The following is a 72,089-nucleotide window of genomic DNA, read 5'->3' on the forward strand; positions in this document are numbered from 1 at the left end:
CATTATAATGTTCATAAACTTCAATCTTAAGTTGATTTACTTTCAAGATATTCGAAATTTCCGTATAATCTTTCTCTTACATCACATCTTTTTGCCGAACACTTATTAGGCTATATATTGTAGATGAAAATGAAAATTATGTAAGAGAAAGATAAATGTGTAATTTTTAAAAATCTTGGAAGTAAATCAAGTTAGAAGTTAAATTATAAGAACATTAAACAATTAGAATGTATTATATGATACAAAACAACGTATTATGATGAGTTTGGGTACCTAAGCTTATATACCCTTAAGGGTATATTCACTTTTCCCTATATATATATATATATATATATATATATATATATATATATATATATATATATATATATATATATACTAGTGGTGGACCCGCGCGATGCGGCGACGGCAAATAGTTTTTTTTCGGAAAATAGTTTCCAATCAGCAGTTAGTTCATTTTAGCAAATAATTTTCATGCAACGATTAATTCCTATTGCACGTTAGGGATGAGATTTAGAACCAGAAACCGGAACCGGAACCGGAATATATAAAACCAGTTCCGGTTCCGGGTTTAAAAATTGGCTTTATCCGGGTTCCGGGTAATCCGGGTTTGGGTCCATCGGGTCCGGGTAAAACGGGTCTAAAAACCGGAATCGGTGTTTGGAACCGGAACCACTTTTAGGGCCGGAACCGGTTTTTGTGAAACGTTTAAAAGATGCATATCTCATTTGTTTCAACTCCGATTGACATGCGGTTTTTTCCAACATGTAGTTTAAAGTTTGTACATGTTTTTAGACTATAAATTTGCCATTTTTAGTTTAATATTCATTGACTTACAGTCCCCCAAAGTCGAGATATCAAAGCTGGAAGTTTATAGTTTTTTTGTTTTTTTGTATTCGATGAAAGTTTTAAAACATGCATATCTAATTCGTTTGAAGTCGGATTGACATGTGGTTTTTTGCAACTTATAGTTTACAGTTTGTACATGAGTTTAGACTTTAATTTTGTCATTTTTGGTTTAACATTCAATGATTTACAGTCCTCCAAAGTCGGGATATCAAAACTGAAAATTTTCAACTTTTCATTAATTTGTTTTTGTACTTTGTATTATGTTAAAATGTTAACACATGCATATCTCATTCGTTTAAAGTCGGATTGACATGCGGTTTTTTCCAGAGTGTATTTTAGAGTTTGTACATGATTTTAGACTATAATTTTGTTAATTTTAGTTTCATATTCAATGAGTTACAGTCCCCCAAAGTCGGGATATCAATATGAAAATTTTCAAAGTTCAATCCGCTAAGTAGTAAGTAATTACCAAAAAATTCCGGTTTTTCCGGGTGTTCCGGTTCTAAACCCACTTTATCCGGTTCCAACCTACCCACTTTGATGTTTCGAGGTTTTCCGGTTCTAAACCCACTTTACCCGAAACCGTACCCGGAACCGAACCGGAACCGGTTCCTATATACCGGTCCGGTTTCCGGTTCTACAAAATTCCATTAACCGGTTCTGGGTTTTCCGGGTCCGGGTCCATCCGGTCCGGGTTTGGACCCACTTTCATCCCTATTGCACGTCATATATATCTTTTCAGTCTTTTAGTAAATTGCTTTGCATCGAATAATTCATTTCGACGAATAGTTTAGTCGACTTAAAATCCGATTTCATCTATTGTTTTGATTTTTAATTTCCGATTGACTTGATAGTGGTGAGCATAAAGCGAAAATGAATATAAACTGAATTTGAAAACAAAATAAACCAAATTTATAATATCCGAAATGAAGTTATTTTATGTTTATTTTTAATTGATTGATTAAGAATGTTCGAGCTTAAAATAATTACAATGTATTCACGTTTGAACGCCTTCAAAGAATGATAAGAATACATTCTTAATTATTTAAATTAATTATTAAATCAAATTAAAAGAAAACAAAAACCATGTAAATTGTAAACTATGGTAAACATTATATAAATAAAAAAGGGCAAAAAGAAAAGAAGAAAGTAAATTGTGGGAAATGGTAGCACATAGGGAAGCCATTGACAACTCATGTATTAATAGTAGTGAAATGTTCATTGGGAATATAACAACATTCATCCCAATATAACAACATTCATTGCCTATTTAATATATGCTAATTATATTTCTCCTATTACTAATCAATACTAACAATACACACAAATTATTTAAAATTCAAATTAATGTAATATTTGAGAAGTGATACTAACTTCACATTATTTGAGTATCTAATATTTTTTTATTTTTTAAACGGCAAATCTAATATATAATGTTATCATTTTTTTTAATAAAATTTAGTTTTTATTTATTTATTTATATTTTATATATTAGTATGATTTATTTATTTATATTTCTTTTATGTCATATTTGGTGATGAATAAATATATTTAGATATACTAACACATAAAACAATTGTTTAAAGAAAGCTTTTACTAATAAACAAATCATAATGATATATAAAATATAAATAAACAAATAAAAACTGAAATTAGGAATGAGTAAATATTGTAAATTCAGAAAACGACTTAAACTAAAATACATTTGACATGCAAAATCTGATATAATTTTATATGCTTTTCTCTAAACATATATTTTACAATTTAATAATCTAAATAGAAAAGATATTATATAAATAAAAGTTCAGAAAGTTGAATGATGAAAAAGTTCAGAACCATTTCGAAAACGTCATTTTGAACAACAATCGATTAAACACGAAGTAAATTGGTAAATGTTAAATCTTAATACGTTATATAGAGTAGAAATGAGTGAAAAGAAAGTTAGGATTATTTAATATATTTCAACCATAGAGAATGCAGATACTTTTATACGTGTTACCATTTATAAAGCAAAATTTGATTATTTTTATGTCCGGTACAACTCAAAGTTCTTCCATAATTAAAACATGAGCAAATTAACCATTTCTATTAAATTAGAAAAAAGAGAAAAACTTTACTCTTTTTACGATAAGTAGCCTTAATTCTAGAAAACCAAAAAAAACATTAAAACAATAAAACGAAAATTTGAGAAATGTACAGATTCAAACGAATATGAATTTACATTTTAATAAGTTTATGCACTGCTTAAATATGAAGATCACATCATTGTTTCTCTCTCAGATTCCATCTTCACGTTTATCAGATAACAATCAGGAGGGAAATACAAATGTGTTACAAATACAAATACATATACACATAAGATGTACAAGTCTATAACACAAACAATTACATAACAAAAACCAAAAAGAACAATATATGGATCCAGATCGACCAACTCAACGCGCACACACTTAGAACGACAGTTTTTGATGGTGGTCATAGTTTTCCTGGAAGAGAAAGATAGATAAACATGAGTTATAACATAAGAGGTGTGTGAGTTTTTGTGAAGATTAACATGACATACCATAGGACAGCGGTGTGGTGGAGGTGCAACAACAACATTGGTAGCGGAGGATGCTGCATGTGTCGATGTTGACGGCGGCAGCTAGGTACGTTGACTGTTGAGGTTGGGATCATATGAGAGAGAGAGAGAGAGAGAGAGAGAGAATCAGATTTTAGAGGGAGAGAAGTTTCTCAAATAAATAGTGAGAGAGCGTGAATTACTAAATTACTGATCCGTGTGTATTGTGTTTCTTTATGTATAATAGATGATACATTGTGCTTTGAAACTTATACATTTATTTTGATTGGTCTAATAATATTCACATGGATCACTATAAAAATAATCTACGCCATTCAAAAAAAATCTAATGGCTATAATTTTGCCTCCTTGTTTTTAAGATCAAAGTCTTTAAAATTGGTGGGGTCCTTAATATGTATACATTATAAAGTAGTTAGATTAGAAGTTATATTATATATATATATATATATATATATATATATATATATATATATATATATATATATATATATATATATATATAGTTTTATTTTCACGGATTTGATGCAGGATGAAGAAAGCGGTCAACATGGAAGTCCATGACTCCTGGACGTATGAAGAAATTCAACAGCAGTTTGAGGCGTTCTGTCAATGAAAAGTATATTGTATGTATGTAATTAATTCATGCATGTGTTTGATTTAAAGTTTAAAGTAATATTTAAATAACTATATGTGAGTTTGACATTCAATATTATTCAGGAGAATGTTGATGCTCTTATTTGGGCTGTTAGACAAGAGATGGGTTTCAGTCAAGGAAAACCAGTCAGCTACTTTAATAATATACAAAAGCCTTTTACACTAAAAACTTTTGATCGTCTTATTCAGATGATCGGTTCTGCCATTGAGGTCATATCATTTTCATTTTTACTTCAATCAAACCATAAAAAGTATAACACATTTTTCCAAAATGGTTAATTTGGAAATTACAGGGTAAACCTAGATATCTCAGGTCAATTGGTTACTTATTCGAATAGTCATTTTGAACAACATTACAGTTATGCCCTTCAAAAGACTGGCTAGTTGGTGTTAGATATCAAACTGATGATGCCTTGGTTCCTAAGGAAGAAATTAATGAACAAGAAAGATACAAGGGAGAACAGAAGAATAAAAGAAATTAAACGAAAGAACTTTGACGATTACTTTATTCTTAAAACCTATTAAAACTAACGGGTACAGCCCCTTATTCTTATTTATACTAAAACTAATAGACTTTTACTCTAATACAAACTCTTGAAAGAAACTTAAAATACTAATAAAAAGGAAACTTTTCTACTGCTTTTTCAAACAACCGATTAACCCAACAGTTGGATCATCTTTACCTTCAACTTTGTTGTACAAAATGAGCTCACACAAAACAATGGCAGCTAGCATATCATTTATCAATGAATTTGTTAATGTTGCCTTAATTTATATGATTTCCCAATTATGCCCTTTTGTTGCCAAAATCTTTTAGGAGTTAACAAACTTTGATGGACATAATGAGCTGAAATAGCCATGCTATGGAACTGTCGAAAAATCATTGGTTCCACCATTGAGGTATTACTTTGACTTTTCTTTAGATGTGTTTTCACTTTGTAATCAGGATGATATAAAGTGTAATATCACATGTGTATATAAATTACAGGAATGGATGAAAAGCATTTGTTAAGTTGGATTTTCTACTCCATAAGCAATGTTCTTACTGCTATTTCTACACGGTTATTCATGGATTGCTTGAATGAACAAGGTTACTTGTCGGTTGATTTTCCTTGATAAATATTTCTTATTTGTACAGTTCAGCTTACGATGCTAACATCTTATAAGCAAAAACAAATCGATGTGTGGGGAGATGGTTGCTAAAGTTGCAAAAATGGAGGCCAAACAACAACAAATCGATGCAAGATATGAAGCAATGGAGATGATGTATGTGGCAATGCAAAATATGATAGAAAATTGAGAATTATGGTGAATCATATTTGAAATCAATGTTAAACTTTTATATTTGATGTTTCTAGAAGTTTTGGTAAACTAGATAGTTGATGTTTTTGGTATTTTAATGTTAAACTTTGGTTTTGGATTGTATAATAATAAGTGATTTTGGTATTTAAATGTAAATGTTTGTTTTACGATTGTATAATTATTTGATTTTTTTGGTATTTTTGTTTTAGATTTGTAATTAAGAAAAAAAAATAATGATATCATATATTTGCAAGGGTTCAGCGATGAAATGAAAAATATATAGTATCTTAAATTTGCTACGGATATGCGATGGACTCTAAAAAACAGATATGGAGATTTGCGACGGATTTACGATGGAATAATTTTATTAGTTTTGTCGTCATGCTGTAAAAAACTGTAATAAGTGGAGAATTTGCGATGTATTATCTGTCGCTAAGTAGTTGCAAGGAAAAACTAGGTTGTCGCTAAATCCATAGCTAAGTCATTAGCCACACTTTAATTGGCTATGGAGGACATATGTTGCTGGTCTGTTGCAAACTTTCATTAGCGACGGAATTGCGGCGAATTGTTTTAGCGTTGTAGGTTAGGTTTCTAGTAGAGTAATATGGCACATGTTCTTATTTAATTGGTAGAAGATTTTATAGGAACAAAAGTAGAAAGATATTTAATTTCTCATAATTATAAAAAACTTATAAAGAAAATTGCATTAATAAACTTGATATGCATTTATTATTACATTTGTTACATTTAAATATTATATGTAATTTAATAAAATAAAAAAAATAATAAAAAAAACCCCAGAAAATGGCCTTCTCTTGGGTCCTGAGTGTCTCTTCCATGTAGGATTGTTCACTATTCGGATAAAACTAAAGTATCCAATTGGACAGTTTGGATTGGACAATTTGGTTCGGATATTCGGATTTTTGGATTGGTTTTCAACAAAACCGAATTATTATTTTGGATTTCGGATTGGTTTTGGTTTATAAAATAAGAACCGAATCGTCCAAAAAACCAAATAAACATTTATTATTTATATATATATATATATATATATATATATATATATATATATATATATAGTTTTTATTAATTTTGTAGTTTATTTTTTCAAATAGGAACTTTTCACCCGATAAAAAAAACATTAATATGCATTTTCACTCAAAAGTTTTATTTCTATAAAATATTTAACTATAAGATATCTTCTTATTTGTTGTTTATTAATTTCAAATCACAACTAAGTAATTTGTTTGTGCTTCTTGTATAAAGTTTAATAATATTATTATTATTTGTCGTGTTAAAATGTTTCGGTTTTTGAAAACCGAATTATAAAAACCGATCCAACCGAATTGTAATTAGATCGGATTGGATTGGATTTAAATTTAGTTTGGACTATTCAGATCCATGTTTTGAAACCAAAATTAATTTGGATTCACTTGATCAGATCGAATCAAACCGATCCATCCAAACGAACAACCCTACTTCCATGTGGTCGTTGGTTCAAGTCCCATGGATGGGTGCAAAATGATGCGGCTTGGTTCTCCGGGATGACTTCTGGACAACTGTTATGATGGAGATCTGAGGATCATAGAGGAAAGTTGTTAGAACCGCCCCAGGGGATGTGCCCCGGGAGCAGGCTTCGACGATCAAGTTATACCCGTTGGTAGAGATGAGATAGTTCTCCTTAGCTAGAGAGAATCATCTTTGTGTTAGGCTAGTGTATTGACATGGTAGTTATAGGTGCTAGAGTAACGGCTAAGCCAATGGGAAGCTCCTAAGTGGTGGCTGAGCCACCGAAGAAGGACTAGGGTGACGGTTGAGCTACCAGGAAGAGTCTAGAGTGGCGACTGAGCCATTGGGAGTAGGGATGTAACAGCCCGGAAATTCAGGTATTGTTATATTTATGATTTTGAGTATTTTTAGAGGGGACTCGGCGAGTTGGAGCCTAGACTCGCCGTGTAGGATCGCGGATCTGGTCGCAGGTTCGCGACTGGACTCGACGAGTCCAGATATTGACTCGACGAGTCTGCGCTGTTTAGCGAAAACCCTAACCGTTCAGGTTTGGGACGTATATGAGGGACTTTATGGCCGTCATTGTTCACCCTAGCCTTCTGAGAGAAACCCTAATTCGATTGTGAGCATCTGGAGCAAGGTTGAAGACCATTGTTGATTTTGGAAGAGTTGTTGTGCAAGGAAGAGAAGGCTTGGTAAAGGGAACAACAAGAGAATTCACGTTCTGAGGATTGGGGACACAGAGAGCACATTATTCAGGTAATAATTCGAGTTACATTCTTCTATGTTGATGTGTATATGGATTTAGGGTTTATTGAACCCTTTTGTGGCTAGATTGAGTGTTACCTTAGTCCCCCAAGCGATTGGAACCCTATATTGGGACCTTTGGAAGTCCAGAATGTCCCATGCCTGAGCATTTCAGGAATCAATGGAGGTTTTGGATTGGAATCCTTATGCCTTAGGTCAAAATGTAAATTATGAGTCATGGGGTGTATTATGAGCACCGAAATGAGGACCTTACGTGATGAATCAGTCTAGGAAGGCCAGACCTATGAATAGTCGAAACAGTTCTGACCTTAGAAAGCAGTTTGAGCGGTTGCATGGCATGGACTCGCCGAGTCCGATGAACAGACTCGGCGAGTAGCTTGAAGATTAACTGGGACTCGTCGAGTTGTTCTTCAGACTCGGCGAGTTGAGTCGGGGTGGCCCCGCGATTCTTCCAGGAGGAACTCGTCGAGTCAAGGAGGATACTCGATGAGTAGAAAGGGAATCTTAGAGAATTGGTGAGGACGTCTAGACTCGCCGAGTCGCCCTAGCACTCGCCGAGTCCGGTCAAGTTGACCGTTGACCGTTGACCGTTGACCAGAGTTGACCTATGTCTGACTTCTTAGGGATAGTCAAACTTAGAAGATAAAAGTGTTAATAAGAGATATATGATGTTATAGGGAGATTGTAGCTCGGCGGATCGAGCACGAGTGATTTCGGGATTTGCTAGCTTTCGATATTCACGAGGTGAGTCTTCTCACTATACTGTACCCGGAAGGGTTTGACTGTGTGACCGGAAGGTCAGATATGATATGTGACATATGTGCTATATGTGGTAAGTTATTTGTTATACGTGATATGTATGTTATGGGCCGGAAGGCATTATGTTATGGGCCGGAAGGCGATTATGTTATGGGCCGGAAGGCGTTGTGTTATGGACCGGAAGGTCGGCGTGGGTAGGACCGGAAGGTTTACCCAGCAGGGACGGAAGTCCCCTGAGACACATGGACCAGAAGGTCAGGGCCTGGAAAGGCGTATGTGCGTAAGTTGTATATTGGGGAACTCACTAAGCATTTATGCTTACAGTTGTTATGTATGTGTTTCAGGTACTAGCGAGGACCGTGGGAAGGCGCCGGCGTAATCTGTACACACTGAAGGATGTTTTGTGATCTTGGGATTTAGACAATTTGTATTTTGACATGACACTTGAGATGTTTATGCTTTGTTTTGAATGAAAATACTATATTTTGAAATGAAAAATTTGTTTGAAAATTTACGGTGTTACAATTGGTATCAGAGCCTTGGTTTGAGGGATTCGGGTGCACCTTCGGGCGTAACTGAACTCAAACCGAGGATTTGAGGAAAACTTTTAAAAATAAAGGCATAAACTTTTATAAATGATTTTGTGGTAAACAAGAAAGAAGCAGTGTGTACGATCAGTCAGCGCCCGAACGGTAAAGATCCCCAAAATACCTTACAATGTTATGTTATGAGATAAGTTATGATATGAATTGTTATGCATGCTAGAAGACTAGGTATTCATGATAGGACTAGAGTGGCCTGATTTGTGATGCCTTAGTCGAGGGAAGTTTGCCGATATGAGATGCTTGATAGCGTGCAGGTAGATAGTGCATATCAAAAGTAGAGTACTCACTATCCGGGGTTTGGATGAATGCTGATGCGGCGTGGTCGGTATTATTGGGCCCGTACTACCGAAGACACTGGGTCAGTGGGAGACCCAAGTAAGAATCCCTGGATATCGGAGACTGAGTAGGGTTGCATTATCGAGTGCGATTATACTCGATGGAGTCTCTGATAGTTTTATGTTGTATTTCAGAGACATCATGGTTAGACCACGCCACGGAGCGAGTTCGAGCGGTGTGAGTGACGAGGAGATTCGTCAGATGATTCATGAGGAGGTAGCTGCAGCGATCCGGGCTGAGATTCCGGAGATGTTTGGGTCTATTAAGACCACCTTGATGGAGACTTTTGAGGAGCGGTACGCCGCATTGACTGAGGCTGCAGCCGCTGCAGCTACCGCAGCCGTGGCCGCTGCCAGGCCACAGGGGGGTGACTCGTTGCTGTTTCGGGAGTTCAGCAACACGAAGCCACCTGAGTTTGATGGGACGCATGATCCGATTGCTGCGATGAGGTGGATCGCTGATATTGAGGGGTGCTTCTACACTTGTTCATGTCCGGAGCATCTGAGGGTACGGTTCGCTTTGAACCAGCTCCGTCTGGGAGCGAAGGATTGGTGGAAGTTCGTGACGGCGAACTTCACTTTGGTAGAGATTTCAGCAGTGACATGGGAGGGGTTTACCTCTATGTTCAGAGACGAGTACGTTCCCCCGGTGGAGAGGGAACGATTGGTTCAGGAGTTCTTGACCCTTAAGCAGGGTACTGATTCCGTTGCGGTGATCACGCGGAAGTTTCATGAGAGGGCGATGTTCTGCCCCGAGCTGGTGTCCACAGAGCAAGCTCGGATGAGCCGGTACTTGGGTGTTTTGAGGAGGGATATCCGGGAGTTTGTGTCAAACTCCACCTATCATACCTTTGCTGAGCTTCAGGCGAATGCCAGGAAGCGCGAGATCGAGTTGGAGACCCAGGCCAGGGAGGAGGCCGAGTCTCAGCGGGTGGACCGGCGGCCGGCTCAGTCTCAGCCGGCAGCCAAGCGGACTAAATCCGCCGATTCGAGGACGGGAGGTTCGAAGGGCCGCACTTGCGGGAAGTGCGGCAAGAATCATGATGGGGCATGTCGATCTGGTGCTTGCTACAAGTGTGGCAAGGAGGGGCACATTGCTAGGGATTGCCCCAAGGGGTTTACGGTTTGCTTTCATTGCAACCAAACAGGCCATCGGAAGGCCGAGTGCCCTCAGCTTCTTCAGGGATCTGCACCTACTGCCAGAGCTACTGCGACTCGACCGGTGAAGGCCGAGGCCCCGAGGGCTCGTGGGAGAGCCTTTCAGCTGACTGCGGAGGAGGTCCGCGCTGCGCCCGATGTTGTGGCAGGTATGCTGTATTTCATGTATTTATTTTGATGTCGAGATGTTATACTTATGTTATGATATGCGTAGGTACTTTCCTTGTGAACTCTGTGCCTGCTTTAGTGTTATTTGACTCGGGTGCGAGTAGGTCCTTTGTATCTTTAGGTTTTAGTCAGCATATCAGCGTTAGTCGTGAGTCGTTGAGTCGGCCTCTGAGAGTTTCTATAACTGACGAGAGAGTGATTTGTGCCACGGAGGTTCTCCGGGGATGCGTGCTAGAGATTTTCGGGGTTGAGTTTCCGATTGACCTGATTCCTATTGTGATGGGTGATGTCTGTGTCATTGTGGGCATGGACTGGTTGAGCCGATTCGGCGCCGTCATCGACTGTGAGCGTCAGTTGGTGACTATACGAGACCCTAGTGGGGGAGTTCTTTCGGTGTACGGCGAGGGTATCCGTTCGGGATCAGCTTTTTGTTCGGCCGCTAGGGCGAGGCAGTGTCTACAGCAGGGCTGTAAGGGTTATGTGGCGTATGTGATGGATACGCGGGAGGTTTCCGAGAGACCGAGATCAGTTGAGGAGGTCCCAGTGGTGCGTGAGTTTCCAGATGTTTTCCCCGAGGAGCTACCGGGAGTACCTCCTGTGAGGCAAGTAGAGTTTGGTATCGATCTGGTTCCGGGGGCCGCGCCTATTGCTAAGGTGCCTTATCGTCTTACACCTCCCGAGATGCAAGAGTTGTCCTCGCAGCTTCAGGAGTTGCTGGGGAAGGGATTCATTCGGCCGAGTAGCTCGCCGTGGGGAGCGCCTATTCTGTTCGTCAAGAAGAAGGATGGTTCACACCGGATGTGCATTGATTACCGGGAGTTGAACAAGTTGACGGTCAAGAACCATTACCCGTTATCGAGGATCGATGATTTATTCGATCAGTTGCAGGGAGCATCTTGGTTTTCCAAGATCGATCTGAGGTCAGGGTACCATCAGGTGAGAGTGCGGGATGAGGACGTCCAGAAGACAGCGTTTAAGACGCGATATGGGCATTATGAGTTTGTGGTGATGCCTTTCGGGCTCACCAATGCCCCGGCTGTGTTCATGGATCTCATGAACAGGGTATGCAGGCCGATGTTGGATCGGTCAGTGATTGTATTTATCGACGATATTCTAGTGTATTCAAGATCTAGAGAGCAGCATGAGGAGCATTTGAGGGAGGTTCTTGAGGTATTGAGATCGGAGAAGCTTTATGCAAAGTTCTCCAAATGTGACTTCTGGTTGCGGGAGGTCCAATTCCTAGGACATGTTGTTAATCAGGAAGGGATATTGGTCGATCCGGCCAAGGTTGAGGCGGTGATGAGTTGGGAGGTGTCGAAGTCACCCTGAGATTAGGAGCTTCCTTGGGTTGGCAGGGTATTATCGGAGATTCATTAAGGACTTCTCCAAAGTTGCAGTGCCACTCACTAGATTGACCCGAAAGGGGGTTGCATTCTCATGGGGACCCGAGCAGCAGACTTCCTTTGAGACACTTCGCCAAAGGTTGTGCGAAGCCCTGGTATTAGCTCTCCCGGAAGGGATGGAGGATTTTGTAGTATATTGCGATGCATCGATTTCGGGGCTGGGTGCAGTGTTGATGCAGAGGGGTCATGTGATAGCTTATGCGTCGAGGCAGCTGAAGCCTCATGAGGCGAGATATCCCACGCATGATTTAGAGTTGGGGGCAGTAGTGTTCGCTCTCAAGATTTGGCGTCACTACTTGTATGGGGTCCGATGTACGATATACACGGACCATAAGAGCTTGAAGTATTTGATGGATCAGCCCAACCTAAATATGCGTCAGTGGAGGTGGTTGGATGTGGTCAAGGATTATGATTGTGAGATCATGTACCACCCAGGCAAGGCTAATGTGGTAGCCGATGCATTGAGCCGCAGGGCGGAGAGCACTCCACTACGAGATGTATGTTTGAGATTGACTGTGATAGCCCCAGTACTGGATGCTATTCGTGGGGCACAGGCCGAGGCTGTGCAACCAGAGATGCAGAAGAGAGAGCGGGTCGTTGGTTTGGTTTCAGAGTTCGTTACGGATGGACGAGGGCTTATGACGTTTCAGGGTCGGATTTGGGTACCGTTCGTGGGTGGTACGCGTATTACTTTGATGGAAGAGGCTCATCGATCGAAATTCTCGATCCATCCCGGGGCTACGAAGATGTATTTAGATTTGAGGAAAGAGTATTGGTGGCCCTGTATGAAGAGGGACGTCGCATGGTTCGTTGAGAGGTGTTTGACCTGCCGTAGGGTTAAGGCCGAGCACCAGAGACCGCATGGCAAGTTGCAGCCATTGGAGGTTCCCGAGTGGAAGTGGGAACAGATCACTATGGATTTCATCACCAAATTGCCGAGGACTGCCAGAGGAGTCCATGCCATTTGGGTGATTGTGGATAGGTTGACGAAGAGTGCACACTTCCTTGCCATCAGTGAGAGTTCTTCAGCGGAGAAGTTGGCAGAGATATATGTGAGAGAAGTGGTATCTCGGCATGGGGTGCCGATCTCGATTGTTTCAGTCCGTGATGTGCGCTTCACTTCCAGATTCTGGAAGAAATTCCATGAGGAGCTGGGTACTAAATTGCATTTTAGTACCGCATACCATCCCCAGTCAGACGGCCAGAGTGAGCGAACGATTCAGACGCTGGAGGACATGCTTCGAGCGTGTGTATTAGATTTCGGGGGTAGCTGGGATGCGTATTTACCCTTGGCAGAGTTTTCCTACAACAACAACCATCATTCGAGCATTGGTATGCCACCCTTTGAGCTGTTGTATGGTAGGAGGTGTCGAACCCCCATTTGCTGGGGAGAGGTGGGGCAGAGAGTGATGGGCAGTACAGAGATCGTGCTTCAGACGACAGAGCAGATTCAGCAGGTTAGACAGAGGTTATTGACCGCCCAGAGCCGACAGAAGAGTTATGCAGACAGACGCCGATCCGAACTTGAGTTTCAAGTCGGCGACTTCGTTCTCCTGAAGGTCTCTCCTTGGAAAGGAGTGATTCGATTCAGGAAGAGGGGCAAGTTGGGACCCCGGTATATTGGGCCATTTCGTGTGATTGCAAGGATAGGTCGGGTAGCCTATCATTTGGAGTTGCCAGCAGAGTTGGGGCAGATCCATGACACTTTTCATGTGTCGCAACTGAGGAAGTGTATAGCCGATGAGTCGGCAGTGGTTCCATTAGAGGATATTCAGGTGGATGCGAGCCTGAATTATGCCGAGAGACCAGTGGCCATCAGGGATCGGAAGATCAAGGTTTTGAGGAACAAGGAGGTACCTCTGGTGTTGGTTCAGTGGCAACACCGGAAGGGATCGGAAATGACTTGGGAGCCGGAGCGTGAGATGCGGGAGCAGCATCCGGAGCTATTTTCAGAGTGAGACTTCGAGGGCGAAGTCTAGTCCTAGTGGGGGAGAGTTGTAACAGCCCGGAAATTCAGGTATTGTTATATTTATGATTTTGAGTATTTTTAGAGGGGACTCGGCGAGTTGGAGCCTAGACTCGCCGAGTAGGATCGCGGATCTGGTCGCGGGTTCGTGACTGGACTCGACGAGTCCGGATATGGACTCGGCGAGTCTGCGTTGTTTAGCGAAAACCCTAACCGTTCAGGTTTGGGACGTATATGAGGGACTTTATGGCCGTCATTGTTCACCCTAGCCTTCTGAGAGAAACCCTAATTCGATTGTGAGCATCTGGAGCAAGGTTGAAGACCATTGTTGATTTTGGAAGAGTTGTTGTGCAAGGAAGAGAAGGCTTGGTTAAGGGAACAACAAGAGAAGTCACGTTCTGAGGATTGGGGACACAGAGAGCACATTATTCAGGTAATAATTCGAGTTACATTCTTCTATGTTGATGTGTATATGGATTTAGGGTTTATTGAACCCTTTTGTGGCTAGATTGAGTGTTACCTTAGTCCCCCAAGCGATTGGAACCCTATATTGGGACCTTTGGAAGTCCAGAATGTCCCATGCCTGAGCATTTCGGGAATCAATGGAGGTTTTGGATTGGAATCCTTATGCCTTAGGTCAAAATGTAAATTATGAGTCATGGGGTGTATTATGAGCACCGAAATGAGGACCTTACGTGATGAATCAGTCTAGGAAGGCCAGACCTATGAATGGTCGAAACAGTTCTGACCTTAGAAAGCAGTTTGAGCGGTTGCATGGCATGGACTCGCCGAGTCCGATGAACAGACTCGGCAAGTAGCTTGAAGATTAACTGGGACTCGTCGAGTTGTTCTTCAGACTCGGCGAGTTGAGTCGGGGTGGCCCCGCGATTCTTCCAGGAGGAACTCGTCGAGTCAAGGAGGATACTCGACGAGTAGAAAGGGAATCTTAGAGAATTGGTGAGGACGTCTAGACTCGCCGAGTCGCCCTAGCACTCACCGAGTCCGGTCAAGTTGACCGTTGACCATTGACCGTTGACCAGAGTTGACCTATGTCTGACTTCTTAGGGATAGTCAAACTTAGAAGATAAAAGTGTTAATAAGAGATATATGATGTTATAGGGAGATTGTAACTCGGCGGATCGAGCACGAGTGATTTCGGGATTTGCTAGCTTTCGATATTCACGAGGTGAGTCTTCTCACTATACTGTACCCGGAAGGGTTTGACTGTGTGACCGGAAGGTCAGATATGATATGTGACATATGTGCTATATGTGGTAAGTTATTTGTTATACGTGCTATGTATGTTATGGGCCGGAAGGCGATTATGTTATGGGCCGGAAGGCGTTGTGTTATGGACCGGAAGGTCGGCGTGGGTAGGACCGGAAGGTTTACCCAGCAGGGACGGAAGTCCCCTGAGACACATGGACCGGAAGGTCAGGGCCTGGAAAGGCGTATGTGCGTAAGTTGTATATTGGGGAACTCACTAAGCATTTATGCTTACAGTTGTTATGTATGTGTTTCATGTACTAGCGAGGACCGTGGGAAGGCGCCGGCGTGATCTGTACACACTGAAGGATGTTTTGTGATCTTGGGATTTAGACAATTTGTATTTTGACATGACACTTGAGATGTTTATGCTTTGTTTTGAATGAAAATACTATATTTTGAAATGAAAAATTTGTTTGAAAATTTACGGTGTTACAAGGGATGAGCATCGGAACCAGCCCGAACCGAAATAGACCCGGGAACCGAACTTGTTGTAAAATAGGAACCAAATCGGACTATCGGTTCTACTAGTTCCGGTTCCGACTCCGGGTTCTTTCCAGGTCTTTAATGTTGGAACCAATCCTCGAGAAATAGCAACATATTTTGAGAAATATTTCGGTTACGGTTTCGGATTTTGCTGGTGTTTCTTCTATATAATCTTCTTCTGAATCTTCTCCATAACCCTATATTCTCAAAATAAAACATATAAATATTACATTGTTAAATGGTGCTGAAACAAGAAAAGTCAGATTTGATATGCTTTCTTGCGGGCTTTGTAAGTCGTTCAATTTTTAACCAAATAAAGTGTTTTTATAGTCGAAAATTAAGTACAAAACCTAAACAACATGTAGGAAAAAGAATCAAGTCAATACAACTTAAAATGAGTGGGATATGCACATTTTAACAAAAAAGTCAGATTATGTTTTAGTGTCGAAACAGAAAATAAAAACTCTGCTTTGATATGCTTCCTTGCGGGGATTGTAACTCATTCAATTTTTAACCGAATCAAGTGTTTTTATAATCTAAAAATATCTAAAAAAACCTAAATAACATGTAGAAAAAAGAATCATCTCAATCACACTTCAAATGAGTGAGATATGAACATTTTAGAAAAAATGAGATTATGTTTTAGTGTTGAAACAGGAAAAAAAAAGTCTAATTTCATATGTTTCCTTACGGGGCTTGTAACTCATTCAACTTTTAACCGAATCAAGTGTTTTATAGTCTAAAACTATCTTTAAAACCTAAATAACATGAAGAAAAAAGAATCATCTCAATCCCACCTTAAATGAGTGAGATATGAATTTTTTAAGAAAACAATCAGATTACGTTTTAGTGCTGAAATAGAAAAAAAAACAAACTTGATTTCATATGCTTCCTTGCAGGGCTTGTAACTCATTCAACTTTTAACCAAATCAAGAGATTTTATAGTGTATAATTATCTATAAAACCTGAATAATATGTAGGAAAAATAATATTGCCAATCCCACTTCAAGTTCGTAAGTTATAATCATTTTAAGAAAAAGTCAGATCGCGATGGGTTATATCTAAGCCGGTCCGGTTCGGTTCCCGGTTTTTGGCCGGGTCCAATGACCGGTTGCTGGTTTTAAAAATCCACAATAATATCGTCCCGGTCCTCGCCCGATAGGTTCTATCCGGTTCGGGTTCCCAGTCCAAATACTGATCCCTAATTGGGAGAAAGTCCATCTCCATGAAGGATGTATTGTTCACTTTATAAGAGGCAATTATGTTAATTGAAATTAGGTTAGGCCTTGGGCTAGCCCAATTCAGACCCAACTAGTAAGGAGATAGGCAAGGCCACTCGAAGGTGCCAGGTGAGGCTGGTGGACACGTACCAGACAAGGCTAGGGATGCCCACCAGGAAAGGCTTTGAATTACAAGTGATACAACATTTTTAAAAACTAGAATTTTTAATATATATATATATATATATATATATATATATATATATATTATAACCCTTGGGAACTACAGTTATAAAATTAAACAAATTTTGATCATTAAAATTCGTAATTATTAATTACTTAATTATTAATTAAAAAAATATTAAGTAAAATAGTTACCTGATTTTATGTAACTTTATGTTAGTTGTTTCAAATAAATTGTTAGAACTTTTCTTTAATTATCATGAAACATCTATTGGACATATTTGTTCAATAATTAAATTAAATTCAGCCAACACAAATCATTACATTTTGTAAGAATAGTTTTCCAAATTAAAACTATTGTTTGCTTTTGAGTGACCTTGAACTTTTCAAATCTTTGAACATGTGGGTTAGGGAGAATTATTGGAGGAGGTGGAGGAAGTGAATTTCCACTACAACATGAAAAAGGGATTAATCTTTCACCTTGATTGTCTTGTGGAATATCATATTTATAAGGAAAGGATTTGCGAAGACCATAGCTATCAGAACTAGACATCTACAAGGGAGAAATTCAAGTTAGTTGATTTAAGTCCTTAATATAGCACCAAACATGAAATATTAAGGCTAGGACCCAACACAATATTTTACAATTCGGAAGAGTGATGCTGTAATCCAATTGCAAAATATTTGAAGGTAGGTAAATGACGATTTACCAATTTCCACCATGAAAAACGAAAATGGATATTAGGTTTTACATTGAATTGAAATTCCTAGATTCTTTTGAGATTCATTGAACTTTTCAATGGCATGTTTAATCACGATTATACCCTCTCAAGTTTGTGACTAGGATATCGAGGATCACAAACAAGGTGTGAATAACCATGCAAATTAGCTTGGTACTCTTGGTGTCAATTATCATCTAATCAATGTGTCGGTTAGCCACACACGCTCCATTGATCAATGATAATTTCATGAGCTACCCAATGCCATCCTTCATTAGTCACATATTAGTATGTCGATTAACCACACATGCTCCACTAACGACTAATAAGGTGCAATGTGCAATTTCATGGTCTAGCATCAAATTCACATTTTTCCTAAGTAACTAAGATTGGGAATTTATAAATGTTTAGTTACTTTGTATGTTCATCATACTTTAAGTGGGAGTTTGTGTCCTATCTTACCCATTCGGCTAACGACCCTCCACCAATCAAGGAAGTGGTGGGTGAGAGTGGACACCCATTCAACTGCCATTTTATAGGCAGTTTCCTTATACCCCCCTTAGAGATTGTCTTCGTGAATGAGGCTTACTAACGGTAAGACTGACTTTTTACTTATACATATATAATATATTAAACTTTTAATTTTATATAGTATAAGGGTATATTTTACACATTTAAAATACTTGCTGGTTTAATCTATTAATTAAACTATAGTCTTAATTTAATTAAACTTAAACCATATGATTACGGATTTAATAATACTCTTTTAATTAAACATTTAATTAACTATTAATAAAGTCCATAAGAGTTAATTTGAACTATTCAATAAAAACATCAAGGTTCCAAATACTAAATTCAAAATTAAAACCATTTAATTAATTTTTTAAGTTATGAACCCAAGAGTTTTAGAATTCAATGTTTCATAAAAAAAACTTTTCAAATTCCAAAACTTGAGGGCAAGTTTTGTAACTCTTGAAAACTTCTGGATTCGATATCTTATAGAGTTAATGTTTTTTTATGAATGTGACTTTTCATGTTCCATAACGTGAGGACAAGTTATGAAACTCTTCAAAAATACATTTAGATCAATTTAACTAATAGTATTTTTGTAACTCTTGAAGAACCTTTTGAGTTCCAAACTTCATAACAATATTTGTAACTCCATAAAAAAAACTTTTGTGTTCCAAAACTTGATGGCAAGTTTTGTAACTCCTAAAACATTTAGATTAGACTTTAAAACCAATAAAATAATAGTAATTTTATCTTTTACAAATATGACTTAATGCAAGTCTTAAACCAAGATAACTTCAAATCAAAATATTACAAACAATTAGCTTATCATATAAACTAGTAATAATTTCAAGATTTGACAATTTATCTTTTAATTAGATGGGATAATCATTACCATATCAGAGTAAAACAAATTTTATGATACTAAACAGTTCAAGGTAATGATCATAATCCAATTCTGGCCAAAAAAAACCCGAAAAACTGCAAACAGGCTATCCGATTTGTTGAGTCAACTTATGGACTCGTCGAGTTCATGTATGGACTCATTGAGTCCCTCTTTCAGAGTGCAGTTTTTTGAGTTTTCCCAGCTTTGACTAATTAAGCAAGCATCAATATAATAGAAAACTACCCATAGCTCTGATACCATTGTTGGGTTTTAAGTACTATAACACTCATATGGTGCACATACAACCCTAATAGCTATGGATCTAAGTTTTCTCTAGTTATACATGCAATAAAAATTCCAAAGCATTAATCCTACAACGAGCATATAATTGACATATAAATCATAGAAGTAATTTAGAAGATTACCTCTTGTTGTAGCTTGTTGATCATTTGGCCTTTCATGAGCTTAGCACCCCAAGTGTTGTGCCTCAAACAAGTCACAAACACCGTGAACAATTGGAGAATAATGAGAGAAATGATATGAGCTCTAAAATCGGCTAGGTATACACCCTAGGAGTCATAGGGTCGATTTTAGCAAGTTGGGTTCATTTTATAGTTTGGAACTCCTAAGGTTTAACTTGTAAACCCTAGCCCATTTAATTAAGCCTTTAAGCAATCCAATAATCCATATGATGGGCCTTTTGGACTAACTCTTCATGGACTCTCACATAGATTTAGTCCATCCCTAATCAACATGGATCATTGGCCCAAACTATAAATATTATTGATTGACTTAATCAGTCACCGTTAATTTAATCAGTCTCTTTTGATCACTAAATTAATTCTAAATTAATTCTTGATCAATACTAATTAAATAATATGATTCCTCAATTAATATATTATACTTATAATATATTAATAAATCACAAATAACCTCTTTCTCAAATATCCATCCTATCAAATTGTCCTGGTGAAGGGAACCTAAAATCGACCATGCTACTCTTGGGTCAAGTACATACCAATTATAGTTATGGGCTTAAACACCTAATCCAACAAAGGCATCGTAGGTGGGGAACCAAAGTTGGAATGCCTGCCAGCTGATCAAGTGAGTAACACTACTCTAGCATCCATTATTGTTAATATTCATGTAGTATAGTTATATGATTTAGGTTGTAGTGATCATTATGATAGAGTTATACACATATCATAGGATGGTATGCTTTATGTTATGGTGATCAATATGATGTTATAGAGATGTACACACATACTGTAACATCCCGTTTTTTAAATAAATAAATGGATAAAATTAATAAATGAAAAGTAGCCTTAAATCACTGTTACATTCTAGACAAAGTAGTTTATGGTCTGAAGCAAGCAGTATATGTGGAACAACCACTCGGGTTCATAAACGAATAGTATCTCAATCACTGTTACATTCTGGACAAAGTAGTTTATGGTCTGAAGCAAGCACCAAGGGCTTGGTACAAAACTCTTACTCGCTTTTTAAAACATGCTAAATTTAAACAAGGATCGGTCGACCCAACCTTCTTTCGCAAGAAAGATGGTGACTACTTGATGATCTTTCAAATTTACGTTGATGACTTCATCTTCGGATCAACTAACCCTAACTTAACTGCTGAGTTCCAAAAGTTGATGGAAACTAAGTTTGAGATGAGCTCCATGGGTCTGATTAACTTTTTCCTTAGTTTGAATATAAGATAGAGTCAGGAAGGAATTTTTATCAACCAAGAGGCTTATACAAAGACTTTACTTGCTAAGTTTGGAATGGTGGGAGATTCAAAGGTGAAGGTTCCAATGCCATTCGGAACGAAACTAACACCATCTTTGGACAAACCAGCTGCTAATATGACACTCTATCATCAAATGATATATTCATTGATGTATCTAACTGCTAGTCATCCAAACATTATGTTTTATGTTTGTTATTGTGCTAAGTTTCAAGCGAATCCTCGTGAACCCCACATGACTGCTGTTAAGAACATATTCAGGTATCTTAAACGAACCTCATCGCTAGGAATATGGTACCTATCAAGCTCAGGTTTCTTTGTGCAAGCGTTTTCTGATGTCGATCTCAGAAGTTGCGGTCTGAATCAAAAAGTACAACAGGAGGATGTTAATTTCTTGATGGAAAAATCATAAGTTGGCAATCTAAGAATCAAACTTGCGTCTCCCTATCAACAACTGAAACTGAGGACATAGCCGCTGCCTCTTACACTTCACAAGTAATCTGGATTCAAAGTCAGCTTCATGACTATGGTATTAATATGAAGTGAATCCCCTTATATTGCGATTCTAAAAGTTTCATTCGTATTTGTCACAAACTAGTGCAACTTTCAAAGACCAAACACATCGCACTGAGGTATCACTTTATCAAAGATCACGTGGAAGATGGTAATATCGAGATACACTTTATTAGATCCGCTGATCAGCTGGCCGACATCTTCACGAAAGCCTTATCTGAACAAACCTTTAATTGCATTCTTCAAGGCTTAGGAATGATAGAGACTAAATTTGTTCCGAAACCACCTTCGCACTCATAAAGTTTTGGTAGACCTGCGAATTGGTGTGAACGCTCACAGTGACTTGCAGTTTACTTTTCAAACTACGAATTGGTGCAAACGCTCGCAGTGACTTGCAGTCCATTGTTCATTCGGAGGTTCGGAGCATTATGTACCCTTTTGTATATTTTGTTGTTATTTTTCTGTTTTTATTTTGTTTTTTAGAAAAATCAAAAACTCAAAAATATTGTAATTATTTCTATTTTTTTCTTTTTCAGAAAACTCAAAAATACAAAAATATTTTCTTTATTTTTGCTCTTATTTCTTTTCATAAAATAATAAAACATCAAAAATATTAGATAATTGAGCAGGAGTGAAGGTACATATTGATCAACACTTTCAATTCTAGATGGTAGGATAGGTATAAATTCCAAATCTCTGTACTAGTTAAGTGTCCCTAGAAGAATGTTGTTGTATGTAGTCCAAAACCTCTGAGACTTTATGTTCAAAGCCTTAATGAATTGATAATACCAATCTTTTCTTCCCAATCAGGCTAAGAATTCACATAAGTCATGAGCTACCTTACTCTTCTCATATTGAGTTAAGAGTTGACTGCTTGGTCACTTTCGTATAGCAGAGGTACATTTATCTTCGGAAGCACCTATCACTACTTCTCCATCACTTTCGCATTCATGAATGTAACCCTTGAGACTCTCAGAAATTACCATTGAGTTTTATGGTTACACAACATTTGTGCTTATGCTTAAATTCGTTATTACCATGAACTGAGTGAAACCCAAAAACCAATACACATTTCAGAATTAACGGTGAACAATAAACATGTTCTAGATTTATCACCATCGAATTAAAGAAAATCCACCTTCGTGGTTTATACCTAGAAATATCTTTTTATTTTTGTGTGATCCTAATGAAATGTTCTAGACCTAACACATTTCTTCCAAATAGATCCAGTTTTTATTTTTCTTGATATTTCTCTAATTATCCAGTCACTCAAAATAATTCCAAAGCATACTTGTTCTTATGACTACATTCGTCAGACAAGTACTTCATCCGAACGTTCATACTTATCTCAAGTTTCGGAGTTTAGTTGAAGATGAAGCCACCCTTTAGGCATAATGAAAAGAAGCCTTTCATTGTTTTTCAATAAACAGATAATCGTAATTCAACAGGACACCACACAGACACTTTAGAGTCTCTCTTGACTCTGAAGGAAAAGATCCTTGCCCGGGAACCAACTGCTTCATGTCTTAATAGGTATCACTAGAATCCCATAGAATTATGTTGATTTATTTCTTTACCTTTGGCACACTCTCTCACGAAGATCCTCGTGATTTTCCAAAGTCTGGTTCGCAGTACTCACGATTACTTTCAGTTTCGCAGAATACTTGATGGGGATAAATTGTGAAAGGGCGTAAATGACATGGTTGCGAAAGGGCGTAACTAAAACGACAATATTAAAAGGGATAAGATTTAGGCGCATGAAAATTTGAAACTGACGCCTGATGTCACGCCGCCTGACACACTTCTGCTTGATGTCACTGCTGTCACTCACGCTTTTTTAGGATCTTTTTCAGGCTAATGGAGCGTCAACTGTCAGTTTTTTGTCACTACCACTGACATATAAAATATTTCGATGCTTCAATTTTCTTTACCACTCACAAAGCAATCAAAATCTCCAGCGATTTCTTTATCTATTGTTCATCTTCTTCTTCACCAAGCAACAATGGTAGCATCATCTGAAACTCCTTCCGTTGCATAACAAATGGCACAATGCACATTAATCAACATCAAGGCCAACCAAAATCTCATTATGGACCTTGAACCATCCAACTATGATGCCTTCCACCAACCGCTCATTGAGTGCATGCGCTATTATCTGCTGGTTATCACAATGACCAAATCTGAAAATATACCCTTGGTTCATCTGTCCAAGGCGTATTCGACTACAAGCTACCAATCGGGGGAAGAGAGGATTAATTTTGAAAATCGGTACTAAGAAAACCCACATCACCAAATCACAATTCTGTAGCCTGGTGGGTCTTCCTCAATTTCGTGACCTAATTGATCCAGAATCCATCCCCAACTTTGTAATTCTAGAGATTCTATAACATGGGATATCATGAATACCTTGCCGTCGTCTCCAAGTTCAAAAAGCCCAACCTATCCCCAATGTGGAATGGGTTGTTTACCCTAATTTTCAAAAGCTTCTAGGAGAGGGTAACATGCTCAGACTATGCAAGAAAGTTTTTTATGACCATCATGCATGGTGTTTACTCAGGAGTCAACCTCTACTACGATTCAGTGCTTTAGGCTCAACTAGTTTAGAGTACACTTTCGACATCTAGGCACAATGAGATTTCCTATGCAAGATTTTGGATTCTCATCGTTCAGAGGGCTATTGATCACCTCAACACTCCTATGGTAGAGGGTTCGAGAATGGAAAATATTCAGGTTTTTCACACCACCAACATCATTCTGTCAGATAATTCATGCTATATGTCCATCGGATCTATCCCGAAGACGATGCTTCATAATGTACCAGCTGCGAGTGAAATCATCCAAACCTATCGTAGTCTACCGGCTTCCGGTCCACAACCAATGACTTCTACAATTCGACAAGTTCTTGAGGAGGCTGACAAACCAAAGAAAGTAGGAAAGAAACGTTCTAAGGCAGGACCATTCGTACTTGCTCCAACTCCAAATAAGAGGGTGAAGGGAGCTACTCGCAGACAAAGAACACCAACGCCAAGTGACCATGAAGATTCACAGTCCAACACTATATCTGACATTCTTGTTCAAAATAATGTTCACCATGAACATGATGATACAACTACAACTTCAACCCCTAGTTTTCGGAGCCGGTCACTACAAATCCTGAGGAACTTTTCAAATACTTACATCTGTTCCAATTACATATGACTTTTTCCAAGATTTCGCTCCTCCTTCATTTACTACTACTGATACTATTTTTATTACAATTTCTCCTTTCCCTATTTCTTCTATGGGTGTTTCACAACCCCAAGCCACCATTGTGATGTTTACTCCTATATTCAAAAAATCTACAGAAACAACCACCACAACCACTAGTGCACCTCCAGTTTCTGTCAACATATCTAATATGGGGGCAGGTGCTTCAGGTTTTACTCTTGGTCATTCTATACCTCTTATCTCACCTCTTTACCAAGATGATCTAGATACTGTGTATGGTGATGATGAAGACGAATTTGGAGGTTTCACCTACAATCCATTCAACATTAAAACAGAGAATGATGATGAAGCTCCAGTTACCGAAGGACAGTTCAAGGTGCTGACTGAGAAGTTGGATTCCTTAATTGAGTCCACCAAATCATCTTGTCGCAGTGACTACTCTCAATAAACAGTCAAGGCATTCTTTGAAATGCTCACGAAGGAGCATACAGCAAACCTTGACAAAACCAATCAAGATGTTGAGGCTTCAACAACTGTCTGCAAGGATACGACCGAAAAAGTCGATAAACAACTCTTTGATGTCAATACTTTCATGGGACATTTTCATACTTCCTTTGAACAAACACTGCAAAGGCGAATGCATTTATCTCCAGTCTTGGAACTACCCATCACACTGGGAAATATGCTCTTCAAAAAGTTCGCACCGGTATTCATTCTGACAATAAAGAGTTGCATACCTCCATCTCATCAAAAATTGAGAAGCTTCAGGATGATTTGGCCACTAAAAGAAAAATAATGGATGCGATCGCAAGCAGTATAGCAAAAGTAAAGGTATTATCTGTCCAACTCGCTCATGCCAATTCACAAATTAAAGAGCTTATGACTAAAAAACCTATGACGAAAAGCTGCATAGTTGACGTGAATGTCTTCCTATCTAATCTTATTGAGACTCGTGATTCTCAACTTACAGTCTCTGTCAGGTAGCATCTGGCTGACAAACTTAGGCTTGTGTTCTCGATGCTAAACATGTTTGAGGGTGTTTTGGAGTCTGGTCCACTTCTGAAACAAGGGGGAGAAGCTGTAAAGGAACCTGAAAAAGAACCCCAGAAACAAGCCGAAACTTCTACTGAAACTGAACAAAAGCCAAAACCATCAAGTGAACTGAAGGATCATGAAGCTTAGGGTTTGAAAGGCAAAGAAAAACTTATCAATGACAATGATGAAGAAGAAGAAGACAAAACTGAGAAACTTAAGCGAAAAGCATGTGATGCAGTTCTCGATGAAAACCAACGAATCGTAAGGAAGGCAAAAGAAAAAGAGAAAGTTGAACGTGAAGCGCAAGTCACTTTGGAAAGCAGAAAGCTTTTATTTCCTTTGTGGACTTTGAAGCATATTATGAATGAGGCAACTAACAATCCAAGCCAGTATTGGTTAGAGCCTGTTGCATCTTTCGATTTGCAAAACTCACACAATTCACAACTGGATCTTCCAATTACATCGAAAGCCTTCAAGTTTCAAAGTTTTATCCAAGTTGCGAACGTTCCTCTCTCTGACAACGGTGTTGATCATATGATCTTCTCTTTCTACTTAAAGCACATGAAGCCTTAATATGAAACCTGGAGTTTGAAAAAGATAACAGTTGTGAAAGTTTCAGGGACTATTGAAACTGATAGCTTCTTGAATGCTCATTTCAAGATTGTTAGAGGTGCTACGAGTCACGTGTTCGAGTTTACTCTTGCTGATATACCTTGCCTGAACCTGTACGATTGGATTTTACTGCTAAATATGTTGCTCAAGGATGAACAAAAATATGAACCCATTGTGGCACATCTCAAGAGAATGTTAGTTTCGTACATTCTGCCTTGCTAACACGCATCTTTACTCCACTTCTTGCCAGCAGTACATATTGGAGTTTATGGGTCAATGCAAAGTGAACACGGATGGGGACAAGAAATGTTATTCGGATATGATCAAATTGTATATCCAGGTTTGCAAGATCTTACTGATCATATTGCCGAAACTTTTTGAAGTTCAGAGGCGTACTCAAGAGTGAAGGTCTCCTGCCTCAATTGACACAAGGGGGGGGGGGGGGGATTGTTGGTTCTTAAGGATTGTGTCAATTGTATTTAATATTTAGTCCATGTTTTGTAATGGGTTGGGCCTGTCGACCAAGTTGTTTATTATTAGGGTTTAGCTATTTAAAGTGCATGCATGCACCATGTCTTGTAATCGTCCAAGTTATAACCCTACATTGCCTTTACAGTAGTAGTTCTTAACCGAGCTCTTCTAAGGCAGTTCTTTTAAATCATTCAGCACAACTTTGATCTTCATTCTTTGTTCTTGATTGTTATTCCTGTTTTCAATCTATCGATCAAAATCTTTATTATTCTAACAATCATCTCGATCGCTTGCTTGTTGCCGAGAACATAACAATCACCAAGCCGCACCATTTTTCCCGTCATTAACCACTGTCGAGCATCTCTACATCAACCACCTTCACAATTGAGCATAAACCACCTCCAGTTGACACCATCGCCATTTTCCCAACCTTAACTGGAAACCGCCATTACAGCCACGAAGAAGACACTACATCCCCTATTACCATTGTCTTTACAACCCTTAACATCTTCACTTCTTGAAAACAACTCATACATCTTCATAAGTCTGCTTCACCTCTAGTTAAACATCTCGCCACCTCAGACCACCCTTATACAACCCGTCATCTCCACCACTAACCACCCAGAACATCGTCACTAGAGCCTATGACTTTGTAGAGAACCATCTGCGTATCATAATCTCCTACGTATGTTTGATCCATCACGCTAATTCCACCTTAAACAAACCAAATGTTAATTAGAAAAATAAAAAAAATAAGAAGAAAATAAATTAGTTTATCTGTGAAAATGTTTTAATAGCCTAGTTTTAAGCTTCCACCACATCAACTTATATATATATATATATATATATATATATATATATATATATATATATATATATATATATATATATGGTTAGGGTATTTTGTTTTAGGTAACTATTGTGTGCATGTAAGGAGAATTCTGAACCAATAGATGAAAATAATGAATGACTATGATTTTGAGGGTCTATGATATTACAATGGAATATCATGTACCATAATATCACTCAAATTTAATTAAAAGGGTATTTTAGACAATTAACTATATATAAAAAAGGAAATTTTCGAATTTAATGGGATAGTTCTGATTTTTTTTTTAAAAAAAAATAATTCAATTTCAATTCTAATTTAATTTGTAATCATAACTGATTATAACTTATTTTATTCTGTTAGAATGACATTTTGTTATAGTAACAGTTTATGACCTCTTTTAAGAATACATAAATAAGAAGAAAACATGAATAAGTACATTACGAAACAATATACAAAATCGATTCTTGAACTAGTAATATATCAAATAATTATATTCTATGATTCTGATACAAAACGAACATTCTTGAATAATAACAACATTATGAAAGATAACAAGTGTAATTCTTAAAAACAACAACATTCTTAAACTGTGAGTATGATCAATCTTTGATTCATTATTTACATCATTCATATAAGGTCTTCAAGTCATTCCTATCACAAATGCAACAAAAACATCAAAATTCAACCAAAAAAATACTAAACTATTCTAAAAGAATAATGTTGTTCAGATTCATTTTATACATTCTGGAAGAATACATTCTACTATAAGACACTCTTGTTTTCCAAATTTTCTTTCTTTTCCACATGAATGACAAACAATTCAAAACCTAAAAAGAAAAAAAAAGTCATTAAAATCTAACAAAAACACTAACATATTCTAAAATAATATTATTGATAAGATTTGTTTTATAAATTTTGGCAGAATACATAACATACATTTTACTAGAATACAAACATTCTGAAAGAATGGAATTATATAAATAAATTCTGACAGAATGGTTTTGAATAGTTATCAGTAGACATCATGTTTATGGAATAGCTAACGATAAGCAAAGTCAAAATACAGAAATATAAAGACCTCATTAAGCCAACACCATATCAGATTAACAAAACTATATATTCTAATTTCCAAATGGGTATATATACTTATCAATGGACATCTTGTGCAAATGAATGTACGAAATATTTGATTCAAACATTTTAACAAAGTTGACAGAAAATAATCAAATCCATCAAGATAGTAATGAAAATTAATGATCTAATATTTCATACAATGTATAAGATAATGGGAAATTGTAAAATAAAATGGAAAATTATAACAAAGTTAACAAAAAAATCCCAAAAATAATAGAATCACTAATGACGTTGGAAATAATAGTAAACTATATAACAATAAATTCCATAATTTCATTTGCATAAATTGAATAATGTTTAGTTTTACTTGTGCTCCATTAACAGGAAATAGAAAAGTCAACAATACGAAGAATTAATGTTTATCTTACATTGGTTTTGGTGAAGTATGTAGCAATATCCAGCAACCCTTTTTTCTATGAAGGAAATCGATAACCTCCCAAATTAAAATAAAACTTGCGATTGTATATTTCTCTTCGCAAAATCTCAAAGAATCATAATCACGTTATATTTAGATGTATGTTGCCAATTAAAATCAACAAATTGACAAGAATTAGAACGATTGTGGCAGGGTGTGATGGTTTTAGAAAAATAGGGGTAAGAACTTTGCTCGGCGATTGGGGAAGGTAGACGATGAAAATGCTTAGGGTTATTGAGATGCAACGATATTTAAAGTAATATAAATTGTTAATTTTGGATATTAATTAATGCATATATGTAATATTACTAACTTACCCTTATTAATTAAATTATTGTTAAATCCTCATTGGTCCATAAATGCATACAATAGTTGTAAAAAAAACATTAGAACCTAGCTTTTTATATATATATATATATATATATATATATATATATATATATATATATATATATATATATATATATATATATATATATATATATCGTACTATTAAATATGTTATGTACTAGTGAGAAGTCGTTATATTTTTATATATCATCTATAAGAGTTATTATTTTATAACTAATGTCATATTATTTTTCAACTTAGTAGTTATTATTTCATAGTTAAGTAGTTGTGAGACGCAAATACTATATGAGCTTATTTAAAAAAATAAAAATAAATATGAAGAACAAAAATTTATAAAGTTAGAATTTAAAAGGAAAGCGAAAAATATATTTAACTATTAAAATTGATGTGTTTATTTCTCTTTTTAAATTTAAACAAATAATTCAAATAAACAAATAATTAGATTTAATTGAGAAATTTAGAAACTATAAAGAAAATTGCATTAGTGAATTTGATATGCATTTATTATTATATTTATTAAATTTAAATATTATATGTAATTTAATAAAATGGAAAAAAAAAAACCCAGAAAATGTCCTTCTCTTAGGTCCTGAGTGTCTCTTCCACGTGATCGTTGGTTCGAGTCCCATGGATGGCGCCAAATGATGTGACTTTGTTCTTCGGGATGACTTGTGGACAACTGTTACGACAGAGATCTGAGGATCATAGAGCAAAGTTGTTAGAACTGCCCTAAGGACTGTGCCCCGAGAGCAGACTCCGACGATCAAGTTATATCGGTTGGTAAAGATGAGATAGTTCTCCTAAGCTAGAGAGAACGATCTTGGTGTTGGGGGTAGTGTATGGACATGTTGGTTATAGGTGGTAGAGTTGCGGCTGAGCAAAGGGGAAGCTCCTAAGTGGCGGTTGAGCCACCGGAGAATGTCTAGGATGGCGGTTGAGCTATCGGGAAGAGTCTAGATTGGCGGCTGAGCCATTGGGATTAGGGATGAGCATCGGAACCGGCCCATCCGGAACAAACTCGAGAACCGAACTTGGTGGCAAATATGAACCAAACTGGACCGCCGGTTCTACTAGTTCTGGTTCCGGTTCTTGCTAGGTCTTCAATGTTGGAACCGATCCTCGAGAAATAACCACATACTTGAGAAATATTTCCGTTACGGTTTCAGATTTTTTTGGTGTTTCTTCTATATAATCTTTTTCTGAATCTTCTCCATAACCCTATATTCTCAAAATAAAACATATGAATATTACATTGTGAAATGGTGCTGAAACAAGAAAAGTCAGATTTGATATGTTGTCTTGCGAGCTTTGTAAGTCGTTCAATTTTTAACCAAATCAAGATTTTTTATAGTCTAAAATTAGATACAAAACCTAAACAACATGTAGGAAAAAGAATAAGGCCAATACAACTTAAAATGAGGGAGATATGCACATTTTAACAAAAAAGTCAGATTACGTTTTAGTGTCGAAACAAAAAAAAAGTTTACTTTGATATGCTTCATTACAGAGCTTGTTACTCATTCAATTTTTAACTGAATCAGGGATTTTTATAGTCTAAAATTATCTAAAAACCTAAATAACATGTAAAAAAAGAATCATCTCAATCACACTTCAAATGAATGAGAGATGAACATTTTTAAAAAGTTAGATTATGTTTCAGTGCTGAAAATAGAAAAAAAATCTGATTTCATATACTACCTTGCGGGGTATGTAACTCATTCAATTTTTAACCGAATCAAGTGTTTTTATATTCTAAAACTCTCTCTAAAACCTAAATAACATGAATAAAAAGAATCACCTCAATCCCACCTCAAATGACTGAGATATGAATATTTTAAGAAAAAAAATCAGATTACGTTTTAGTGTTGAAATTGAAAAAAAGTTTGATTTCATATGATTCTTTACGGGCCATGTAAATCATTCAATTTTTAACCAAATCAAGAGATTTTATAGTGTAAAATTATCTACAAAACCTAAATAATATGTTGGAAAAATAATAATGTCAATCCCACTTCAAATTCGTATGATACAATCATTTTAAGAAAAAGTCAGATCGCGAAGGGTTACATTAAAGCCAGTCCGGTTGATGGGTTTTGGTCCTAAGAACATCCTATGTGCTCATACAAACCCTAATGCTTGGATCTAGGTTTCTCTATTGTACACGCAAGTTATCCAAGACTATAAACCTTAATTCTAGCATTCAAGTAATCATATTAACATGAGAATAGGTTTAAGATGTTACCTTGATTGTTATGTAGCAATAACAATCCCAAATCTCCTTGTATTGACTTTAGAAAGCTTAGAGTCACAAATGTCACTCCTCTAATGGTTCACAAACACCATAAGCAAGAGAATGAAGAGGAGAGGTAAATGAGGCTGCCCAATAACGTCCACAAACCCTAGAGAAGTCTTAGCCACGTTTTTGGGTCATAAGGGATCCATATATATATATATATATATATATATATATATATATATATATATATATATATATATATATATATATATATATATAGGAGGCAATTAGGGTTATCTAACAAGGAAACCCTAATTTGGATGCTTAAGCCCTAAGCAACCCATGGAGCCCTTTCCTCAAGGCCTTGGACGATTTCATATGGGCTTCCCCCATAGAATTCGTCCACCTTATAATATAAGGCAATCCATGACCCAAATTGCAATTATCTTATAATTACAATTCCAGTCCCTTAAGTTTAATTAATCTCTTTTAGTCACAAAAGTGATTACCAATTAATTATTGACTAATATTAATTAAACAATATGATTTATCCTTTAATATATTATTCCCATAATATATTAATAAATCATATTTAATCCTTTCTCTCCATAATTCATCCTATCAAGTTGGTTTGGTGAAGGCAACCCAAAAGGACCATGCACCATCGGGTCAAGTACATACCAAAATAGTTATGGACTTAGACACTAATCCAACACCGGTTTGGTTCCCGGTTTTGGGCCGGTTCCAATGACTGGTTCCCGGTTCCAAAAATCCACAACCATATCGTCCCGATCCTGGCCCGATCGGTTCTATCCGGTTCCGATTCTGACCAGTTCACAATCCAAATGCTCATCCCTAATTGGGAGAAAGTCCTTCTCCATGAATGAGGTATTGTTCACTTTATATGAGACATTATGTTAATGGAAGTTAGGTCAGGAATCGGGTTAGCCCAATTTAGGCCCAACTAGCAAGGAGTTGGGCAAGGCCGCCCGAGGGTGCCAGGCGAGGTTGGCGGACGCGCACCAGACAATACGGCAATACTGGCGGGTGTCCACCAGGAAAGGCTTTGCATTACTAGTGTTGCAACATTTTTAAAAAACATAAATTTTAATATATATATATATATATATATATATATATATATATATATATATATATATATATATATATATATATATATATGATATGTTTGTTCAATAATTAAATTAAATTCAGCAAACACAACCATTAATTGGGCCGAAAAATCATCGTATTTTATAAGAATAGTTTTTCAAATTAAAACTATTCTTTTCTTTTGACTTTAAGCACTATAATCCTTATGACTAATGTTATCTTATGTTTGGTTTTCTCATGACACACGTTCGGCCTTTTTTTAGGAGATCTTGAAAATTAGAAAAGTTAGTATTATAAACCATCAAAATAATAAAGGAAAATTAGATTGGAGATTGAATGACTGTAAAATAATTTATTGTAATAACATAAAATAAAATATATTGTAAACAACCTTTTCATCCATAACAATCATTTCTATTGATAAAATAACATTATTTTTTGCAAAGTTTTATCTTCAGAATTATCGTTGAATCGGCGCCTGCGTGGTGGTGTGAGACCGGTTGATTGTTTCACATGCTACATTCCATCATGATTGGACGTAAGATTGGCCTCTTTCTAGGTAAGAGTAGCCTTCTTAAGCCCCTCGTAGCGATTGCAATCAGGCGAACGATGTGTCCAACAACTAGAAGAGTCATCAACCCTATCCATACCAACACAACACAATTTAACACATTCTTGAATGTCTCTGACGTGCGATTTGGTGACAAAACCGATATGGAAACCACGTACGTTATTGACAAAGATGTAGTAGCAATCCACAAAATGACCATCAAACTCCACAAGAAAAAACGATGCTTCAGAAAAGGCAATCCACTAATAAGCAACAAGGTAATGCTAAGAGACGAAACAAAAGCAACCGTATTGCAAACCAGAAAGACATGGTATGAATTCGGATGACTGGATGCCATGATAGCATATCCAGCCTTACGGTTTTCATCTGTCGTTGTCCCATCTTGCCAAACACCTCCGGGAGGATTAGTACCTGCTTGAAAGGCCATTGTTGCTATCAATGATGCCACCACCATCAAAGTGTTTCGCTTTTTGTCCAGCCAGTCATCAGAGTTTTTAGAGGTTTCTTTCAAGTAAAAAGGAGAGGCCTGTCTCTTATTATAGTCGTCTAAGCCATCCACACCGATTTCGTTTCTGGAATTTTGAGGATCTTGTCTGAACAAATTACCAATTTTCGCCTCAACAGCTCCTGCTTGTGTTAGGGACTGTAAGATTTGGTGATATTTCAGATCTTTACGACCATGAACCAATATATCCATTGGTGTTTCTCCACTTATGTTTGTTGCGTTGACTTGTATAGTTGTACTGAGTAGCAAGAAGTTTATGGTCTAAACAAATGTTAAAGATAGGATCAGTTAATAAAAATGAATAAATCTTGCAAACACGATCAAAAACTTATTATATATTTGATATTTCAACATTAGTTCTTACAAAAAGAAGGGAAAAATCTTGGTATGCATGCGTACCTCAGTTTGTCTGTAAACCACAGCTAGGTGTAATATATTATTGCCTTGACTGTCCTTAAAGCTTACAAACTCATGATCACCTGTGGTCTCTATTAAGAACTTCAAAATCTCCGGTTGGTTATGGTTCATACACAAGTGTAAGATGGTCTCCTGCTGCACAATGGCTCTAACTGCATCAGGTCGGGCTTGCACCAGCTCTTTCACGACGTCACTGCGTCCTTTAATGGCTGCAAGATGGAGAGGATTGTTCCCATCACAATCACATGCAAGGCATGCTTCAGGGCTAGCCGATAGCAAAGCTCTAACTAGTTCCACATGGCCTTTTGCAGATGCTATATGAAGAGGCAAGCGTCTTTGTGAATCAGGCTCCATAGCAAGCTGAGGCTTTCGAGCTAGGATCTCCTTAACAAAGTCGGTATGTCCAAGCATTGATGCAATGTGTAGAGGCATGTCGCCATAGCGATTTAGGGTAACTCTGTCAAGAATCAGTGGATCTTCTTGAAGCAACATTATCAAAATGGTTAGGTTTCCTTCTACTGATGCTTCATAAAGTAGTTTCTCTTTCTCCATCCGCTCCATCACTCAGATACGAAAAGCAGAAAATAGCTCATTGAAGAAGTTTGGCATAGATCATGCATATATATAATAAACGGACAATATAAATTAGCTGTGTAGTACTTGAAGACTTTTCTTAGGTGATAGTCGATTTGTGGGGACGGTGAAATAATTTAGGGTTGGTATATAAAACCTACAAAATTCTGAAATATTACTGATTGACGAAAGTTTGACTATTGCAGTTTTTTATGTTTTGATAACTTGATACTAAAATTTTATTGCTTCTTTAAAGCAGTTCAATATATGATTCAAAAGTCAAAACACTTAATTACGTCGTTCACAAACATGTCATTTTTGTAAACAACTTTCTATCCATGTGCCATGTTTTTTATAGCCCACCAAATTATTTCCCGGCCTATTGCCCATCCTACGTATAATTGTAGAGAAATTAAATATTCTTATACTTTCTTTTTCTTATAAACCTCGTACCCAATTAAATAATGGTATGTGTGACATTTAATTAAATTTTAATATACTAACACTATTAGAAACCTGACCTACATCGACAAATTTTATCTATAGCTAATTAACAACGGTTTACTTACTGGGGGATCCCTGATGGAATGCATAAACATTTCGATCAAAATAATTATAGAAGTTTAGAGATGTATTACCAAGGGATCAACAACGGATTGGTATGATTTTATCGACAAAAAAAACAGTCCCTCGCTAAACCGTCGAAAACTAAAACCTCTCAACGACTGATTGCAAAAAATTATTGACTTTTTTTTTCTGGCCCTCGCCAAACCCTTGGAGAAAATCATAGCCTTCTTTTTTTCATTCTCGACTTTTCTTCCTTTATTCGTTCACTCGTTTTATTTTCATTCCCTCCGATTTATTCCCAAAGCCCTATATGACCGTCAAATCTGTACTCTGTCCAGGAAATCGCCTCCACCACAGTCAACCTGCATCATCCCTCTTTGAAGCCTCTCTCTCAAAGGAAAACCTGATCTAAAATCACATCCTCATTGGCTTTCTTCTCGGTTCAACTTCCTTCCTCGTTGACTCGCCGCTTACTTACATGACAATGCCTTTCGATCTTTTGATTCACAGCTACTCCAAACCGTACAACTGCTCACCTGATAGGATAGCGGTGGCGGTTCTGTTTGGCGGTAGCTGGAACACTGAGGCGGTCATCCCATTCAAGCTCTTGTTTATACAAATTTGATTAACTTTGAACTTTATGGACGATATGCATAAGTTTAGGTCATTGTATTGTATTGTGTTAGACGATAGGATTAGCTATGAATTGATATTCATAACAATTGATGAAGTTAATAGCATGTCACTACAAGAAATATCGGTATTAGCGGAGACCCCTTTAGTGGCGTCACCGGCTATTAGCGGCGACATGTAATTGACGTGTTACATGTCGCCACTAATAGTTGGTGTCGCCGCTAAAGGTGTCGCCGCTAATGATGCTACAGTGTCGATCCGCGTCAAATCAACCATGTCCGTTCGATCTGCTTTTCATCCAACGGTGGGAAATGAGTAAAAAGGGCGTTGTGTTCTCCCTCCAGGGCTGTCGCTGCTAATAACCTATTGTCGCCGCTAAAACCCTAGCGTCGCCGCTAATACACGTCGCCGCTAATACTCGTCGCAGATAACCCCCCCCCCCACTGCGTCACTTTTCTTTTCGTTCTGCTTCTTTTCACTCCTTTACCGATCACCGACGACTGCACCTCCGACGATGACCTCGTTTGCGCCACAGGACTCGTCTCCGGCAGCCATTACCACCGGCCACCAGTGGAGCTCCATTATTACCGGTGACCGCACTCATTTCCGGCGACAAAAGTTCGATTTAAGGTTCGATTTCTTCCCTATTTTCTATTCAACTTCTGTTTTGGAGTTTTCTTTACTGGTTTTGAGTGTTTAATTTAATGTTTTTTGAACCCTTGTCGGAAAATCTACTTCTGCCAAATCTGTTGCCGGAAAACTGGATTTCTTACCGGAAAATCGCTAAATTACACTAGCACAGGTTCCTATTCATGACTTTTGAAATTATATATTTGATTTGTATGTTATTTGTATGGTTATTATTTGGAATTTGGAATGAATTCTCGTCGGAATTGTGTTTGTGTGTTATTTGTATGTTTTTGTATGTTATTTGTATGGTTATTATTTGGAATCAGGTTGCTATAATAGAAAAATAAGTATGATGCTATAATGAATATGTGTAGGAAAATGTTTATATGTATTTCTATGTATAGTGTGTGTATTTATGTATGTAATATGTGAAAAACAAAGTGTGTATATTACAAAGAGTAATTTTCAAATCAAATTTAATATTTATGTGGTATTTTAGTTTTAAAATTATTCATAATCATAAATTGTTTTGTAAAACTATTAAATTAAATTTTCTATTATTAATTTAGATATTAAATATAGTTATAAGAAATATAGTTATTCATAATCATAAATTGTTTTGTAACTAACTTTTATTCATATTGTATTTCTATATTATTAAAGTAGTTTTAAAATCAAGTTAATGTTAATATTAGAATAAAATAAAATTACTTAAAAAATTAAACTAATAACAAAAAATAAAATATTAAATTGTTTTGTAACTAACTTTTATTCATATTGTATTTCTATATTATTAAAGTAGTTTTAAAATCAAGTTAATGTTAATATTAAAATAAAATAAAATTACTTTAAAAATTTAAACTAATAACAAAAAATAAAATATTAAATTAATTAGAAATTAAAATTAATTTACCTTTAGAATCAAATTAATGTTAATATTAAAATAAAATAAAATTACTTTTTTAATTAATTGTAAAATCAACTTAAAGTAGTTTTAAAATCAAGTTAATGTTGATATTAAAATAAAATAAAATTACTTTAAAAAATTTAACTAATAACAAAAAACAAAATATTAAATTAATTAGAAAATAATATACTTTTAGTGACTTAATGTTGGTAATTACAACTTTAGCTTTAATTATGTTTCAGTTGCATCATGGCGATTCTGATTATGATACGGATAAAGAAGACATTGAAGTATATGATGAAGATTTTGATTACAAAAATCAATTTTTTTTGGTAATAGAAACTTTATTTGAAATATACATTTAACTCATATTGTTTGTCTAACTTTTATTTATGTTGTTTGTCTATATTGTATATCTTACAATTTCGCAGGGTAACTAACTTTTATTCATATTATATTTCTATATTGTACATCTTGTAATTTACTGGTTGCAGATGAGGTTTACTTGGGCGATACTCTTGGTCATGATGGCAGATGTTATGGGGCTTGGACATGGAGGTGATGGAGTCGGGGATCCACCACCTCTAGGAGGCTTTGGTCGTGGTCAGCACGAACAGGATGGTGAGTTTTATTATGATATATTTATTAACTATTTTTATTATTTTATAATAAGTTATCGTGACTAATATTTTTAATTGTATTTTTTCAGCCGAGCTTCCAAAAAAAAGAAGGGGCATGTAAAAAAATATCGAGTTGAGAAAATTGATAAGGGTAAATAAGGGAAAGCCCGTAGATTTGGATTTCGACAGGGAGATCACATATTCCCCTGTCGGGAAGCGTGGTAATTGGTTCACACATGAAATTGGGAGGTATTTGTGGAACAATGTCCCTTTCAACGTATCTGGTTGGGAAAATGTTTCCCCCGCCTTAAGGAACGCAGCAATCGTACATCTAAAGGTAACTTGGATACAATTTTAAGTTTAGTACTGTGATTGTTATTTAATGAACTAAATTTTTTGTGTTTTGCAGAATAAATTTGATTTGGATAAGGTTAACATGGATCCGGAGCGTGTTCAATTGTTGCGGAGCATTGATTCGAGTCTTGCAAAAGTTTACAGAGGCCGAAAAAGTAAAGCTCATTCTTATTTTTAGGAAATTGGGGGGCCTACAGATATCCAAGCCGCATTAAACAACCCCCCTAACGGTATGTCACATGAAAATTGGGCGAAGGCAGTCGAACATTTTCAAACACCAGAATTTATAAGGCGTTCGGCGTCAAACAAAGAATGTCGTGCAAGACAAGTAGTTGTAAACCGAGGGGGGTCGAGCACATACAACAATGCATGTTTCAAAGAAGTAAGTTATGATATATTTAAATATTTAGTTAAAGTATAAGTAATCTAAATTCTAATGTTAAATAGGATATTAGTCGAATCGAAGCTTTTCGTAAGGCTAATTCCAATTGCCAAGGGGTATTTTATAGTCCTGCAGTTGAGCAACAATACGTAAGTGGTTAATTTGTCTTTTTCATATAAATGTTTATATCGTCAAAGGTATTTAGTAATCTAATTTTTATGATTTTTATTATTTTAAAAAATACAGAATGTTTTACTCGAGGAGATAAACCAACGAACCCAAGCTACTTCTGAGGCAAGCGGTCTAGCACCAACTGATATAAAAGATTGTTTTGAAAGAATTTTGGGTGTTCGACGCGGACATATCAGAGGCATTGGGCGTAAACCTCCTACTGTTGTGTCCATGTACGACCAACAACAACCAATGACACAAGAACAATCACAATCACAGGTAATTGTTAGTAAATGCTATAATGGAAAGTAGATGTATGTTTAAGTGTATTTGATATGTTGATATTTTGATATTTTGTAGAATGGTATAATTAATTATAATGTTATTCTGATATGTTGTTAATATATTTTGTTTTCTTTATAGTTGCAAATGCTGCAAACAATACTACAGGACCCGGCCTGTTCTGCAGTATTGGAAGAGTGGTTTCGCTCATTGCGGCAACCAAATAATAAAGGAGATAGTGATGATCAGGACGAGTAGTTACTTTAGGATTTTATGAAACGTTTTGTAATTTGGAAGAATACTTAATGTGGTATGGATTAATAATATGGTATGGATTTATAAAAACTTATCAGAATTTTCAAATGCTATATGGATTGATTATAAATTTAATATTAAATAAATAAACTAAAAAAATATAAAAAATCAAAAGAGTATTAGCGGCGACGGCTATTGTGGCGACAGGCACGTATTAGCGGCGACAATATATTAGCGGTGACGTAAGGCATTAGCGACGACGCGTAGTATTAGCGGCGACAGTGAATATTAGCGGCGACAACGAGCGTATTAGTGACGCGGCAATACCGGCGACGTATTTGCAGTGACACGTCGCCGCTAAAGGTATTAGCGGCGACAAACCCAACCTTTAGCGGCGACACATGTCGCCGCTGTTGCCCAATCCTATTGTAGTGTGTACCTAATTGAAAACAAGTTGCAATTTACTATTTATTGAACATAATGGCTGAAAAATTCAAAATCAAAGTGTAGCTATTTAGTATGCATTTTGAGCCATTGTTATGGTAAAGCCAAAGTAAAGAGGTGTAGAAACAAGACAAGAACTCCTTAAATTCTACAAAGAAAATTACTCAGTAAATATCGTGAATCTTGTTGTATATGCAAATGGTATGCATATGTAATTTTTTTTATAGCCTTAATGAAATAATTTCATTAACCGATTGTATATTCAATATTGTTATCTCCAGAAAGCTTGGATAAAATTGAAAGCAGGGCATTGAATAAATTCCAAGAAATAAAGAATATTGATAGCATCCATCCCTATTTCCTAGTCGACCATGCACCTCGGACATCGTTAGGTCTAAGTCCTTAAGAAGCTTCTTTGTCTATCATTTATATCATGAGTGATAAAGGACTTATGATTTTGGGATAAATATTGTCATGTTGTATTTATTCTACAGGTTATTGTGAAAAACGTTCCTATTAAACATCGTCACAAACTGAGAATTACATGGCCATGGTATGTGTTTCTAGTCTATGTTCCATGAAAACACCAAAAAATGTTGAACATATATATAACTGAGTTCATTTTCAAATACATTTAACTCTTGCAACAATCTTGAGTTTGCAAGTGGTTCTTTAATGAGGTACCTAAGAACACCATCAAATATTATGATCATATCATGTTCATGTTTTTTTAATTATCTAATGATGTTATTTTGATATATGATCGATATAGTTTTTTTCCCTTAGAAACGGTAACAAATCTTTTTTGAGAAGGGATGCAGCAAATATTAATACTCAGTCAGTCTGTTTGTAGAAGAATTTTATCACATGGAGAACTAATCAAGGTTTAGAAAGGTATTCCTATCTTTCTTCTATACAAATTATGTTTGTCGTTAGGTAATAAAATTATTTTGCGTGTATGATGATTTATATAATGCAGGCTGCCAAGTCAAATGTTGCTCTCCAAGCCAAAAATAAAACAAATGAACAGATCCAAGAACTGATGTCCCAACTGGAGGCAAAAAATAAAGAAATTGAAAAGCTAGAATCTTATATAAAAGTGATCACAGAGTATCCCATAAAGGAAGAGGGCGCTTCAGAGATAGAAAAAAGACAGCTTCCTCGACGTGAAGACGTTCCTATTACAGGCAATGAGACATCTGATAAGCTTACTACTGAAAATGTCAGACTCAAGGTAATACAATTAAATAATTACATTATATATATTTTTTAAAATTCAAAACCAAACCAAATAAATATATATATCTTTCATTTGTTTTCAGTACATGGCTAGTGCCCTGCAAAAGAAATTTGATGATGCCCACAAGTTGCGTGAAGAGAGGTCATAGCAAGCTAGGGATGCAGAGACAATGGTAATCGAGCTCAAGACCTCCATGCAAAGGTGATTGATAGAATTGTAAATATTTCATTATTGAGGCAAGGGCAAAGTAGTAATTTATCCTTGAATTCATTCAGCCTTCAAGAAAAAGGATGTGACCTGGAGGAGGAGGAATTTATTCTTCGCCAACAAGCCATGATGAAGTTTGTAGGTTGTTTCATGGCTAAGGTGTGTGTGTGTGTATATATATATATATATATATATATATATATATATATATATATATATATATATATATATATATATATATCTTATTATTAGTTTTATTTTTACGGATTTGATGCAGGATGAAGAAAGCGGTCAACATGGAAGTCCATGACTCCTGGATGTATGAAGAAATTCAACAGCAGTTTGAGGCGTTCTGTCAATGAAAATTATATTGTATGTATGTAATTAATTCATGCATGTGTTTGATTTAAAGTTTAAAGTAATATTTAAGTAACTATATGTGAGTTTGACATTCAATATTATTCAGGAGAATGTTGATGCTCTTATTTGGGCTGTTAGACAAGAGATGGGTTTCAGTCAAGGAAAACCAGTCAGCTACTTTAATAATATACAAAATCCTTTTACACTAAAAACTTTTGATCGTCTTATTCAGATGATCGGTTCTGCCATTGAGGTCAGATCATTTTCATTTTTACTTCAATCAAACCATAAAAAGTATAACACATTTTTCCAAAATGGTTAATTTGGAAATTACAGAGTAAACCTAGATATCTCAGGTCAATTGGTTACTTATTCGAATAGTCATTTTGAAGAACATTACAGTTATGCCCTTCAAAAGACTGGCTAGTTGGTGTTAGATATCAAACTGATGATGCCTTGGTTCCTAAGGAAGAAATTAATGAACAAGAAAGATACAAGGGAGAACAGAAGAATAAAAGAAAACGAAAGAACTTTGACGATTACTTTATTCTTAAAACCTATTAAAACTAATGGGTACAGCCCCTTATTTATTTTACTCTAATACAAACTCTTGAAAGAAACTTAAAATACTAATAAAAAGGAAACTTTTCTATTGTTTTTTCAAACAACCGATTAACCCAACAATCACCCCCTTAATCGGTTTGGTCATACGAGTCGCTTGTTCAAAACAATGTCGGTTCCTCTTCGATTAGACCCGCTTCTTCCTTTTTCCATTTAGGACACTCGTTTTTATAGTGACTAAGCTCACCACATTTATAACATCTAACGTGACTTTTATCTCGGACACGTTCATTACCATCTCGACTTCTCCCGGACCCCGACCTCTTCCCCAGCCACGTCCAAAGTCATCCCGATTTGAACGTCCATTGTCACAATGCTTAGAAACATGTGACTTTTCATCACTAGCCAACAACCCACCTTGAGTGTCCTCCACTTTCTCAGTTCCTCTTATATGCTCCTCGTACGCCTTTAATCTACCAACCGCTTCATCGAATAACATTGAATCCAACTCGAAACATTGCTCTATTGAAGCCACGATTTGGAGAAACAACTTAGGCATCGAATCTAGTAACCTCTTTACCAAATCACCTTCTTCAAGCTCATATCCAAGACTTCTTACTTTTGACGCTAAACCGGATAATTTCGTCACAAAATCATCAGCCATTTCATCCTCCTTCATGCGTAAACTTTCAAGCTCCCTTTTTAAGGTTGCAAGTCAATCCATTCTTACCCGATCCACTCCCAAATACCGTGTTTTTAGCCCATCCTACATTTGCTTTGGGTCAGTGTAACTTGCCATTTGCAACACCATGTCTTCGGGTATCGCTTGAAACAAAAAGGCAAGAGCTTGTTTTAACTTCTTTTGATCTGGTGCTTTATCTAACATCTTCGGTTTGACCGTCTCCCATATGCCATGTGCATCCATAATTGACTTGACTTTAACCGCCCACACTGGATAATTCGTTGGAGTCAAAACCGGAACTTGATATGTCAACGAACCTCCTTCTTTAACCAACGACATCCTTTTCTCCTTAACCCCGACTTCTTTAATCAAGCTTGTTCCGAGAGCACTCTTCCACCGAACAACAAAACAAGGTCACGACCCCCTTTACTGTCTTCCGTCAGCCGCAAAACGAACTGAATCAAAGCCAGCCACTTTGACGTCTTCCCGTTCGTTTACTCCGCGCCTCCGGTTAGTCTCTCACAAGCCCGATTAAAAGAAACTGGGGTTGCTTCTAATCAACCTCGAATCACACCCCCTTCAACAAAACCGCGCTCTGATATAAGTGTTAGATATCAAACTGATGATGCCTTGGTTCCTAAGGAAGAAATTAATGAACAAGAAAAATACAAAGGAGAACAGAAGAATAAAAGAAAACGAAAGAACTTTGATGATTACTTTATTCTTAAAACCTATTAGAACTAATGGGTACAACCCCTTATTTACTACTAAAACTAATAGACTTTTACTCTAATACAAACTCTTGAAAGAAACTTAAAATACTAATAAAAAGGAAACTTTTCTATTGCTTTTTCAAACAACTGATTGACCCAACAGTTGGATCATCTTTACCTTCAACTTTGTTGTACAAAATGAGCTCACACAAAACAATGGCAGCTAGCATATCATTTATCAATGAATTTGTTAATGTTGCCTTAATTTATATGATTTCCCAATTATGCCCTTTTGTTGCCAAAATCTTTTAGGAGTTAACAAACTTTGATGGACATAATGAGCTAAAATAGCCATGCTATGGAACTGTTGAAAAATCATTGGTTCCACCATTGAGGTATTACTTTGACTTTTCTTTAGATGTGTTTTGACTTTGTAACCAGGATGATATAAAGTGTAATATCACATGTGTATATAAATTACAGGAATGGATGAAAAGCATTTGTTAAGTTGGATTTTCTACTCCATAAGCAATGTTCTTACTGCTATTTCTACACGGTTATTCATGGATTGCTTGAATGAACAAGGTTACTTTTCGGTTGATTTTCCTTGATAAATATTTCTTATTTGTACAGTTCAGCTTACGATGCTAACATCTTATAAGCAAAAACAAATCAATGTGTGGGGAGATGGTTGCTAAAGTTGCAAAAATGGAGGCCAAATAACAACAAATCGATGCAAGATATGAAGCAATGGAGATGATGTATGTGGCAATGCAAAATATGATAGAAAATTGAGAATTATGGTGAATCATATTTGAAATCAATGTTAAACTTTTATATTTGATGTTTCTAGAAGTTTTGGTAAACTAGATAGTTGATGTTTTTGGTATTTTAATGTTAAACTTTGGTTTTGGATTGTATAATAATAAGTGATTTTGGTATTTAAATGTAAATGTTTGTTTTAGGATTGTATAATTATTTGATTTTTTTGGTATTTTTGTTTTAGATTTGTAATTAAGAAAAAAAATAATGATATTATATATTTGCAAGGGATCAGCGATGGAATGAAAAATATATGGTATCTTAAATTTGCAATGGATATGCGATGGACTCTAAAAAACAGATATGGAGATTTGCGACGGATTTACGATGGAATAATTTTATTAGTTTTGTCGCCATGCTGTAAAAAACTGTAATAAGTGGAGAATTTGCGATGTATTATCTGTCGTTAAGTAGTCGCAAGGAAAAACTAGGTTGTCGCTAAATCCATAGCTAAGTCATTAGCCACACTTTAATTGGCTATAATTGGCTATGGAGGACATATGTTGTTGGTCTGTTGCAAACTTCCATTAGCGACGGAATTGCGACAAATTGTTTTATCGTTGTAGGTTAGGTTTCTAGTAGAGTAATATGACACATGTTCTTATTTAATTAGTAGAAGAATTTATAGGAACAAAAGTAGAAAGATATTTAATTTCTCATAATTGTAAAAAACTTATAAAGAAAATTGCATTAATAAACTTGATATGCATTTATTATTACATTTATTATATTTAAATATTATATGTAATTTAATAAAATGAAAAAAAAAAAACCAGAAAATGACCTTCTCTTGGGTCCTAATTGTCTCTTCCATCATGTGGTCGTTGGTTCAAGTCCCACGGATGGTGCCAAATGATGCGGCTTGGTTCTCCGGGATGACTTCTAGACAACTGTTATGATGGAGATCTGAGGATCATAGAGCAAAGTTGTTAGAATCGCCCCAGGGGATGTGCCCCGGGAGCAAGCTTCGACGATCAAGTTATACCGGTTGGTAGAGATGAGATAGTTCTCCTTAGCTAGAGAGAATCATCTTTGTGTTAGGGTAGTATATTGACATGGTAGTTATAGGTGCTAGAGTAACGGCTGAGCCAAGGGGAAGCTCCTAAGTCGTGGCTGAGCCACCGGAGAAGGTCTAGGGTGACGGTTGAGCTACCAGGAAGAGTCTAGAGTGGCGACTGAGCCATTGGGAGTAGGGATGAGCATCGGAACCAGCCCGAACCGGAACAGACCCAGGAACCGAACTTGTTGGAAAATAGGAACCAAACCGGACTGTCAGTTCTACTGGTTCCAGTTCCGGCTCCGGTTCTTGCCAGGTCTTTAATGTTGGAACCAATCCTCGAAAAATAACAACATATTTTGAGAAATATTTCGGTTACGGTTTCAGATTTTGCTGGTGTTTCTTCTATATAATCTTCTTCTGAATCTTCTCCATAACCCTATATTCTCAAAATAAAACATATAAATATTACATTGTTAAATGGTGTTGAAACAAGAAAAGTCAGATTTGATATGCTTTCTTGCGGGCTTTGTAAGTCGTTCAATTTTTAACCAAATAAAGAGTTTTTATAGTCTAAAATTAAGTACAAAACCTAAACAACATATAGGAAAAAGAATCAGGACAATACAACTTAAAATGAGTGGGATATGCACATTTTAACAAAAAAGTCAGATTATTTTTTAGTGTTGAAACAGAAAATAAAAACTCTGCTTTGATATGCTTCCTTGCGGGGCTTGTAACTCATTCAATTTTTAACCGAATCAAGTGTTTTTATAATCTAAAATTATCTAAAAAAACTAAATAACATGTAGAAAAAAGAATCATCTCAATCACACTTCAAATGAGTGAGATATGAACATTTTTAAAAAAAAATGAGATTATGTTTTAGTGCTGAAAAAAAAAGTCTAATTTCATATGTTTCCTTACGGGGCTTGTAACTCATTCAATTTTTAACCGAATCAAGTGTTTTATAGTCTAAAACTATCTTTAAAACCTAAATAACATGAAGAAAAAAGAATCATCTCAATCCCACCTCAAATGAGTGAGATATTAATATTTTAAGAAAAAAATCAGATTACATTTTAGTGCTGAAATAGGAAAAAAAAAAAAAACTTGATTTCATATGCTTCCTTGCGGGGCTTGTAACCCATTCAACTTTTAACCAAATCAAGAGATTTTATAGTGTATATTTATCTACAAAACCTGAATAATATGTAGGAAAAATAATATTGCCAATCCCACTTCAAATTCGTAAGTTATAATCATTTTAAGAAAAAGTCAGATCGCGATGGGTTATATTTAAGCCGGTCCGGTTCGGTTCCCGGTTTTTGGCCGGGTCCAATGACCAGTTCCCGGTTTTAAAAATCCACAATAATATCGTCCGGTCCTGGCCCGATCGGTTCTATCCGGTTCCGGTTCCCAATCCAAATACTTATCCCTAATTGGGAGAAAGTCCATCTCCATGAAGGATGTATTGTTCACTTTATAAGAGGCAATTATGTTAATGGAAATTAGGTTAGGCCTTGGGCTAGCCCAATTCAGACCCAACTAGTAAGAAGATAGGCAAGGCCGCTCGAGGGTGCCAGGCGAGGCTGGTGGACGCGTACCAGACAAGGCTAGGGACACCCACCAAGAAAGGCTTTGAATTACAAGTGTTACAACATTTTTAAAAACTAGAATTTTTAATATATATATATATATATATATATATATATGTGTGTGTGTGTGTGTGTGTTATAACCTGTGGGAACTACGGTTATAAAATTAAACAAATTTTGATCATTAAAATTCGCAATTATTAATTACTCAATTATTTATTAAAACAATGAGTAAATTACACGAATGGTCCCTATGGTTTGGGGTAATTTGCGCGTTTAGTCCCTAACTTAATTTTTTAACTCGGAAGGTCCCTATTATTTGCTTTTGTTATGCGTTTGGTCCCTATTGTTTGTTTTTGTTACGCGCTTGATCCTTGTCTTACCTAAAAAGACTATTATTTAAATAGGGAAAAACGGTGGGGTTGGTAAGGTATGGTGAGAGGGTGGGGTTAGGGGTGTGTTTATTTAAATAAATTAAGAAAATCAAAGGAAAAATAGTCTTTTTAGGTAAGACAGGACCAAGCGCGTAACAAAAACAAACAATAGAGACCTTCCGAGTTAAAAAAATAACTTAGTGACCAAACGCGTAAATTACCCTAAACCATAGGGACCATTCGTGTAATTTACTCTAAAAAAATATTAAGTAAAATAGTTACCTGATTTTATGTAACTTTATGTTAGTAGTTTCAAATAAATTGTTAGAACTTTTCTTTAATTATGATGAAACATCTATTGGACATATTTGTTCAATAATTAAATTAAATTCAGCCAACACAAATCATTACATTTTGTAAGAATAGTTTTCCAAATTAAAACTATTGTTTGCTTTTGAGTGACCTTGAAATTTTCAAATCTTTGAATATGTGGGTTAGGGAGAATTATTGGAGGAGGTGGAGGAAGTGAATTTCCACTATAACATGAAAAAGGGATTAATCTTTCACCTTGATCGTCTTGTGGAATATCATATTTATAAGGAAAGGATTTGTGAAGACCATAGCTGTCAGAACTAGACATCTACAAGGGAGAAATTCAAGTTAGTTGATTTAAGTCCTTAATATAACACCCAACATGAAATATTAAGGCTAGGACCCACCATAATATTTTACAATTCGGAAGAGTGATGCTGTAATCCAATTGCAAAATATTTGAAGGTAGGTAAATGACGATTTACCAATTTCCACCATGAAAAACGAAAATGGATATTAGGTTTTAAATGAATTGAAATTCCTAGATTATTTTGAGATTCATTGAACTTTTCAATGGCATGTTTAATCTCGATTATACCCTCTCAAGTTTGTGACTAGGATACCGAGGATCACAAACAAGGTGTGAATAACCATGCAAATTAGCTTGGTACTCTTGGTGTCAATTATCATCTAATCAATGTGTCGTTTAGCCACACACGCTCCATTGATCAACGATAATTTCATGAGCTACCCATTGCCATCCTTCATTAGTCCCATATTAGTATGTCGGTTAACCACACACGCTCCACTAACGACTAATAAGGTGCAATGTGCAATTTCATGGTTTAGCATCAAATTCACATTTTTCCTAAGTAACTAAGATTGGGAATTTATAAATGTTTAGTTACTTTGTATGTTCATCATACTTTAAGTGGGAGTTTGTGTCCTATCTTACCCATTCGACTAACGACCCTCCACCAATCAAGGAAGCGGTGGGTGAGAGTGGACACTCATTCAACTGCCATTTTATAGGCAGATTCCTTATACCCCCTTAGAGATTGTCTTCGTGAATGAGGCCTACTAACGGTAAGACTGACTTTTTACTTATACATATATAATATATTAAACCTTTAATTTTATATAGTATAAGGGTGTATTTTACACATTTAAAATACTTGCTGGTTTAATCTATTAATTAAACTATACTCTTAATTTAATTAAACTTAAACCATATGATTACGGATTTAATAATACTCTTTTAATTAAACATTTAATTAACTATTAATAAAATCCATAATAGTTAATTCGAACTATTCAACAAAAACATCAAGGTTCCAAATACTAAATTCAAAATTAAAACCATTTAATTAATTTTTTTAAGTTATGAACCCAAGATTTTTAGAATTCAATGTTTCATAAAAAAACTTTATAAATTCCAAAACTTGAGGGCAAGTTTTGTAGCTCTTGAAAACTTTTTGATTCGATAACTTATGGAGTTAATGTTTTTTTATGAATGTGACTTTTCATGTTCCATAACTTGAGGACAAGTTATGAAACTCTTCAAAAAAATACATTTAGATCAATTTAACTAATAGTATTTTTGTAACTCTTGAAAAACCTTTGAGTTCCAAACTTGATAACAATATTTGTAACTCCATAAAAAAAAACTTTTGTGTTCCAAAACTTGATGACAAGTTTTGTAACTCCTAAAACATTTAGATTAGATTTTAAAACCAATAAAATAATCGTAATTTTATCTTTTACAAATATGACTTAATGCAACTCTTAAACCAAGATAACTTCAAATCAAAATATTACAAACAATTAGCTTATCATATAAACTAGTAATAATTTCAAGATTTGACCATTTATCTTTTAATTGGATGGGATAATCATTACCATATCAGACCAAAACAGATTTTATGATACTAAACAGTTCAAGGTAATGATCATAATCCAATTCTTGCCAAAAAAAACCCGAAAAACTGCAAACAGGCTATCCGATTTGTTGAGTCAACTTATGGACTCGTTGAGTTCATGTATGGAATCGTTGAGTCCCTCTTTCAGAGTGCAATTTTTTGACTTTTCCCAGCTTTGAACAATTAAGCAAGCATCAATATTGTTGGGTCGTGTTTTGTATAAAGTGTTGCGTCTATTGGGCTCGTTAGCTAGTCCGTTTTGTATCTCCGGTATGGGCCTATCCATCCGTGAGTTTTAGTAGGGTTTAATATAAATATAGGTTCTTGCATGCATCTTACGTTAACGATAGAATACAACGATCAGAGCATTATTCAGAAGTTTATTATTATCGTTCTTGTAACCCTAAATCCTCTACAGCGGAAGTTCTTAGTCGAGCTCTGCTGAGGATTGTTTGATCTAATCATTCGACATATTTTGATCCACTCTTGTCTTATTTATTGTTTTGTGTTCATCGCAATACCTGTTACAAAGATTTAATCGATCTTCAAGTTTGTTTTATAACTTATCAATTGGTATCAGAGCAGGAGGCTGTGTAATTCATACACATCTTTTCTATGAAAAAGGTTGCGATTAGGGTTATTCCGCATTAACTAATATTTATTTAGCCGTCATCCCATAATTGACGTAACTCAGCATTTATTTGTTTTACCCTAATTTAATATATTACAAGTCTGATCTTTCAAACAGGTTATTCGATCAAGCATGGACGAGTCACAATCAAATCCCATTAACATCTTAAACAACATTGGATCAACGACGAAGATTCCCATCCTTTACACCCATGATTACGAAGTCTGGGCACATCACTTTGAAGATTATGTCATTGGATCTGAGGACAATGGATATCTTATCTGGGAAGCAATTGTGTCTAGACCATTCGCTCATTCAGCAACGTCAAGAATCATTAAAACTCAAAAAGAGTATAATGATCTGTTGAAAGACGTAAAAGATATCGCTCAAGACGAAAAAGATAAATTTCAGTGCAATATTAAAGCATTGAGACTAATCAGATTCGCTCTTCAATCTGATACTTTCAGGCTGGTGAGTTCGTGCAGCACCGCTAAAGAAATATGGGATAGGCTGCGAGAGCTTTATTCCACAGACGAAGATCTCGAGCATTCCATTCAAACCTTACTTCTGTCTGAGTTTGGTGAATTCAAGCAGAATCCTGAAGAAACGGTTACTCAGACGTTCGATCGCTTCAATCATCTTCTTAGTAAGATGATTAAACACGATATTGAAAGGAAGTTGATTGAACAAAAGGTTACGTTTTTAAACGGTCTTAGATCTGAGTGGAGAGCGGTTGTGTCCACTGTTAAAGCACATGAGCAATTCAAATCTTACTCATTGGCAAAGCTGGTAGGGATTTTGAAATCCCAAGAAAAGATTGTCTTGCAGGAGAAAATGTGGTTTCTAGCCTGGGATCATTGGCCCTTCTGTCCAAAAGCAAAGGTGTGATAGAAGATGAAGACCTTAACCTTGAAGATTATGACCTTACCTCAGAAGATTATGCACTGATGGTGTCAAACCCGAAGAGATTCATCAAGAAAAGGTTTCCCACCAATAAGAACCGAAATTGGCAGGGAAGTTACAGTTCTGAAAAGGTCAGGGAAGAACCGAAGGTAGAAGAACCGAAGAAAGAACCGAAAGCTGAAGGAGATTCGGGTGTAAACTGCTACTATTGTGGAGGAAAGAACCACTATGCCAAAGACTGTGTCCTAAAGAAAATGGCAGAAAAGGATGAGGAGAAAGACGAAGAAGCTGTGTTGATGAAAAAGCTGGAAGAGATCAAGAGAAAGAAAACTGCTGCTAACCCTTCTATGAATTCCTTAATTATGTAGGGTTCGGTAGCGGATGATGAGTTCGGTGGCGTGGAGGTCTGGTCAACCGACTCTGAAGATGATGAAGTTAGGAAGCCATCTCATGGAAAGGCTGATGTTGTGAAAGATGAAGGAAGCGGTGGAAAGTGCTTGATGGTATCGGATGTATCTCATATGAGGGGATATAACACAGACGGTGGGAATGAAGACACGAAGGAGCGAGAGGACTTGTGCTTCACAGCAAAACCTCTCAGTGTGCAGTTTAATGAGCTTGATGAATTAATCAAGAAGGTACAATCTATTTTTGTTTCATTCAAAGTCCCACAAAACTCATATGAAAAAGAACTAAAAAATGTAAATTCAAGAATCTCTCATCTAGACAGCAGTTTAACTCAAACACGGGTCACCAATTCTAACCTAACTGACCAAATAAGCAGGGTGTCTTCAAAGAGTGAGGAACCGAGGATGTGGATCGAGCTGAAGGAGTCGGAGTTAATCAAATCCAAGGACGAAAACATTTATTTACAAAGAGACAATTTGAAACTTTTAAAACAAAGAAATGTATTTTGTTTAATTGCTAAGCGTCTTTACACTAATATCACTCAACTTCATTTGAACTGTGAAATAGGGCAGAAAATTCATCGCATGATTTTGCCCTTCCTTGAGTTTAAGGAGGATGAAATTGACACTGAAGCATATAATTGCGAAAGTGTAGTTTCGTCTGAGGATGTAAATCCGACATATATGTATGGTCTGGACAAAATCGAATCTTTCATAAAGTCCAAGGACCATAAGGACATGCTGAAAAATCTTTTGGATGAAAATGATAAACTAAAACTAAGGACCAAAACCATACAAAAGTTTGACTCATTGAATGCCAACTTGAGCTCAGAAAATAAATTGATGTTGAAAATGCATCTGAGCTAATGAGGAGGATGATATGAGTGAAATTTCTGTAGAGGATGTAGTTGACTGTTCTGAGTTTGTCAAGAGCGTACCCGAAAACCACAAAAATCTTATTTTAGAAAATTCTGTGGAGTTTGCTCGTCTGTCCCAACAAAAGTCCCCAATTCTTGAAGAAAAGGTTGTAGTATACCAAAAGGTAAGGACGACTCCAAATCAGGTGTATAAGGTCACAGGTGTAACCGAACATCAGACAGCCGAACTCACAGCCATTGTAAACGAAGATAATGCTGATGGTTGTGATGAGTTCTTCTGGTCCGCTCCTATCGACAACGCTGACGAAACCGTTGGTCTGTCTGAACGAACATCCTGGAAAACCAAAGGCAGATATGTGCCAGAGCCTTTGAACAAGCCTGATAACTTCGACGTGCCAAGTACTAGTGGTACAAAAGATGTTCCTGAAGAAAAAGAAGTTTCTGCAAAAGAAGTCACTCCTTCAAGCGAAACATCGTCAGTTCAAAGTGAACTGGCTGACAAAAAGCAAAAACAAAAAGCGAATATCCATCGTCAGCCGAAGCAAGTGAAAAATCAAAAACAGCAAAAGAATCAGAGATATAAGAAGAATCTATCTGAAAGAAAACAATTTTGGCAATCTCAAAACGCCCATTTCTCTTATCATGACAGAAATTCAAAGTCAGAGAAAAGTGTTGTTGGATCGCAAGAAGGTTATAACAATCGAAAGGAGAAGTTCGGTTCTGAGGGTCATAACAACCGAAAGGAGAAGTTCGGTTCTAAGGGTCATAACAACCGAAAGGACAAGTTCGGTTCTGAAAAAATATGACAACCGAAGGCAAAGGTTCGGTTCAGAGAACACAAGCTACCGAAAGCATAAGTTCGGTTCCGAGAGCAAAAGCAACCAAAGTTGTAGGTTCTGTCCCACTAATGATCAAAAACAAAAGGGTCACTTAGAACCTCAAGTCAAGAAAACATCTCAATCTAAATTCTCTCGTTCTTCTTCTTCTAATTCTTCTAATTCCTCTCAACCTCATTCTAAATTCAATTCTGTTCGCACTCAAAAACCTAAATCTTCAACAGATCTGAAAGGAAAATCGAAGGTTTCATCAGTCGAAACAAATCAAAATCATCCCAAAGTCCAAATACCTAAACCAAAATCCAAACCGAAAGCAACAAATCCCAATAAAATTAAGGTTTTCACCATTAAAAGGAAAGATGAAACAATGTTAATAAAAAGAACATATCTTGTTGACATCTCTCTTACTATTCATGTTCTTGTGAAAGGCTCATGTGGACCCAAGAAACTTTGGGTTCCTAAATCTGCTTAATTTTTGTAGGTTATCAGTGACGAGCAGTTTGATGAAGAATGGTATATTGACAGTGGTTGCTCGCGTCACATGACAGGAAGGAAGGAAGAGTTGAGGGAATTTCGGTCTCTTTCAAACGGTGGAAATGTCAAGTTCGGGAACAATTCATTCGGCACGATAAAAGGGTATGGAATGATAACAAATGGAGATTTCACAATCAGAAAGGTTGCATATGTTGAAGGACTGTAGCACAACCTCATCAGTGTATCTCAGCTTGTTGGAGGTACCGGTCTTAAGGTATTTTCGACGACGAGGGTTCAGAGATAATTGAAAAGAATACGAAAAGGGTAATTCTCAAATCGGAGCGCAAGGGCGAAATGTTTCCCCTAAATCTCAAACCCATCAAAGGAAATCCAGCTATCTGCCTGTTATCCAAGGCACAATCTGACGAAAGCTGGTTGTGGCACCGAAGGCTCTCTCATCTCAACTTCAAGGATATCAACAAACTTGTCACTGGAGGTCATGTTAGAGGTCTTCCATTGCTCAAGTTCGATCAAGAACATCTGTGTGCTGCGTGTGAAATGGGGAAGCAGAGTCGTCAAAGTCACCCATCAATTGTAAACACTAAAGTTGTTGAACCACTAGAGTTAATTCACATTGATTTGTGTGGTCCATCATCTATCGAAAGCATCGGCGGTAGCAAGTATATTCTTGTCATTGTTGATGACTTTTCGCGTTTTACATGGGTGTTCTTTCTGAAGCAACTCTCAAGCTAAAGATGTTTATCAAGCAGGTTGAAGTACAGTTGAAGAAAGTCGTTCGCAACATCAGGAGCGACAATGGGCTGGAGTTCAAAAATAAAGAATTCGAAGAATTCTTGGCCAAAAAAGGAACCAGTCACAACTTCTCAGCTCCCTACACCCCTCAACAAAATGGGATTGTCGAAAGACGAAACCGATCTTTGTGTGAGGCGGCCCGAACCATGCTAAGTTTTGCTTCTTTACCTTTATATTTTTGGGTTGATGCTATTGTTGCAGCGTGTTTTACGCAGAACAGGTCATATCTCAATAAACGCTTTAATCTCACTCCTTATGAGATCATCAACAATAGAAAGCCAAATGTCAAATTCTTCCATGTATTCGGCTCACGGTGTTTCATCTTCAATTCTAAAGAACATCGGAACAAGTTTGACGTGAAAGTCGATGAAGGGATCTTTCTGGGATACTCTCTCACTTCGAAAGCCTATAGGGTATTAAACAAGCGCTCGAGGAAAATAGAAGAAACTTATTATGTGACTTTTGATGATAGCTATGTCAAAAAGCTGAAGGCCACCGAAGACACAGTTGGAGAAATTTTCTCTCAAACAGGCCAAGTTACAGCCTTGATCGCAAACCTATTTGAGAAGTTTGTTGAGTTATTCGATGAACCCGAGAAGGCCACTCTCTCAGAAGCTAGTGCAGCAGACAACAAAGTAGATCATCTGAAGCAACTCATCGAAGATGCTGCCAAGCAAATGAATGAAGGAGAATCAAGTTCCAACGACCCTCCACAGTACGATGCTTCAGTTGAGGGGGAGGATCCATCTTCTTCTTCACAGCTGGGCTCACATGTTGAGGGGGAGAATAGTTCTCAAGCTGCTCCCGAACGCCCAGCAGTACCCGAAGGTGCGTCAACACCCGAAAGCTCGACACCGCCCGAAACTCCTGTAGCTCCGGAAACTCAAGACACACCTGAAAGCTTCTTTGTCGAGGGGGAGAATGCAGATATGTCTTATGATTATGAGAGTCAATCTGAACTAGAAGAGCTGGTAAACGCTGAATTGGATCCATCTTATGATCCAAATTACCCTCCTCTTGTCAAATGGACCAGAGATCACCCTGTTTCACAGGTTGTCGGTAATGTCTCTGAAAAGGTCCTGACCCGATCACAACTAAAGGCAAAGCAAACTTCCTTATTTTCAAAAGTAGAGTTTTGTATGTTTAACTCCTTCGTCTCAAAAGTTTGGCGCCTCATTCCGACTCCTCAAGATGCCTCGGTTGTTGGTCTCAAATGGGTCTTCAGAAATAAGATGGACAAGGAAGGCAACGTGATACGAAATAAAGCCCGCCTGTTGGTGAAAGGATACTGTCAGGAGGAAGGAATCGACTATGAAGAAACATTTGCTCCTGTAGTTAGGCTGGAATCCGTTAGAATATTTCTTGCCTATGATGCACACAAAAACTTTGAGGTCTACCAAATGGATGTGAAGTGCGCATTTCTAAATGGAGAACTTGAAGAAACGGTGTACGTGGAGCAACCTCCTGGATTCGTCAATGAAAGGTACCCTAATCACTGTTACATTTTGGACAAAGCGGTATATGGGCTGAAACAAGCTCTGAGGGCCTGGTATGAAATGCTAACCAAGTTTTTAAAGATGTCCAAATTCAAACAAGGTTCGGTTGACCCAACCTTCTTTCGTAAGAAGGAAGGTAACCACCTTATGATTGTTCAAATCTATGTCTATGATATCATCTTTGGCTCAACGAATCCTAGCTTAACGGCTGAATTCAGAAAGTTGATGGAGACTAAATTTGAAATGAGCTCAATGGGTCCAATTAACTTTTTCCTTGGTTTAAATATTAGACAGGGACCCAAAGGCATCTTTATTAACCAGGAAGCTTACACGAAGACTCTCCTTGCAAAGTTTGGCATAATGGGAGACTCAAAGGTTAAAGTTCCAATGGCGTTCGGAACCAAGCTCACTCCATCCTTGGATAAGCCATCAGTTGATATTACGCTATATCGACAGATGATCGGCTCTCTGATGTACCTTACTGCTAGCAGGCCTGATATAATGTTCTCTGTTTGTTACTGTGCTAGATTTCAGGCGAATCCTCGTGAACCTCATATGCTTGCAGTGAAGAACATACTCCGCTATCTCAAGCGAACTACCTCTTTAGGCCTATGGTATCCATCCAACTCAGGCTTCTTTGTTCAAGCCTACTCAGATGCAGACCTTGGAGGTTGTGGACTAGACAGGAAAAGCACCACGGGAGGCTGCCAATTCCTTGACGGGAAGTTGGTTAGCTGGCAATCAAAGAAACAGACTTGTGTGTCTCTGTCTACCGCTGAAGCAGAATACATCGCAGCTGCCTCCTGTACTTCTCAAGTGATTTGGATCCAAAGCCAACTCCGGGACTATGGACTCAATATGAAAAAGATCCCACTATATTGCGACTCTGAAAGTGCAATTAGGATCTGTCATAACCCAGTGCAACACTCCAAGACTAAGCACATAGCACTGAGGTATCACTTCATTAAAGATCATGTGGAAGATGGGAACGTCGAAATACACTTTGTTCGAACCACTGATCAACTGGCTGACATCTTCACCAAAGCTCTTCCTGAAGCATCGTTCAACAAAATTCTACAAGGGCTAGGTATGATGGAATCAGAGTCAGTACCAAAAATTACCTCTCAAACTCAAAAGCAAGAAGCGAAATAGACCGAACGTTCGGGTTTGGGTCTTGTACTAATGTACCAAAATGAACCGAACGCTAGGGTTCGGTTGACTAATCTGCTTTTCGCTCATCACTCAAAGGTAGTTTTCTTGGTTGTAGATCTTATGTATACTTTTTCCAAATGCATTTATCTTATTGTCAAAGTTATTCTCTTTTTCAAACTTCTTTTCTTTGCCAACCGAACGTTCGGGTTTGGTTCCAAAATTTTTCTCACCCGAAATAGACCGAACGATCGGGTTCGGTTCCAAAGTTTTTCACAACCGAAATAAACCGAACGCTCGGGTTCAGTTCCAACATTTTTTTTCTATCCAATTTTTTTTTCTTCTTAATTTTTTATTTTTCATTATTTTAAAAAAAATAATTCCAAAAATATTTTTTTTCCTTATAAATTCAAAACTTCAAAAATATTTTATTGTTTTCTCTTATTTAACTTGGCTTTTATTTTTATTTTTTTTGTGTGTTTGTGGAGAATTCGTCTAATTAGTTAAGTTTCCCTAGATGCATGCTGTTGTATGTGTCCAAAGCCTCAACTAAGCAATAGCCACCCAAATAAGCCTAATTAAAAGAAGCCTTTCAACACTTCTTCATAAGTGTTTGATCGTTATTCAACGGGAAACCACACAAACACTTTAAGGTCTCTCTTGACTTTGAAGGAAGAGATTCGTGCCCGGGATCATTTGTTTCGTGTCTTTATTGACATCACATATTTTCCCAAAAGTATTGCTTTATTTCTTTTCTTTTACGCCCTTAGCACGATAATCCTTGATTTTCCAAAATTCAGGTTCTGTTAATTACAGGCATTTTAATTGGATTAGCGGTTGATTAAAGGCTGTGGTTGATTTTAATCCATGTGGACGAATTTCTAAAAAGATTCCGTTACAATTTAAAGGGATAAGATGACGACATGATGACTCAGGCGGGAGTCCAATCGATTTGATTTCAAACGGCGCTAAAAGGGAAAGCGTGCGAATCGGAACCGTTTCTTCTCCACACGGCGCAAGAGGGACGCGTGTGCATCTGAACCGTTTCGTCTACAAACGGTGCCTGATGGGAAGGCGTGTTATTAGGGGCCTGACATTCTCTCTCATGCGTGATCATCGGCAACCCCAACTGTCACGCATCAGTCAACTCCGAAAAACCCTTCGTTTTTCAATCGAAGATTTGGGAAGATCTTTCTCTCTCCTTAACCCTCAGTATAAAAGGCAACATCATCCATCGTTTACCTCTTTACTGCAATTAAAATTCCCAGAGAGCAAATAATCCTTAATCCTTCATTGTTCATCATCTCCTTCACTTTCTTCAAGCAATGGCAGATTCTTCCTCAGTTCACGCAACATCCCACATTTTGCCCATCCGCCCACAGCAAAGCTTGATCATCGATTTAACCCCTCAAGCTTACGACGCCTTCATGTTCCCCATTATCGAGTGTTTGAAGTTTTTTCCGATTGCTCCTGCACTTACCAGAGCTGAGACTGTTCCGATGGAGTTCTTGTCACAGATCTTTGCGACCGCTCACTATGACAAGGTCGTTCACAGAGTCTTCTTTGATGTCTTTGAGCACAAGGCGTCAATTTCAAAGCAACGGTTCTGTTCGCTATTAGGGTTTGACATGGATTCTTCCAGGGTCAATCCAGAATCCATCCCTATGGGACATTTGTTCAACATGTTCTACAACATGGGATACATGGAGGTGCTTACTATGGTGACGAAGTTCAAGAAGTCGTGCCTACCTCCACAGTGGAATGGGATGTTCGCTGTATTGTTCAAGGGATTATCTGAACGCAGTGTCGGGTCTGATGGAGCCAGTCGCTTATTTTTCTCCATAATGTATGGTATCTACAATGGCATCAACATGGATTATGGGTCTGTTCTATGGCAACAACTCATCCAGAGTCTCTCCTCTACTTCCAGGCATTAAGAGATTTCATATGCTAGGTTCTGGACGATTATCACGAAATGGGTGATGGACAAGTACCACATCCCCATTGTCGCTGGTGCTCCAATGTCTTCGATTGGTACCTTTCATACCACGAAGATCATTGTGTCGGATGCTTCCAGATTTCCGTTGAATGGTTCTATTCCGGAAACCATGTATGGGGATGTTCCAGCTGATAGCCGGATTATCAGGACGTATAAGGAATTCAAGCGTTCTGGTCCGAGGGACCTTACTCTGGAGATGCTGAAATCCATACATGACGCCGACAAGCCTGCTCCATGAGGCAAGAAGGCTGATAAAGGGAAACAGGTGGCCAAGGGGGCAAAAGGCCCGTCTCCAAGGAAGAGGAAACCCACAAGAGCTGCTCAGTCTCCACAGCAGAAAAGGAGAAAAACTCAGCCGAGGCGAAAGCTAGTTATCGCTTCCTCCTCAAGCGAGTCAGAGGGTGAGAGTTCAGATTCTGATGACTCTCCAAGAGGCAACACCCCACCCGGATCTCCAACCCCTAAAGTTCATGTCTCTACTTCTCCAATTTCCTCTCCACCAAAAACCGTTCCTATTTCTATTCCCCCCATAACTTCCACTACTCAAATACCACTCACTTCCATCCCAATACCTACACCAATATTCACTTAAGCAACCACAACAACCAATGCCAATGTTAGAACCAACGTATCTGATATGGGGGTTCATACTGAAGCACCCGAAACCACCCCAGCACCCGAACCTACACCTACACCCGAAACAACCCAACCCGAACCTACCCATACTACCGAACCACCAGCTTCACCACCACCACCTTCTCCTGGTCATGCATCAGAGGGAGAAGAACCACTCCTTGGCGGGGAGAATATGACGTTTGACTCGGTCTACTATAGTCTGTTTCAAGTTCAGAGCAATGATGATGACGACGCTCCTGTCACAAAAAGGCATCTCAAGGAGCTCCATGACAAGATTGACTCGCTCATCGCCTCCTCTTCCACATCTCAGTCATCACTTTCTGAAGCTGCAGTTCAGAAAATTGTTGATGTCTTCTCCAAAGCTCAACAAGATTCTCTTGCTTCTACAACCACCGCCATTGATGCCTCTACAAAAGCCTATCAGACTGCGACCGAAAAAGTCGATAAACTATCTTCTGATGTCTCTACCCTGTTGAAGTCTTTACAGGAGAGTGCCACTGTTGCCAAGACTATGCTGGAACCTATTGTTCACCAGCTGGCAACATCAGTCTCAACTGAGTTAAAGTCCTTCGCTTCTCTTCGTCAATCAATTTCTGACGACAACTCAGCTTTTCGCACAACCATTGAAGACCGTCTCTCAAAGCTTCAAGAAGATTTGGCTGCAGAGAACTCTCTTATGGATGTTCTAGCCAGGAAGACCACCACTCTGAAGGTCAAGAGCAGTCAACTCTCCAATTCACAACAGGAGATTGACTCTCTTCGGTCTGAAAGGTAGGTGATAAAATCGTGTGTTTCGGATGTCCACTCTGCCATATCCAACATCCTCAAAGCACATGATCCCATTCTTAACTACACTGTGAGGTGTGACCTTGCAGAAAAGCTCGCTCCCGCCCTGGCCCTACTCAGCAAAATCAAAGGGCTACTTGATTTCGTGTCCATTCCGAAACAAGGGGGAGAGAAGGAAACAATGTCTCAACCACCTTCTACCTCAACGGCAACTCACACTACCGAACCTCCTCCAGTAGGCCAAGCCTCCGGTTCTGGTGTGAAAGACAAAGGCAAAAACATTGCTGAGGATGAAGAAGATGAAGATAAAGAGACAATCGCTGAATTGTTAAAGCGAAAAAGTCGAAACAATGATGTTGATATCAGTGCTCGTGTGGCAAGAGAGGCTGAAGAAGCCGAACGAAAACAGAAGGAAGCCCGCGACCTTCTTGAGAGTAGGAAAACTCTTTTTCCTGCTTGGACTCTAGAGAGGATGATTAAAGAAGCCATTGACACACCGAGTATCTTGTGGCTGGAACCTGTAATCTCTCTAGATTGTTCCAACACTGTCGACTCACAGTTCGACATGCCACTGACCCGAAAGGCGTTCATCTTTCATGCCTTCTCCGACGTTACAGAAATCCCTCATCCTCATCCACAGGTTGATCAGGATTTGATCAATTTCTATCTGAAGGCTGCTCAACCCCAATATCAGACTTGGAGCGCTCAGAAAATTGTCAACGTTCGGGTCTTGAAGCCGTATAGTGAAGAGAACTTCATCAACATTCGGTTCAAGGTACTTCGGGGATCTGCCAAAACCGAACATGCTATTTCACTTGCAGATCTTCCCAACCTTAATCCCCATGATTGGATTATTTTGCACAACATCCTCCTCACCAACGAAGCTGAATACGGTCCGATCATCGACCATTTCAAGAGGATGCTCGTGTGCTACATCATGGAAGTTGCACTGATGGATCAGGAGATTGCGAGCGTATTTAAGAAGAAACCTACAATTTCTCCTGTTGGCTCTGCCAGTGATCTACACCACTGCCTGCTTAGAGCATGTTTTGGGGATCATCCACAGATGCAAGCAAAACACAGCGGATGATGTCAAGTACTTTGATGACATGATACAATGGTACATTCGGTTCAGACAGACTATTCTCGCTCTAATCTCACGTCTGTTTGATACTACGAAGAAAGTTCCCGCTGCTGGCCCAAGTAAGAAGAAGTAGTCTCGCTCCAATTTAACGCAAAGGGGGAGATTGTTGGGTCGTGTTTTGTATAAAGTGTTGCATCTATTGTGCTCGTTAGCTAGTCCGTTTTGTATCTCCGGTATGGGCCTGTCCATCCGTGAGTTTTAGTAGGGTTTAATATAAATATAGGTGCTTGCATGCATCTTACGTTAACGATAGAATAGAACGATCAGAGCATTATTCAGAAGTTTATTATTATCGTTCTTGTAACCCTAAATCCTCTACAGCGGAAGTTCTTAGTCGAGCTCTGCTGAGGATTGTTTGATCTAATCATTCGACATATTTTGATCCACTCTTGTCTTATTTATTGTTTTGTGTTCATCGCAATACCTGTTACAAAGATTTAAACGATCTTCAAGTTTGTTTTATAACTTATCAAATATAATAGAAAACTACCCATAGCTCTGATACCATTGTTGGGTTTTAAGTACTATAACACTCATATGGTGCACATACAACCCTAATAGCTTTGGATCTAAGTTTTCTCTAGTTATACATGCAATAAAAATTCCAAAGCATGAAGCCTACAACGAGCATATAATTGACATATAAATCATAAAAGTAATTTAGAAGATTACCTCTTGTTGTAGCTTGTTGATCATTTGGCCTTTCATGAGCTTAGCACCCCAAGTGTTGTGCCTCAAACAAGTCACAAACACCATGAACAATTGGAGAATAATGAGAAAGAGGATATGAGCTCTAAAATCGGCTAGGTATACACCCTAGGAGTCATAGGGTCGATTTTAGCAAGTTAAGGGTTCATTTTATAGTTTGGAATTCCTAAGGTTTAACTTGTAAACCCTAGCCCATTTACTTAAGCCTTTAAGCAATCCAGTACTCCATATGATGGGCCTTTTGGACTAACTCTTCATGGACTCTCACATAGATTTAGTCCATCCCTAATCAGCATGGATCATTGGCCCAAACTATAAATATTATTGATTGACTTAATCAATCCCCATTAATTTAATCAGTCTCTTTTGATCACTAAATTAATTCCAAATTAATTCTTGATCAATACTAATTAAATAATATGATTCCTCAATTAATATATTATACTTATAATATATTAATAAATCACAAATAACCTCTTTCTCAAATATTCATCCTATCAAATTGTCCTGGTGAAGGCAACCCGAAATCGACCATGCTACTCTCAGGTCAAGTACATACCAATTATAGTTATGGGCTTAAACACCCAATCCAACAAAGGCAGCGTAGGTGGGGAACCAAAGTTGGAATGCCTGCAAGCTGATCAAGTGAGTAACACTACTCTAGCATCCATTGTTGTTAATATTCATGTAGTATAGTTATATGATTTAGGTTGTAGTGATCATTATGATAGAGTTATACACATATCATATGATGGTATGATTTATGTTGTGGTGATCAATATGATGTTATAGAGATGTACACACATTGTAACATCCCGTTTATTAAATAAATAAATGGATGAAATTAATAAATGAAAAGTAGCCCTAAATATGTAATAAGTTACCGGTGTTAGTCATAAGGAGCTAAATGACATAATTTCTAGAAATTACGATCTTTATTGTAACATTTAGACTTGAATTATAATAAATTGTGGGAAACAAGGGCTAAAAAGTCAAATGGGTATTTAGATGGCAATGATTAGAGAAGGAAGGGTTGAATATGTCATAATTGAGATTTTAGGGGATTAAAATTATAAGTCTGGATTGGTTTTGTAAAGATTTTTAGAAGTCAGGGAGTGTTTGGTAAATAACGGACTTAAAATTGAAGGATATTGGAGGTTAAGGGGCTGAATGGTAATATTTGGGCTTAAATTGAAAATATTTTGTAAAGGAGGGGCTATTTGGTTAAATTGGGAATTAATTTGAAAGAAAAAGGAGAATGAGGGGTTGGAAGTGTCAATATGTGCTAATGTTTGAAATGGGATGGGACATATAACCTGTCACCCATGTCATGTAACCCTAACCCTAGAAGTATTCATCAGCCGTCACCCTCACTTCAACTCTCTCCAACCGCCACTCTCCGGTCGGCGCCGCCACCACCGCTGTTGAGGTCCTAAACCACCGAAGCCAACCACCACGATCATGTTACTGTTGGAAAACAAAGTTGCGGGTGTTGTTGTCTCTATTTGTTAGTTAGATTGCCCTTCAGCCGTCATCGCCAGTCTCCTCATCATTTCCTTGCACCATAGAAACCACCACTGTAGTCACTTCCGTTAAAGTCGAAGACCGCCTTGGGGCGTTATGGAAACAGTCGATCGGAAGAAGCCATCTGCGGGTGTTGTTGCTACTATTTCTGATGGGAGTCGCCCACCTCTTTTTCTTCCGTTTCGTCGTCGTTCGTCAGTGCTACGTCCCAGATTACTCTGTCGCCGCTAACGCTGGCTGTTAGAATTGTTGTTGTTGTCGTCGTCGTACGCCACCGTGAGGTAGGTGGTTGTGTTCTTGTTCCGGGAAAATTGTGTGTGTGTGTGTTTCTGTTGTTAGTGTGTGTCGTGTGTATTGGTTGCTTGGTCAAATATTGATAGAAAAGTCATCACCACCACCGTGAGGTGATGGCTGTAACCTCCAACCACCGCCAGCTGCCACAAGGGTGGTTGAGTGTGTGTGGATATTATTTTGTGTTTGTTCATTTGGATATTTTGTTGTATAATTGTATTTTGGCCGGAATAATCAAGGAAATCCGTAACCACCACCGTGAGGTGGTGGCCGCCACCGTGAGCCGCCGTTGACCACCACTACCCGAGGTGGTAGTGGGTTGTGGCCGACTTAATTAACATTAATTAACCTAAAAACTTAATAAATGGACTAATTAGAACGCGAATGGGTTGGAAACCCTAATTAGGGTTTAGAAAACCCTAATTTTGGATATGTTAATTTGGAATTGTCGGGACCCGTATGTTTGGACCATTGGATTATTAATCCCGACCACATTGTGTAGTTGACCTAATAGAGTGATGGACTTAATGGATTAAGTCCTTAATGGGTTAAGCGAGAACACTTAACCCTAATCGTTATTTTATGTGGAAAACCCTAATTATGTTGGGTTCTTGTTGGGCCATTTCTTTGGCTAAGTTGCTATGGGCCATCGTGGGCTAAGTTGGAATACGTTTATGGACAAAGGAAATTATTGGGCTTTAGGATAAGGCCCATAGGAAAGGCTTGGGCACAATTTGGAAAATTAGGCCATAGATGGGCCATAATTGGGCCTTGATGATTATGAGATATTGGACCATCGGAACGCCAAGTATTAGGATTAGAATAAATGGTTGGGCCTTAGGATAAGACCATGTAGAGGTTTGGGCCCAATTTGGAAAATTGGGCCATATGTTGGGCTTTGGCTCATTGCTTGACTTTTAGGCCCTTAGAGTGTGGGTTTGGGCCTTGGGCTTGGATCAAGTTAGGTTGGGGGTAAAGTAATCTTTTTACCCCAAGCATGGACTTATAATTATGTATTGGAACCCAATTATTAATTGGGTGTTGTACTGATGTTGACGATTCGGGAATCTGTCATCCAGCAGCTAGAGTTTTATCTGCGGGACCTCAACAGTGTGAGGTGAGTTACCTTCCCAGTAGCAGTATGTCTAAGGCACCAATGTCGGCCCACTAGTAGGTGTTTATAGTAGAGATGATTGTCTTTGTGATAATTTTCTAGTATGCCACTATCTTTTGTGATTTATGTGCTTATGTGCTATGATGTATGTGGTAGTGGTAGGGGTGAAATAGACCCAGTATCCGGTTGAAAGAGACCGAAGGGATAGGTCGGGCACCCAGATATGTCTGACAGTATGTTTATGTATGTTGTTATGTGGTAGTGGTAGGGGTGAAATAGACCCTATATCCGATTAGATAGACCGAAGGGAAGGCTAGCACCCAGATATGCTAGGCAGTTACGGTTGAAAGAGACCGAAGGGGTAGGCCAGCACCCAGATATGCTAGGCAGTTACCGGTTGAAAGAGACCGAAGGGGTAGGCCAGAACTCGGATATGCTAGGCAGTATGTTTATTGTATGGTATGTGGTATGATGGGGGAACTCACTAAGCTTCATGCTTATGGTTTTTAGTTTTGGTTTCAGCTATTTCTTCTTCAGAAGGAAAGGAGTCGGCATGATCGCAACGCATCACACTTTGATTTCCACATTATGAGATCTTTGTGAGTTGTACCCTAATTACTTTTCTATTACATGTTTCGAGTTATTTGAAATCCTGGTTTTTGATTATGAAATGAGTTGACACTAATGATGCTTCATACTTCTGGTTTTTATAAATACTTATGTAGAAATGAAATTTTTGGTCTTGAATTTTGGGATGTTACAAGTTGGTATCAGAGCCCTGGTTTGAGGGATTCGAGCACACTCTCGGGTGTGTCTGGACTCAAATCTAGGGTTTGAAAGATTTTTAAAAGAAAAATGATTTTTCTAAAATTAAAATTAAGGGTTTTTAATAAAGAATAAGGGGTGTGATGCGTACAATCAGCCGAGCTAAAGTAAGTTTTCCCCAACATACCCATACATGTTTATATTATGATATGAAGTGTGAATATGTGAATTGCATGCTAGATTAGGGCTAAGGGTCTAGGAAGGATGCCTTATACGCCTATTGTATGTGTTTATTGAATTGCATGCTAGTACTGGTTAGTCAGTGATAGGATGGCATGTTTAAGTTATGCCTGATTTTATGAGCCTTAGAATTTCATGCTAGCATAGATTCCTAATAAGAGGATAGAACGGCTTGATGGAGTAGGTTGGTTAGATTTTCCATTGTCTGAATGTTGCTTGCTTTGTGCTTTGTGGGACTCTTAGCAATGTGAGCTAGCTACTAAGTGAATATGCTAAGTCACATGTGGCATAGGCTGGATAATCTCAGAGTGATGGACTTGTCCCTATTGTGCAGCTCTTGCCTGAGTCCAACTATTCTAGGATGGAGTATTTTACTCGAAGGATTATCTGATCTTTGTTGCATATGGCTATATTCATTAGGTATCTAGTTGATATTAATGGGAATCCTTCAACAGTTGAGGAATGGGTGGGTTCGGGAACCTAGGAAAGCCTAGGATAGGCTGTAGTAGGTTAGTAGTGCAGTTAGTGAGTTTTGGGTGCATCAGTTTGAAGAAGTGATTTAGAGGACCCGGGAGGATCGCTGAGGAAAGTATGGATATGTATGGAAGGTAGTATTGGGCTCGTACTACTGAAAGCACATGATCCATACTCGAACCGGTAAGAGTCTTGGAGAATCTAAGAAGCTTATGGGAAGGAGAATTTTGGGTTATGCTCTGATCGTGGGGATAGTTGCTTGCCAGATGAGGATGAGTACACATGGGGAAGGACCAGGGTTTGGTCCCGGCTCCGGTGGTGAGCCAGTTAGTGGAATGACTACCAGGGTTTTAAGTTCGCGTTGGATTAAGGAGATGAAAAGTGTTTTCTGCATTGGTCCCTACCCCATATGAGCTAAGGTTCGGTTCTCCTTGGATTTCTTGTATCATGCGGCAAGTATTAATTGTGCGATTTATTGTGATTTCGTGATTAGAGGCTATGTCTTGGGAAGAGTTTGTGACACGGTTTAGGGCAGATGTTGTTTTAGCTACTGCAGTTCAGCAAGGGACGATTGAGCTGGTGAGTGTGTCATGGTGTGAGACCCTGAATGATATGATTTCTAGAGCCCGAGAGGGGGAGATTGATTTGGAGCCCTCAGGAATGGGATCCTGATTCTGGTTCCGGCTCAAAAGCAGGACCTGGGCCAATCGATGCGCGATCGCGGGAGTTCATCTCATCATAGATTACCCGCAGAGTTTTGGAATGGACCTTTGTGGTCTTTTAGTCATCCAAGGGAGAGATTTTGAGGAGCTCTCGATAGTTGTCTCGGGGCTTTTCGGTCCGGAATTCTCACAAGGCGGTTAGGGGCTCATCTGAAGCCCAAAGCCTGTGGATTCCTACAATCCTTTAGGAAGGAGGATCCTACTATTATTTCTTGTCATTGGGATCAGAAGGGAATGTTGCACCATGTCCTCAAAATGGTCGAAGTAAATCAGGAGGAGGTGGTCGGGAATTATTGGGATAATTCTCTAGTGAATTCAGAGTTTAATGGTTTTATCATTTGTTCGGGTATGATCGACAGTTGCATATGGAAGAACTTTGGAGTTCCAGGCACTACCATTTCTAGGAAAGGAATTGTAGCATGAATATGGTGGTGTAAGTTGCGTGAGTTGTTTGATCATTGGGTGGGTCTAGGGAATCATACCTTCGCGTGGACTGAAGTAGGTTAGAGTTCAATGATTCCTTGAGGATACAAATTAGAGTAGAGACTCGTTAGTACATTGCAAGAGTTATGGTTCTTAGTCGTCAACATAAGGACTCAAGGAATTGGTATGGTATCATGGGAGGTGATTTGGATTATCAGACTGGTTAAGGTCTCAAGAGTACTCTTCTAGATCCCAGGAGTTGGGTAATCGTTGAGATTGGCTAGTGATGGAGCACTAGTTAGTAAGCGCTAGTTGTCATCGGGTCGATCGTTGTAAGGTAAGAAGGATTGGGAATCCTTCAATTCTCGTGTGCTTTGGGAATTTGGCCAATTCAAAGTGAGGGAGAATCATTCAGGTATTTAGGAGCAGGAGCGGTTATGAAACTAGGATGAATTTCACATCCCCTTCAAGGAGGAGGACGGCCCAAGTGGCTATTTGGGTTGAGGGTTGTGTGAGTTGGGAGTTCGGTAAAGCTTCCTATCATGTGAATCGTGTCTTCTTGGTGCTTGATAGCAAAATTTGGGGAATCAGGTTGGGGTTCCAGTCATGAATTGAGTTTAGTTTGGGCGTTCGGTCAAGTGCATGCTCAACTCTGTATGCGTTTCGAATTGATAGATTAGGGGTAAGGCATCGGGCTGCAATTGTGTTAGGGTGAAAGTGTTATAAGACTGTGGGGGTAGCTGTAGCATTCACAAGTGGCCAGATAGTATGGAAAGTGTTGTAAGACTGCGGGGGTAGTCGTAGCAATCACAAGCGGTCAGATAGTATGGAAAGTGTTGTAAGACTGCAGGGGTAGTCGTAGCATTCACTAGTGGTCAGATAATGTGGGAAGTGTTGTGACACTGCGGGATGACCTGTAGCATTCACGATTATTTCAGATGATTAGGCTAGTGTGAGCCAGTTCATAAGATTGTGGGTAGACCACAACATGATTGGGATCAGGAAACGGCAGGTCGTTAGAGACCGGGCATGATGTAAGACTACAATTATTCTGGTAGCGTTCACTTTTCGTATTAGATTCAATGGTAACAAGTACTCGGACTGTTATGATCGGAAAGATCAGAAGGAATAATGGAGCCATGAGTGGCAATATGGTTGGGGCAGACTTTGATAGCCGAAGTTCTCTTCAGAAGTCGCATGAGGCGACTGTGAGGTTGCTCTTGGCTCAGTAACCAAGCAGGAATTCAGTATTCCACATAAGTTGGGGACCAGGGAGGTCTCAGTTACCTTTGGAAAGCAGATAGGAGGCAGCGTGATGTTACAAGCAGTAGTAGTGATCAGGGGATTCATATGGGTGGAGTAGCTTGTGGATCAAAAATGCTAAGTCACTTGCAGTTTGGATTGAATACTCTCAGAGTAATTGATTTGACCATGTTGCACAGCTCTCGTTTGAATCTAATCGCTGCAGGGGTGAACCTTCTACTCGAAGGATTATATGCGCCTTCGGTCAAGTATAATTGTTTTGCAGGGACATTTGGTATGTGATACTATTTTCTAGTGGGAACCTCCAGTTATCAGAAGTTGAATAGTTAGTTGGGAGATAAGTGGACTGGATTCAACGATAATGATTCGATATGGATGGTCTATCAGGGAATTAGACCATCTCGAGACTGTAGATTTCAAATTGAGTAAATGTAACACCCGATTCCTGGTACGTATTTAAATTCAAGTAAGTTCATGTTTTGCTCTGGGACTCGGCGAGTTGCAGGCCCAACTCCTTGAGTAGACTCGATATTGACCGGAAAGTTTAATGATCTATTCGACGAGTCAGGAGACCGACTCGACGAGTAGAAGTTGTTTGGATGAAACCCTAATATTTAGGGTTTGCACCCTATTTAAACGACTTATTCTGCCCCAACCAGCCCCCATCGTCCCTCCCAACCCATAGAAAACCCTAACACGAAACCCTAAGCCTTATTTGAGTGTTCTTGAGCTTTTTGGTGCCTTTTGTGTGTATTTGAAGTTGGAAAAGGAGAAGGGAGCTTGGTAGATCAAGAGAGAGCAAGTAGATCCAGAAGTCTTGCCACATTTCCTGCATATTTGAGGTATAAAGCTAATACCTTGGCTATTCATTACTTAGATCTTGATTTGGGGCTATTTTCTACCTTTTTCTAAGCTTTAGTGAAGCTATACTCGGATTGGTGTGTATATTTGGAGTTGTACTTCAGATCTGGAACCATTGATGGTTCCCATGGCATAAAGGTGCCAACTTTATGGCCATGGGAGACCCATGCAACATATAAACCTCCCTTTATGGATTTTTTAGCCAAAAACCTCATGCATTGACATCAAGTGCCTAACTTTATGTATAATATGGACCCTAGGAGGTCAGATCTATGGTTTGGATGCATTTAGACCAAGTAAAATCGACTATATAGTTTAGGACAAAGAGGGAGTCAGCGAGTCATTCATAGGACTCAGCGAGTCGGGACGTATTTTCCATCAAATCCTTTATGTTAAAGGACCAGATGATAAGATTGAAGATCACTCAGTTGTCTAGGATCATTAGGGACCTGGAAATCATAGAACTCGGCCAATGTATGAGCTAACTCGGCGAGTTCAAGGCAATGTCCCAAACACATGAAGACGGACTCGACGAATTCAGGGAGAACTCGGCGAGTCATAAACTAAATACCTTCATACGGATGAAGATGAACTCGACAAGTTCAAGGACGAACTCGGCGTGTCAGTTGAAGAAGGTCCTGATGGTTGTTAAAGGAGAACTCATCGTGCTCTTGCTAGACTCGATGAGTAGGGATAAGATTGTAGCATTTTGTGGACGTGGGGACTCGGTGAGTTGGTGGACCAACTCGGTGAGTCTAGTCAACAAGATGTTGACTTTGACCAAAATTGACTTTGACCAAGGTTTTGACCTTGACTTTGACTTCGACTTGAGTTGACCCTGGTAGGGGTTAAGAGTATGAAATGGTAACTTAGAAAGGATGTTGTGTAGGAATCGAGGAGTCAAGAAGAGTTGATTTCCGTATCGAGGACAGTGTAGACACTACACGAAATTGAGGTGAGTTACCTTTTAGTAGAAGTAGGTCTAAGGCACCAAGTCTGGCCCACTAGTAGTTGATTACAGTTGAGATGATTGTATTTGTGATAATTGTCTGGTTTGCTATTACTTGATGTGTTCTATGTGCTGGTATGATATGTTCTATGTGATAGTGGTAGTAGGAGGGGAATAGTCCCCTGATTCGGTCGTTAGGACCAAAGGGTAGGTCGGACACCCCAGATATGTCTGACAGCATGATTATGATATGTTATTATGTGATAGTAGTAAGGGGTGAAATAGTCCCCGCGACCGGGTGAGATAGACCGGAGGGTAAGCAGGCACCCCAAAAATGGCCTGACATGAGTAGGTCAGCACCCCAGAATGGTCTGACATGGGTAGGTCAGCACCCCATAATGGCTTGACATGGGTAGGTCGGGCACCCCAACATTGCCCAGCAGTATGTATGTTGAATGGTATGTGGTATGATGGGGGAACTCACTGAGTTTTGTGCTTACGGTTTTCAGTTTTG

General features: G+C 37.8%; 1 protein-coding gene and 1 long non-coding RNA gene across 2 annotated transcripts; both read right to left on the reverse strand.

Moving 5' to 3' along the window:
- Positions 1-3,049: 3,049 nt before the first annotated feature.
- Positions 3,050-3,586, reverse strand: LOC145051361 (uncharacterized). Its single transcript, XR_013683570.1, has 2 exons — positions 3,413-3,586; positions 3,050-3,335 (listed from the first exon to the last, which is right to left on the reverse strand). It is a non-coding gene; the product is annotated as an uncharacterized LOC145051361 (long non-coding RNA).
- A 23,669-nt stretch (positions 3,587-27,255) lies between these two features.
- Positions 27,256-35,047, reverse strand: LOC145050006 (uncharacterized). The gene is made up of 5 exons (XM_078998327.1): positions 34,469-35,047; positions 33,514-34,330; positions 28,518-28,571; positions 27,531-27,626; positions 27,256-27,347 (listed from the first exon to the last, which is right to left on the reverse strand). The coding sequence occupies exons 1-5, from the start codon at positions 35,045-35,047 to the stop codon at positions 27,256-27,258; spliced, it is 1,638 nt and encodes a 545-aa protein (XP_078854453.1).
- Positions 35,048-72,089: the final 37,042 nt, after the last annotated feature.

The sequence above is a fragment of the Lactuca serriola genome, chromosome 5, assembly GCF_051521515.1.
Source record: "Lactuca serriola cultivar US96UC23 chromosome 5, Lser_US96UC23_V15, whole genome shotgun sequence".
NCBI classification, from domain to species: domain Eukaryota; kingdom Viridiplantae; phylum Streptophyta; class Magnoliopsida; order Asterales; family Asteraceae; genus Lactuca; species Lactuca serriola.

Excerpts from the sequence above, each read along its gene's own strand:
- LOC145050006 (XM_078998327.1), bottom strand. The coding sequence starts at position 35,047 with ATGGAGCGGATGGAGAAAGAGAAACTACTTTATGAAGCATCAGTAGAA. Across the intron at positions 27,627-28,517 it reads AGAAAATTTGGAAAACAAGA|GTGGAATTAGCGTGATGGAT; the intron begins GTGTCTTATAGT and ends GGTTTGTTTAAG. Across the intron at positions 27,348-27,530 it reads TAGTGACGATGTTCTGGGTG|TTAAGGTTGGGAAAATGGCG; the intron begins GTTAGTGGTGGA and ends GGCGGTTTCCAG.